The sequence below is a fragment of the Pristiophorus japonicus genome, chromosome 9 (genome assembly GCF_044704955.1).
Source record: "Pristiophorus japonicus isolate sPriJap1 chromosome 9, sPriJap1.hap1, whole genome shotgun sequence".
Taxonomy (NCBI): Eukaryota; Metazoa; Chordata; class Chondrichthyes; family Pristiophoridae; genus Pristiophorus; species Pristiophorus japonicus.
Window position 1 is genome coordinate 89547172 of NC_091985.1, and position 72089 is coordinate 89619260.

General features: G+C 42.7%; 3 protein-coding genes across 5 annotated transcripts in view; 1 reads left to right on the forward strand and 2 right to left on the reverse strand.

Annotated features, from left to right (window-relative positions):
* Positions 1 to 15451: 15451 nt before the first annotated feature.
* Positions 15452 to 53023, forward strand: erlec1 (endoplasmic reticulum lectin 1). The gene is made up of 14 exons (XM_070889543.1): positions 15452 to 15754; positions 18873 to 18977; positions 24364 to 24444; positions 25760 to 25837; positions 25925 to 25988; positions 27322 to 27368; positions 37441 to 37664; positions 37832 to 37970; positions 42905 to 43066; positions 44279 to 44338; positions 47619 to 47743; positions 50606 to 50683; positions 51722 to 51797; positions 52582 to 53023. Exons 1-14 carry the CDS (start codon positions 15602 to 15604, stop codon positions 52651 to 52653), a joined length of 1464 nt encoding a protein of 487 aa, XP_070745644.1. The 5' UTR covers positions 15452 to 15601; the 3' UTR covers positions 52654 to 53023.
* An 11895-nt stretch (positions 53024 to 64918) lies between these two features.
* On the reverse strand, positions 64919 to 67968 carry gpr75 (G protein-coupled receptor 75). Its single transcript, XM_070888718.1, has 2 exons — positions 67436 to 67968; positions 64919 to 67013 (listed from the first exon to the last, which is right to left on the reverse strand). Exon 2 carries the CDS (start codon positions 66921 to 66923, stop codon positions 65298 to 65300), a length of 1626 nt encoding a protein of 541 aa, XP_070744819.1. The 5' UTR covers positions 66924 to 67013; positions 67436 to 67968; the 3' UTR covers positions 64919 to 65297.
* A 1834-nt stretch (positions 67969 to 69802) lies between these two features.
* Positions 69803 to 72089, reverse strand: part of psme4b (proteasome activator subunit 4b) — a 229381-nt gene continuing 227094 nt past the window's right edge. For all 3 annotated transcript variants that reach the window (XM_070889545.1, XM_070889544.1, XM_070889547.1), the window contains one exon: positions 69803 to 70805. The gene's annotated coding sequence lies outside the window, so the exon portion shown is untranslated. The remainder of the gene's footprint in view (positions 70806 to 72089) is intronic.

The window sequence follows — 72089 nt, forward strand, 5'->3', positions numbered from 1 at the left end:
CTCCACTTGCTCTACTTAATTCCCTAGAACTAGATCCAGCATTGCTTTATTCCTTGTTGGACTAGAAACATACTGAATAAGGAAGTTCTTCTGTATACATTTTAGGAATTTTTCACCTTCCTTGCCCTTTACTCTGCTTTTCCCCAATCTATATTAGGATAATTGGAGATCCCTGCTATTACTCCTCTATTACTTTTATGTTTCTCTGAAATTTTCCAACAGAATTGCTCCTCTATCTCCTTTTCACTATAATAAACACCCAGCAATGTAACAGCTCCTTTCAGCTCATCTGCTGCTGAAACCCTCATCAATAACTTTGTTACCTCTAGACTTGCACTCCTGGCTGGCCTCCCACATTCTACCCTACATAAACTTGAGGTCGTCCAAAACTCAGCAGCTCATGTCCCCCTGAGCTCACTGACCGACATTGGCTCCTGGTTAAGCAACGCCTCTATTTCAAAATTCTCATCCTTGTTTACAAATCCCTCCATGGCCTCAGCACTCCCTATCTCTGTAATCTCATTCAGCCTCACAACCCCCGAGATGTCTGCGCTCCTCAAATTCTGCCCTCTTGAGCATCCCTGATTATAACTGCTCAACTATTGATGGCCGTGCCTTCAGCTGCCTGGGTCCTAAGCTTTGGAACTCCCTCCCTAAACCTCTCTGCCTCTCTACCTCCCTTTCCTCCTTTAAAACACTCCTTAAAACCTACCTGTTTGATCAAGCTTTTGGTAATCTGCCATAATTTCTTCTTATGTGGCTCAGTGTCAAATTTATTTGTTTTATCTTATAACACTCCTGTGAAGTGCCTTGGGACATTTTACTACATTAAAGGTGCCATATAAATATAAGTTGGTGTTGTTATGTTCCTTAACTTTAGAAACATAGAAACATAGAAAATAGGTGCAGGAGTAGGCCATTCGGCCCTTCGAGCCTGCACCACCATTCAATATGATCATGGCTGATCATTCACCTCAGTACCCCTTTCCCGCTTTCTCTCCATACCCCTTGATCCCTTTAGCCGTAACGGCCATATCTAACTCCCTCTTGAATATATCCAATGAACTGGCATCAATGACTCTCTGCGGTAGAGAATTCCACAGGTTAACAACTCTCTAAGTGAAGATGTTTCTCCTCATCTCAGTCCTAAATGGCTTACCCCTTATCCTAAGACGGTGTCCCCTGGTTCTGAACTTCCCCAACATCGGGAACATTCTTCCCGCATCTAACCTGTCCCGTCCCGTCAGAATCTTATACATTTCTATGAGATCCCCTCTCATCCTTCTAAACTCTAAGTTATAAAGGCCCAGTTGATCCAGTCTCTCCTCATATGTCAGTCCAGCCATCCCTGGAATCAGTCTGGTGAACCTTCGCTGCACTCCCTCAATAGCAAGAATGTCCTTCCTCAGATTAGGAGACCAAAACTGAACACAATATTCCAGGTGACGCCTCACCAAGGCCCTGTACAATTGCAGTAAGACCTTCTCGGTCCTATACTCAAATCCCCTAGCTATGAAGGCCAACATGCCATTTGCCTTCTTCACCGCCTGCTGTACCTGCATGCCAACTTTCAATGACTGATGAACCATGACACCCAGGTCTCGTTGCACCGCCCCTTTTCCTAATCTGCCACCATTCAGATAATATTCTGCCTTCGTGTTTTTGCCACCAAAGTGGATAACCTCACATTTATCCACATTATACTGCATCTGCCATGCATTTGCCCACTCACCTAACCTGTCCAAATCACCCTGCAGCCTCTTAACATCCTCCTCACAGCTCACACTGCCACCCAGTTTAGTGTCATCTGCAAACTTGGAGATATTACACTCAATTCCTTCATCCAAATCATTAATGTATATTGTAAAGAGCTGGGGTCCCAGCACTGAGCCCTGCGGCACTCCACTAGTCACTGCCTCCCATTCCGAAAAGGACCCGTTTATCCCGACTCTCTGCTTCCTGTTTGCCAACCAATTCTCCATCAACGCCAGTACATTACCCCCAATACAATGTGCTTTGATTTTGCACACCAATCTCTTATGTGGGACCTTGTCAAAGGCCTTTTGAAAGTCCAAATACACCACATCCACTGGTTCTTCCTTGTCCACTCTACTAGTTATATCCTCAAAAAATTCCAGAAGATTTGTCAAGCATGATTTTCCTTTCACAAATCCATGCTGACTTGGACCGATCCTGTCACTGCTTTCCAAATGCGCTGCTATTTCATCCTTAATAATTGATTCCAACATTTTCCCCACTACTGATGTCAGACTAACCGGTCTATAATCCCCCGTTTTCTCTCTCCCTCCTTTTTTTAAAAAGTGGTGTTACATTTGCTACCCTCCAGTCCATAAGAACTGATCCAGAGTCAATAGACTGTTGGAAAATGATCACCAGTGCATCCACTATTTCTAGGGCCACCTCCTTAAGTACTCTGGGATGCAGACAATCAGGCCCCGGGGATTTATCGGCCTTCAATCCCATCAATTTCCCCAACACAATTTCCTGTCTAATAAGGATATCCTTCAGTTCTTCCTTCTCACTGGACCCTCGGTCCCCTAGTACATCCGGAAGGTCATTTGTGTCTTCCTTCATGAAGACAGAACCAAAGTATTTATTCAATTGGTCTGCCATTTCTTTGTTCCCAATTATTAATTCACCTGAGTCCGACTACAAGGGACCTACGTTTGTCTTCACTAATTTCTTTCTCTTCACATATCTATAGAAGCTTTTGCAGTCAGTTTTTATGTTCCCGGCAAGCTTCCTTTCATACTCTATTTTCTCCCTCCTAATTAAACCCTTTGTCCTCCTCTGCTGAATTCTAAATTTCTCCCAGTCCTCAGGTTTGCTGCTTTTTCTGGCCAATTTATATGCCTCTTCCTTGGATCTAACACTATCCTTAATTACCCTTGTTAGCCACGGTTGAGCCATCTTCCCTGTTTTATTTTTACTCCAGACAGGGATGTACAACTGTTGAAGTTCATCCATGTGATCTATAAATGTTTGCCATTGCCTATTCACCGTCAACCCTTGAAGTATCATTTGCCAGTCTACTCTAGCCAATTCACGTCTCATACCATCAAAGTTACCTTTCCCCAAGTTCAGGACCCTCGTCTCTGAATTAACTGTGTCACTCTCCATCTTAATAAATAATTCTACCATATTATGGCCACTCTTCCCCAAGGGGCCTCACACAACAAGATTGCTAATTAGTCCTTTCTCATTACACATCACCCAGTCTAGGATGGCCAGATCTCTAGTTGGTTCCTTGACATATTGGCCAAGAAAACCATCCCTAATACACGCCAGGAAATCCTCCTCCACCGCATTGCTACCAGTTTGGTTAGCCCAAACTATATGTAAATTAAAGTCACCCATGATAACTGCTGTACCATAATTGCACACATCCCTTATTTCTTGTTTGATGCTGTCCCCAACCTCACTACTACGGTTTGCTTTGACTTTCTACGTGTATTCAATTTTTGGTAGTTTCCTCTCCTCGGTCTGTTGGTTGATACAGTTTCGCTCTGTACAAAACTCACACCAGCGTTTTTTGCCCTTTGGTATTCCGCAGCTCCACCCATACCAATTCCACATCATCCAAGCCAATGTCTTTCCTTTCTATTGCATTAATTTCCTCTTTAACCAGCAACGACACTCCGCCTCCTTTTCCTCTCGGTCTATCCTTCCTAAATGTTGAATACCCCTGGATGTTGAGTTCCCAGCCTTGGTCACCCTGGAGCCATGTTTCTGTGATGCCAATTACATCATATCCATTAACTGCTATCTGCGCAGTTAATTCGTCCACCTTATTCCGAATACTCCTCGCATTGAGGCACAGAGCCTTCAGGCTTGTCTCTTTAACACACCTTGCCCCTTTAGAATTTTGCTGTAATGTGACCCTTTTTGTTTTTTGCCTTGGGATTCTCTGCCCTCCACTTTTACTATTCTCCTTTCTATCTTTTGCCTCTGTCTCCCTCTGCCTCCCTGCAGAGGTTCCCATCCCCCTGCCATATTAGTTTAACTCCTCCCCAACAGCACTAGCAAATACTTCCCCGAGGACATTGGTTCCGGTCCTGCCCAAGTGCAGACCGTCCGGTTTAACCAAATAGATTCTGTTTTTGAACCCTCTAGTACATCATCCCTCTGTAGAACTGTAATATTATCCTTGATCAAGACTGCCATCTCCCCGCCCCCTCTTTTTTTTTCATCATAGGTGGTACCTCATATCGAGGATGACTTGCTTCCACACCAAAAAGGAATGAGTTCACAGGTTTTTCAATGAAGGACATAATATTCCAGGTCCCAAACTACATGTTGAAGGGTGGAAGATGCCTGTGCTTGGATTTTTTTAACGTGTGGTGGTCAAAACACGGGCTTGACAGAGCTAGGTCTTGTCCAGTCGCAAGGATTAACCAAGACGACTGGAGACCAGCTCTGCTGCACGGACCTAGTGCACACACATAGTGCAATGTGGACTGGGCCGTGCTGCCCCTGGGCCCTCTCCTCTTCTGGGCCCCGAACTCACGCCTCTCCTGCGCCCCAACCTCGCCGCTCCTGCTGTACCTGTTCACACTCCAATCATTAGCCTGCAAAACCCCATGTGGTAACTCATCAACCTTATCTGAAACACTTCTCGCCTTAACACATATACATTCCAACATTATGCAAGTCGGCTTTGCTTTTTTTCTCCTCCATCTAATTCCTACTCTTTCAACATAATTCTTTGTTCTGTTATTGATTGTCCCTCCTAGTTTTCTATGTACCTTATCTCGCCTCCCTGCTGCCACACCCTGGTGCACCTTCCCCACAGCACTAGTTAACTTCCCACAAGAACATTTCTCCAAGCCCTGTTCAGGTGCAAAGTGTACAGGTCACACCTGTCCTGGAACTGGTCCAAATGCTGCTGGAATCTGAAGCCTTCCCTCTGCACCACTTCTCCAGCCACACTTTTTTACCTACACTATCTTCCTGTTTCTGCTATCACTAGCACATGGCACTGAGATTAGGGAAGTTTTTGCAACTTTTAATGAAATTATACAATCTATTGCTATAAGGAATTGAAAAAGTGGATCCTACTGCCTCTGTCTCAGTCGTTAGTTCATTGCTATTGAAACTTCAATTGTATACTAAACAGCTGTATTTTTTTACTTATGGAGAAAAACAGGCAAGATAAGAAACTGATTAATGACCCAGAAGTGAGTCACAACTATGTAAACATAGGAAAAGGCCAGATGTTAGGTAGTTCTTCTGTTCCCAGAGAGTAATGAGCCTCTGGGAATTTGTTGCCAGCTTGTGCGTGCGTGCTTACTCTGCACATCTTCAAGAGAAAGCTGGACCAGTTCTTTGTTGTGGCAGAGATCGCATCATATAAATGGTAAGTGGATTAACAGTTAACTTACACTTGGTCAATGTGATCTCCTGCACTGGTTTTGATAGCCAGAAGGAGTTAGGGAGGAATTTTTTGTATTTATTTTCCCCTTACTGGCCCTGGATTTCTTTCTGTTTTTATGCCTCTCTCAGATTACGTGGCTGCATGGTGTTGGGAAGTGTCTAATCATGAAGCTCCAGGCATTCGGGGCAGGTGCAATGGACCAGCTGGTCTTTTCCTGCCAGTCATCTTTGTATGTACGTATATAATTGTATTGGGGCATCCATTAACTTCATGATATCAGGTCCAATACAGTTTAAATACTGGTTCCCTTAGGGAGAGGAAGGAAATTAAATTAACTTGCCTCAACCTTAGGCACATAAGTGATATTATCAACCCCCAACTTTGAATCACTAAACTGCAGCTCAGCATCATAATCCTCTCTGAAGAAAAACTCAGCATGTAGGATTCTTTAGCTAATATTTAATTCTGGCACAAAAGCAAAATACTGCTGATGCTGGAAATCGGAAATAAAAACAGAAAAAGCTGAAAATACTCAACAGGTTAGGCAGCATCTGGGAAGAGAGAAACAGATGTTTCAGGTTAATGACCCTTCATCAGAACTGGAAAAAGTTAGAGCTGTAACATGTTTTTAAGCAAGTGTAGGGGCAGGGAAAGAGGGGAGGGGAGGAAAGAACAAAAGGGAAGGTCTGTGATAGGGTGGAAGACAGAAGAGATTAAGAGACAAAAAGGATGATGGTGCAAGGCAAAAGGAGGTAACAATGACACAAAATAAGAAACAAAAGATGAGTCTAGTTAGGGTAGGGTTGGACCTCTGTGGTCCGGCACCCTCGGGACCACACCGGTGCTGGAACAAAGAATTTGTCAAACCACGGGAGGTCACACCTAGCCGAGGCTTGAGCGCCTCCACCACGCTCCGGCTGCAGAACTCAGGCCTTGCTCTCTCCGTGTTACTTTGTGGCTCTTTTTTTAAAGCTTGTCTCTCCCCTGCACAGCTGCACCGCCACCCCCCCGGCCCCCCGCTACCGCCGCACCTGGACCAAACGCACCGCCGCCCTCCGCCCCCACCGCTGAACTCGGACCCGCCCCATCTGGCGCAACGACACCCCACCCGCTTCCCCTGGAACCGGACTCCCCCCCCCCCCCCCCAGCCGTCGCACTGCCATCCACCCCTCCGTCGCTGCCGCACCTAAACCCGCCCCTCCACCGTGATGCCGCCACCACCCCACCTGGACCCGCCTCACCCGGACCCACCCCTCCTGCCGCCCCTGCCGCTCACGCTCCAGGCATGAGACTGATGCCGAACTACGTGTGGTTCTGGATCAGAGTCCCGGACTGGAAAGGTTCAACCTGATTATGGAAAAATCTTCAACAGCTGCCATGGGAAAGAAAAAAAACCTGAAAAAAAATAGGGGCAGGGGTTACGGTATGAAATTGTTGAACTCCGTGTTGAGTCCAGAAGTCTGTAAAGTGCCTAAACGAAAGATGAGGTGCTGTTCCTCGAGTTTACGGTGGAACAGTATAAGAGGCTGAAGATGGAGAGATCAGAGTGGAAGTGGAGCGGAGAATTAAAGTGACAGGTGACCGGTGGCTCAACCGTGGCTAACAAGGGAAATTAGAGATAGTGTTAAATCCAAGGTAGAGGCATATAAATTGGCCATAAAAAGCAACAGACCTGAGGACTGGGAGAAATTTAGAATTCAGCAGAGGAGGACAAAGGGTTTAATTAGGAGGGAGAAAATAGTGTATGAGAGGAATCTTGCTGGGAACATAAAAATGGACTGCAAAAGCTTCTATAGATATGTGAAGAGAAAAAGATTAGTGAAGACAAATATAGGTCCCTTGCAGTCAGAATCAGGTGAATTTATAATGGGGAACAAAGAAATGGCAGATCAATTGAACAAATAGTTTGGTTCTGTCTTCATGAAGGAAGACACAAATAACCTTCCGAAAATACTAGGGGACTGAGGGTCTAGCGAGAAGGAGGAACTGAAGGAAATCCTTATTAGTCGTGAAATTGTGTTGGGGAAATTGATGGGATTGAAGGCCGATAAATCCCCAGGGTCTGATAGTCTGCATCCCAGAGTACTTAAGGAAGTGGCCCGAAAAATAGTGGATGCATTGGTGATCATTTCCAACAGTCTATTGACTCTGGATCAGCTCTTATGGATTGGAGGGTAGCTAATGTAACACCACTTTTTAAAAAAGGAGGGAGAGAGAAAACGGGGAATTATAGACCGGTTAGTCTGACATCAGTGGTGGGGAAAATGTTGGAGTCAATTATTAAGGATGAAATAGCAGCGCATTTGGAAAGCAGTGACAGGATTGGACCAAGGCAGCATGGATTTATGAAAGGGAAATCACGCTTGACGAATCTTCTGGAATTTTTTGAGGATGTAACTAGCAGAGTGGACAAGGAAGAACCAGTGGATGTGGTGTATTTGGACTTTCAAAAGGCTTTTGACAAGATCCCACACAAGAGATTGGTGTGCAAAATTAAAGCACATGGTATTGGGGGTAATGTATTGACGTGGATAGAGAACTGGTTGGCAGACAGGAAGCAGAGAGTCGGGATAAGTGGGTCCTTTTCAGAATTGCAGGCAGTAACTAGTGGGATGCCGCAGGGCTCATTGCTGGGACCCCAGCTCTTTACAATATACATCAATGATTTAGATGAAGGAATTGAGTGTAATATCTCCAAGTTTGCAGATGACACTAAGCTGGGTGGCGGTGTGAGCTGTGAGGAGAATGCTAAGAGGCTGCAGGGTGACTTGGACAGGTTAGGTGAGTGGGCAAATGCATGGCAGATGCAGTATAACGTGGATAAATGTGAGATAATCCACTTTGGTGGCAAAAACACGAAGGCAGAATATTATCTGAATGGCGGCAGATTAGGAAAAGGGGAGGTGCAACGAGACCTGGGTGTCATGGTACATCAGTCATTGAAAGTTGGCATGCAGGTACAGCAGACGGTGAAGAAGGCAAATGGCATGTTGGCCTTCATAACTAGAGGATTTGAGTATGGGAGCAGGGAGGTCTTACTGCAGCTGTACAGGGACTTGGAGAGGCTTCACCTGGAATATTGTGTTCAGTTTTGGTCTCCTAATCTGAGGAAGGACGTTCTTGCTATTGAGGGAGTGCAGCGAAGATTCAGCAGGCTGATTCCCGGGATGGCAGGACTGACATATGAGGAGAGACTGGATCGACTGGGCCTGTATTCACTGGAGTTTAGAAGAATGAGAGGGGATCTCATAGAAACATATAAAATTCTGACGGGACTGGACAGGTTAGATGCAGGAACAATGTTCCCGGTGTTAGGGAAGTCCAGAACCAGGGGTCACAGTCTAAGGATAAGGGGTAAGCCATTTAGGACTGAGATGAGGAGAAACTTCTTCACACAGAGAGTTGTTAACCTATGGAATTCTCTTCCGCAGAGAGTTGTTCATGCCAGTTCGTTAGATATATTCAAGAGGGTGTTGGATATGGCCCTTACGGCTAAAGGGACCAAGGGGTATGGAGAGAAAGCAGGAAAGGGGTACTGAGGTGAATGATCAGCCATGATCTGATTGAATGGTGATGCAGGCTCGAAGGGCCTAATGGCCTACACCTATTTTTCTAAAACCATCCCTAATACACTCCAGGAAATCCTCCTCCACCGTATTGCTACCAGTTTGGTTTGCCCAATCTATATGTAGATTAAAGTCGCCCATGATAACTGCTGTACCTTTGTTGCATGCATCCCTAATTTCTTGTTTGATGCTGTCCCCAACCTCACTACTGCTGTTTGGTGGTCTGTACACAACTCCCACTAGCGTTTTCTGCCCTTTGGTATTCCGCAGCTCTACCCATACATATTCCACATCATGCACGCTAATGTCGTTCCTTAGTATTGCGTTAATTTCCTCTTTAACCAGCAATGCTACCCCACATCCTTTTCCTTTCTGTCTATCCTTCCTGAATTTTGACTATCCCTGGATGTTGAGTTCCCAGCCTTGGTCACCCTGGAGCCATGTCTCCGTGATGCCAATTATATTATATTTACTAATTGCTGCCTGTGCAGTTAATTCGTCCACCTTATTACAAATACTCCTCGCATTGAGGCACAGAGCCTTCAGGCTTGTCTTTTTAACACACTTTGCCCTTTTGGAATTTTGCTGTAATGTGGCCCCTTTTTGATTTTTGCCTTGGGTTTCTCTGCCCTCCACTTTTACTTTTCATCTTTCTATCTTTTGCTTCTGACTTTTCATCTTTCTATCTTTTGCTTCTGTGTTTGTGCGCTGCCTGCATCGGAATACATGGAGGCGGGTTGATTTCGCATCGCGATTCCTGCGCCCGTTTTCGGGGCAATCAAATTTTTAGCCCTGGGCATCATCCTGGTGACCCTACACTACACACTCCCTATGGCTTTAATGTCCTTTCTATAATGAAACAGAGTTTCCGCTTTGGACACAATCGCCAATTCCCTGGATGTTGAGTTCCCAGCCTTGGTCACTCTGGAGCCATGTCTCCGTAATTCCAATTATATCATATCCGTTAATAGCTGCCTGCGCAGTTAATTCGTCCACCTTATTACAAATACTCCTCGCATTGAGGCACAGAGCCTTCAGGCTTGTCTTTTTAACACAGTTTGTCCCTTTAGACTTTTGCTGTAATGTGGCCCTTTTTGATTTTTGTCGTGGTTTTCTCTGTCCTCCACTTTTACTTTTCTTCTTTCTATCTTTTGCTTCTGCCCCCATTTTACTTCCCTCTGTCTCCCTGCATAGGTTCCCATCCCCCTGCCATATTAGTTTAACCCCCTCCCCAACAGCACTAGCAAACACTCCCCCTAGGATATTGGTTCCGGTCCTGCCCAGGTGCAGACCGTCCGGTTTGTACTGGTCCCACCTCCCCCAGAACCGGTTCCAATGTCCCAGGAATTTGAATCCCTCACTCCTCAAGCCACTTATTCATCTTAGCTATCCTGCTATTTCTACTGTGACTAGTATGTGATACTGGTAACAATCTTGAGACTACTACCTTTGAGGTCCTGTTTTTTAATTTAACTCCTAGCTCCCTAAATTCAGCTTGTAGGACCTCATCTTGTTTATTACCCCCAATCCCATGAGCCCTAATTTTATTCAATAACCTCTTGTGTGGCACTTTTTTGAATACCTTTTGAAAATCCAAATACACCACATCCTCTGGTCCCCCCTTATCTATTCTCTTAGTTACAACCTCAAAACACTCTAACAGATTTGTCAAACAGGATTTCCCTTTCATAAATCCATATTGACTCTGTCCAATCCTATTATTATTTTTTAATTGCCTGTTATTACATCCTTAATAATAGATTCTTGCATTTTCCCTACTACTGATGTCAGGCTAACTGGTCTGCAGTTCCCCATTATCTCTCTCCCTCCTTTCTTAAAAAGCGGGGTTACATGAGCTACCTTCCAATCTGCAGGAAATGCTCTAGAATCTATTGAATTTTGGAAGATGACAACCAATGCATCCATCACCATCATCATCATAGGCAGTCCTTCGAAATCGAGGAAGACTTGCTTACACTCTAAAAATGAGTTCTTAGGTAACTGAACAGTCCAATACAGGAATTACAGTCTCTGTCACAGGTGGGACAGACAGCCGTTGAAGGAAAGGGTGGGTAGGACTGGTTTGCCGCACGCTCCTTCCGCTGCCTGCGCCTGGTTTCTGCATGCTCTCAGCGATGAGACGCGAGGTGCTTAGCACCCTCCCGGATGCACTTCCTCCACTGAGGGCAGTCTTTGGCCAGGGACTCCCAGGTGTCGGTGGGGATGTTGCACTTTATCAAGGAGGCTTTGAAGATGTCCTTGAAACGTTTCCTCTGCCCACCTTGGGCGCACCTGCCGTGTAGGAGTTTCGAGTTCAGACTCTGAATGTGCATGCGTCGTCTGTGTACTGCAGTTTAACGACAGAGGCTGGGATGGTCTTGGACCTGGCCTGGAGGCGACGAAGCTTGAACAGGTTCCCACTGGTTCTGTAGTTTAGTTCCACTCCAACGGGTAGCTTGTTGAGTGTGAGGTGGAGCATTGTAGCGAGGAAGATTGAAAAGAGGGTTGGCGCGATGACACAGCCCTGCTTGACCCCGGTCCGGACGTGGATTGGGTCTGTAATGGATCCGTTGGTCAGGATCACGGCCTGCATGTCATCGTGAAGTAGGCGGAGGATGGTGACGAAGTTTTGGGGGCGGCAGAAACAGAGGAGGACATTCCATAGCGCCTCACAGTTGACAGTGTCAAAGGCCTTTGTAAGGTCAAAGAAAGCCATGTATAAGGGCTGGCGCTGTTCCCTTCATTTTTCTTGCAGCGTTTGCGCTATAAAAATCATGTCTGTTGTACCCCGTAGAGGACGAAATCAGCACTGCAACTCCGGGAGCAGCTCCTCAGCCACAGGGAGAAGACGGTTGAGGAGGACTCTAGTGACTGATAACAGGGAAATTCCTGTCCCCGTCCTGTCAGACCTGTCCCCGTTTTTAAAGATGGTCACGATTACTACATCTCTGACATCTCCTGGCATGCTCTCCTCCTTCCAGATGAGAGAGATGAGGTCATGCATTCGTGCCAATAGTGCCTCTCCGTCATACTTTTGTGCCTCAGTGGGGATTCTATCCGCTCCCGTTGCTTTGTTGTTCTTAAGCTGGCGGATGGCCTTTTCTACCTTATGCAGGGCTGGGGTTTTGCTAAGATCGTGGCAGGTAACATGTTGTGGGATGGAGTCAAGGACACTCAAGTCAAAGGCAGAGTCTCGCTTAAGGAGATCTTTGAAGCGGGTCCTGACTGCCTCTGTGTCCTTGATGAGTGTCTTCCCATTCTTGGCCAGCAGTGGGATGGGGCCTTGGGTGTTTGGGCATGGGTGGCCTTGTCTGTGGTGAACAATCCTCGCACATCATGGCTGTCGGCCAGCTGCTGAATCTCCTGTGCTTTCTCCACCCACTATCTGTTCTTTAGGTCGCGGAATTTTTTGTTGTACCTCTGCCTTAAACCGTCTGTAATGCTGTTTTGCTGCTCCCGAGTTGGGTTGTTGTTTTAGGCTCAGTAATGCCCTGTGCTTGCGATTTATTAGCTCTTGGATCTCCTGGTCATTCACATCAAACCAGTCCTGGTGTTTCCTGGTTGAGTGACCGAGCGGTCTCTTCGCAGGCACTGGTTATGGAGGCCTGGAGGGCAGACCAAGCGCTGTTGGCATTCTGCGTCTCGGGCTCATCAAGGGACGCCAGGTTAGCAGTGAGGCGCTGGCTGCATGGGGCTCTCTTAGCTGGTCTTTGAGTGCCCCGGCATTGACTTTTTTGCGGCACTGCTTCTGCTACCGTCGCCGTTTTGGGGCTATGTTGATGTTAATGATGGAACGGATTAGGCGATGGTCCGTCCAGCAGTTGTCAGATGCTGTCATGGCGCGGGTGATGCGCACATCCTTGTGATCCCTAGCTCGGACGATGACATGGTCGAACAGGTGCCACTGTTTGGAACAAGGGTGTTGCCACGATGTCTTGTACTTGTCCCTCTGGTGGAACAAGGTGTTGGTGATGACAAGGCCGTGCTCTAGGCATTTTGTCAAGAGCAGGGTGCTGCTGGAATTAGTTTTCCCTACACCCTCTCTGCCGATCACTCCTCCCCAGAGGGCTGTGTCTTTGCCGACCCTGGCGTTGAAGTCGCCGAGGAGGATCAGTTTGTCATCCGTGGGGACGCGGGACAGGGATTTTTCAAGGCTGAAGTAAAAGCCCTCTTTGGTCTCATCTGTTGCATCGAGTGTTGGGGCGTACGCACTGATGACTGTGACGCATTGGCTCCGGGATAAGGTGAGTCGGAGAGTCATGAGACGTTCGTTAATCCCGCACGGGGAGTCTCTGAGGCAGTCGACCAGCTCTTTCTTGATAGCGAAACCGACTCCGTGGAGGCGATGTTCTTCCTCCGGTTTGCCTTTCCAGAAGAAGATACATCCACTAACTCTATAGCCAACTCTTTCAAAACCCTAGGATGTAGGCCATCGAGTCGAGGGGATTTATCGGCTTTCAGTCCCATTAATTTCTTCCGTACTATTTTTTTACTAATACTACTACTTTCTTTCAGTTCCTCATTGTCGCTGGACCCCAGATAGTCCACTATTTCCGGGAGGTTTTCATGTCTTCCGTGAAGACAGACACAAAATATTTGTTTAATTTCTCTGCCATTTCCTTATTCCCCATTGTAATTTCTCCTGTTTCAGCCTGTAGGGGGATCCACATTTACTTTTGCTAATCTTTTCCATTTTACATACATAAAGAAGCTTTTACAGTATGTTTTTATGTCTCTTGCTAGTTTACTCTCATATTCATGGTCCTCCTTTGCTAAATTCTAAAATCTTCCCAATCCTCAGGTTTAGAAACATAGAAACATAGAAAATAGGTGCAGGAGCAGGCCATTCAGCCCTTCTAGCCTGCACCGCCATTCAATGAGTTCATGGCTGAACATGAAACTTCAGTACCCCCTTCCTGCTTTCTCGCCATACCCCTTGATCCCCCGAGTAGTAAGGACTTCATCTAACTCCCTTTTGAATATATTTAGTGAATTGGCCTCAACTACTTTCTGTGGTAGAGAATTCCACAGGTTCACCACTCTCTGGGTGAAGAAGTTTCTCCTCATCTCGGTCCTAAATGGCTTACCCCTTATCCTTAGACTGTGACCCCTGGTTCTGGACTTCCCCAACATTGGGAACATTCTTCCTGCATCTAACCTGTCTAAACCTGTCAGAATTTTAAACGTTTCTATGAGGTCCCCTCTCATTCTTCTGAACTCCAGTGAATACAAGCCCAGTTGATCCAGTCTTTCTTGATAGGTCAGTCCCACCATCCCGGGAATCAGTCTGGTGAATCTTCGCTGCACTCCCTCAATAGCAAGAATGTCCTTCCTCAAGTTTTGGCAACATTATAAGCCTTTTCCTTTAATCTAATACTATCTTTAACTTCTCTTGTTAGCCACGGTCAGATAACTTTTCTTGTGGGGTTTTTGTGCTTTAAAGGAATGTATGTTTGTTGTAAATTATGTATTAATTCTTTAAATGCTAGCCATTGCTTGTCTACTGTCATACCTTTTAATGTAGTTTCCCAATCTACCTTAGCCAACTCTCCCCTCATACCTACGTAGTTTCCTTTGTTTAGATTTAAGACCCTAGTTTCGGATTTAACTAAATCAGTTTCAAACTTATTATAAAATTCTATCATATTATGGTCACTCTTCCCTAAAGGCCCCTTTACTACAAGGTCCTGCAAATCCCCTGGGAGGACAGATGCACCAACGTTAAAGAGTCCTCGATCAGACCAACATCCCCACCATCGAAGCACTGACCACACTTGACCAGCTCTGTTGGGCGGGCCACATTGTTCGCATGCCTGACACAAGACTCCCAAAGCAAGCGCTCTACTTGGAACTCTTACACAGCAAGTGAGCCCCAGGTGGGCAGAGGAAACGTTTCAAGGACACCCTCAAAGCCTCCTTGATAAAATGCAACATCCCAATCGACACCTGGGAGTCCCTGGCCAAAGACAGCCTCAAGTGGAGGAAGAACATCCGGGAGGGCGCTGAGCACCTCGAGTCTCATCGCCGAGAGCATGCAGAAACCAAGCGCAGGCAGCGGAAAGAGCATGCGGCAAACCTGTCCCACCCACCCCTTCCCTCAACCACTATCTGTCCCACCTATGGCAGGGACAGTGGATCTCTCATTGGACTGTTCAGCCACCTAAGAACTCATTCTAAGAATGGAAGCAAGTCTTCCTCGATTCCGAGGGACTGCTTATGATGATGATGATATCTATGATTATCCCGAGTAGTTGGGGTAAATAGCACAGATGCATTTAAGGGGAAGCTAGATAAACACATGAGGGGCTCTGGTGATGGGGTGGGAGGAGACTTGTGTGGAGCACAAACTCCGGCCTGGATCAGAAACCCAACGCCGGCCTCTATCCGCAGACTCTAATTCCGCCGGACACCGCGGCCCCTCGGCCTCGAGCTGCCATTGGCCCACACAAGGCTGTCTGACCCCGGAAGTACTGCTGCCCCGGCGTACCGGAAGTAGACGTGGCAGATGGAGCGGGTGCCGAGTGTGATGAAGCCGGCTCAGTGCGGCCGGTTGAGGGGCGCCGGGCCTCAGTCTGCGCTCGTGCGCCGGTGTTAATGCCGCCGGGATCGGCTCGGAGTGAGCCGGGCTGCCGCTGTGAGGATGTTGTGTCAGTGTGTGCCGGCCGGGCCCGCGCTCCTCCTGCTGCTGCTGCGGGTTTGCGCTGTTGTGGAGCGGAGCTGGAGCAGGACAGTCCCTGTGTTAAGCGACGATGTCCCCTTCAGGATAACGTGGCCCGGGGCCGAATTCACGCTGGTTAGTACGCGATGGCCCAAGTATTGTCAACAGACGTGTTTGTCCAAAGTATTATGCTGTACTGGCGGTGACACGACACTGACTTGAGTTTTCCTGCTCATAAAGATTATAAATGTGTTAATCTGTTGATGGCGATGGATCAGCATAAACATGCGATTGGCAGGACATAGAAAGGCATTTTGTAGACGGCACAAAGAAAAAGGGGGAAAAATTAATGTGATTGCCAACTTTTAGTTAGACCATTCGATTATTACATTCATTAAATGTCTTTTTTTGTCCAGTTCTTCCTATGGTTTCTACAAATCCGTGCTCCCGAGGAACACTGGAGAATAATCTATTCTCTAATTTACAAGATGTTTATTGCACAAGATGGCTTGTCAAATTTCCTTTCACAAGTGGAAATATTTCACTATTCAGACGTCACATAATAGAGGAAGCCATTTCAAAAATATATCTAACAAATGAGTGTTGAGCGCTGGCACTGGTAATCTATCAAAGAGTTGAGAAATTACAATTGCCAATAACAGCCTGGCTGTTTGTGGATGCTTTGCAAATTCAAACTGGTGTTAATTGGGATCTTGTACCTCAGGACTCTTAGTGTGCTCAGTAGTATTGAATTATACAACCACTTTTGTATTGATGTGCATCTAAAAGTGGTTGTGTAACAGCAACCAAGACCATGTCCCGGATTTTACGGTGCTTCCAACAGTGTTGTGTGTACGCTATCGGAAGCCATCAGAATGGCCCCACAAGCCGGATATCCACATACGCTAAAACCCGGAACTTGCAATCTGTCAAGTTTCGCTTGAACACATTCACCACATCTGCTGTAAATTCATTTTCATTGTCGCAGAGTTGGGCTATTTGCCGAACTACTGCCCAGAAAATGCCCACAAAATTCTTACGCCGGATAAAAGCCAGCGTAAGACCTTTTACCAGCGTATGGGTTAAAATAAATGTTAATTCTTTAAAAATGATTTAAACATTCACTTATATTTAAAATTAGTTTAAGTAAATTTTGTCCCATTTACAAATGTTTAGATTTATTTTTCAAAAAATTAAATTTTTATTTATAAAAGTTTAATTATAGGGTATTTTATCATTTTTTTATTTCAATTTTATTAAGTGATTGCTATTATGCTTATGGGGATTCTGTACGTAAATAGAATCCCCATAAGCATCATAGCAATCCCCCTTTTTGATTGGTCTGGCCCACGTGCTCTCAGGGATGCTTGCGAACTGCGTGCGCCCCTGGGATCTGAGGGCCTTTTCGCAGGCCTGCAGGCCCAGAACTGGAACAGTCCGAAGCTCCGGAGACACCAGGTAAGCTCATAGTTTTCCTTTGGTTCGGAGACGTACACCGACTGCAAGCCTCCGACCACAATTTCCAGGCCATTGTCAGTCCTGCAGAAAAGTGTGGGGGAGGACCTCAGATGAAAACTCACAGTTAAAGATGATAGTGAAAATGTGAGTCTGCAATTAACTTCTAAAAGTTATTACAGAGATTAAAGATGCAGTCAATTTGAATACCTCTTCAGATGTCTCATTTGCAACAAAAATATACAAATTGAAGAATGCCTGTGTTTTTTTTTAAAGCAGTAGTATTTATTACAACTATATATTCAAGTTCTCAACAGTGGTTGGTTTTAGCAATGTGCAGGTTGTGTACTCCTGCTACAGTCCTCAATCCCTTACTTGAGAATTCTAGCTCTGTGAGGAATAGGAACCCGAGATAAAGAGCAGGGGTTGGCTATATGAGGATTACCGCAGTCTTTTTATTTCTGCCACTCAGATTTACCCATTGTTTAAGCACAGGAAATATTTACATACAGACCAACAAAAATCTCAAGACAGAGGTCTTTATGATAAAACACTGAATTCCATCAATTGATTTTATTAGAGTTTTGCTGTTTGATTTATTTGTGCACTGTAAGTAATGTTTATCAAAGAAATTGTAATGTAATTTTTGGTGTAATGTCAAACGTTTTCCTTTTAAAAATTCATCTTGCTGTTTGGAACAGATAATAACTTGCATTTATATACCAACAACAACAGCAACTTGTATTTATATATTGCCAGTAATATAGTAAAACATCCCAAGGCGCTTCACATGAGTATTATGAGACAAATATTTGACACCAAGCTACATAAGGAGAAATTAGGGCAGGTGACCAAAAGCTTGGTCAAAGAGGTAGGTTTTAAGGAGTATCGCAAAGGAGGAACGAGAGGTGGAGAGGTTTAGGCAGGGAATTCTAGAGCTTAGTGCCTAAGCAACAGAAGGCACGGCTGCCAATGGTTGAGCGATTCTAATTAGGGATGCTCAAGGGGGCAGAATTAGGGGAGCACACATATCTTAAGGGGGAGGGGTGTTGTGGGGCTGAAGGAGATTAGAGATAGGGAGGGGTGAGGCCAGGAAGGGATTTGAAAACCAGGATGAGAATTTTGATATAGTGCCTTTAGTGTAATAAAACACCTCAAGATGCTTTACAAGGATAGTGTACAGACTTTTATTGCAAAATTTCTTAATTCAAATTGTCTGACTTTTTGAGCACTAAATTCTCATATTTTGCTGTTTATTTATGCTGCTTAATCCAAATTATTGGACAATTCAATTGTTTTAGTACAAAAATTAATTATCAGGAACAGATTATTTGGTATTCTATTACGTTGTGTGTGTCATTTGCAGCTGCTTGTACAGTTTCTAATGTTAAGTTTCAAAAGAAAATGTTTGTTGCACATTCTGCTTAAGGGGCTCTATGTCCATCATCCAAATATTTTTGTTCTTTTGCTATGATATTTTGGCCTGTTGCTGTGAAATTAATATCCCAAAGTGATGCAGTTCATTAGTTACCTTATACTACAGGGACACTAGAAAAAATATACACATTCCTGAAGATGAATCATCTTAATCGAGTATAGTTAGCGTCAGTGTGATTGGTGTCAGCCTAGTATATGATATTCCTGTTCTGTGTGTTGTCAAATTAAACATTTTGCTTGCAGATTGGCATGTAGTAATGAAAAATAAAGATGTATGCTGTGGTGTACAATACAATATTCTACTTCCGAAGAATATTGATAGTCCTGTTGCTTAATTGTTAATTCTATATTTTGTTTTTAGCCAACAGCAGGAGGCCTGTACAGACCTGATGATTATATAATTATCACTACAGTGCATAATGAAAGATACAAATGTATGTTGCCGTCAATTGGAAATGGAGACCAGGTAAGCCTCGGATTTATATGGTAGTTTTGTTACAAATGCTCCCTGTAATAGCTTTGTAATGTGATGTACAGGATATTAGGGTATTATGCCATAAATACAGGGTATTATGACATAAAACAGCTCGAACAACAAGGCTACTGGTGCTGATGGAATTTCTGCTGAGGCGCTAAAATATGGCGGAGAGGCGCTGTTGGCGCGGATACATGACGTCATCTCTCTCATTTTGGAGGGAGGAGAGCATGCAGGGAGATCTGAGAGATGCAGTGATCATGTCCATTTTTTAAAAAGGGAACAAATCCGACTGTGGCAACTACAGGGGAATCTCCCCGCAATCAACCACTGGGAAGATTGTTGCTAGAGTCCTCTTCAACCGTCTTCTCCCTGTAGCCGAGGAGCTCCTCCCGGAGTCACAGTGCAGATTTTGGCCCCTACGGGGAACAACGGACATGATCTTTGCAGCACGACAACTGCAGGAAAAATGCAAGGAGCAGCTCCAGCCCTTATACATGGCCTTTTTCGACCTTACAAAGGCCTTTGACACCATTGACCGTGAGGGCTTATGGAGCATCCTCCTCTGTTTTGGGTGCCCCCAAAAGTTTGTCAACTTCCTTCGCCTGCTCCACGACGACATGCAGGCTGTGATCCTTACCAGCGGATTTGTTACAGACCCATTCCACTGGGGTCAAACAGGGCTGCGTCATCGCTCCAACCCTCTCTTCAATCTTCCTCGCTGCCATGCTCCACATCACTGCCAATAAGCTCCTAGCCGGAGTGGAACTAAACTACAGAACCAGTGGGAAGCTGCTTAACCTACACCGCCTCCAGGCCAGGTCCAAGACCATCCAAACCTCTGTCGTTGAACTGCAGTACGCGGACGATGCCCGCGTCTGTGCACATTCGGTGACTGAACTCCAGGATATAGTCAGTGTATTATGTTCTTATGTTCTCATTCACCGAGGCATATGAACTTATGGGCCTTACGCTTAACATCCATAAGACAAAGGTCCTACACCAACCTGTCCTCGCCGCACAGCACTGCCCCCCAGTCATCAAGATTCACGGCATGGCACTCGACAACGTGGACCACTTCCCATACCTCGGGAGCCTCTTGTCAACAAAGGCAGACATTGATGCGGAGATTCAACACCGCCTCCAGTGCGCCAATGCAGCCTTCGGCCGCCTGAGGAAAAGAGTGTCCGAAGACCAAGCCCTCAAGCCTACCACCAAGCTCATGGTCTATAGAGCTGTAGTAATTCCCGCCCTCCTGTATGGGTCAGAGACATGGACGACTTACAGAAGACACATCAAGTCGCTGGAGATATATCACCAACGCTGTCTCCGCAAGATCCTACAAATCCCCTGGGAGGACAGGCGCACCAACATCAGCGTCCTCGCCCAGGCCAACATCCCCAGCATTGAAGCACTGACCACGCTAGATCAGCTTCGTTGGGCAGGCCACTTAGTTCGCATGCCAGACACGAGACTCCCTAAACAACTGCTATATGCGGAGCTCCTTCATGGCAAGCGAGCCAAAGGTGGGCAGCGGAAACGGTACAAGGACACCCTCAAAGCCTCCCTGGTGAAGTGCAATATCACCACTGACGCCTGGGAGACCCTGGCCAAAGACCGCCCGAGGTGGAGAAAGTGCATCCCGGGAGGGCGCTGAGCTCTTCGAATCTCAACGCTGCGAGCGTGAAGAGATTGGGCACAGGCAGCGGAAGGAATGTGTGGTAAATCAATGCCACCATCCACCCCCCCCCCCTTTCCCCCTGATGAATATCTGTCCCACCTGTGACAGGGTCTGTGGCTCTCATGTTGGACTGTTCAGCCACCAAAGAACTCACTCTTGGAGTGGAAGCAATTCTTCCTCGATTTCGAGGGACTGCCTATGATGATGATTATGTATTCATGTATTCATTTCAGACTGCAAGCAAAGACTTCAAGTAGATTTAAGTCTGTCTTTTTGTCTTGTATGTCTGTATGTGCAGAGCCACTGATGTGATCCTTGCTTAAACGACAGCTAGTGTGCAATCATTCTTGTATGGCGAAGGACCTTTTTGTAAAGTGCTATGCAACTGCTCTTTTAGCTCAATTTACACAAGAAGATGGAGGCAAACCATAAGCAGTAAACTTAAATGTTCTTCATTGTGAATACAAAACGTCATTTACATTTTAGCCACTCTTAACAGTGACTCTCTACATCTACAATTTTGCCCTTCTGCTCATAAAACTACCTGCTAATACCCTTAAGTGGTTTTACCAGCATGAGGGATAAAGTGGTGCTCATTAAAAGAATTTTACTGGTGTTTGACTGCATTTAATGTCAACATTAAAGTTTTGTGACACAATATTTGCATTCGCCTCAGCTCCTACAGTGCCTCAGTGGTTAATGCACTGAGTAGCTGAATTATGCACACCAGAAAAATCATAGGTTTAATCTCCAGTCTGTGCTGAACAAGCTGATCTCAGCATGGCGCTACATCAAATTGTAGTCAGAGCAGCTTAAGAAATGGCTTTCCTTCCCAACATTATCCCTGGGGTTCTTCAAGGATCGATCCTTGGCCCCCTCCTTTTCCTCATTTACATGATGTGTCTTTGCAATATAATCCAAACACATGGGGTCAGCTTACACGTATACGATGACCACTCCCAGCTCGACCTCTCCATCACCTCATTCGACTTCTTCCCTGCCTCTGTGTTGTCAAGACTGCTTGTCCTATCGTGGATGAGGTACAATTTCCTCCAATTAAACATTGAGGCATAGAATAAAGGAGCAGGGAGGTTATGCTTGTCACTGTATAAAACACTAGGCCACAGCTAAAGTACTGCGTACAGTTCTAGTCACCACACTCCAGGAAAGATGTGAATGCACTGGATAGGGTACAGAGGAGATTTACGAGGATGCTGCCAGGACTGGAGAATTTTAGCTATGAGGAAAGATTGGATAGGCTGCGGTTATTTTCTTTGGAACAGGGAGACTTCATTGAGGTGTATAAAATTATGAGGGACCTAGATAGAGTGGAGAGGAAGGATCTATATGCCTTAGCAGAGAGGTCAATAACCAGGGGGCATAGATTTAAAGTAATTGGGAGAAGGGTTAGAGGGGAGTTGAGGGGAACTTTTTTGCACCTAGAGGGTGGTGGGGGTCTGGAACTCTGCCTGAAAGGGTGTTAGAGGCAGAAACCTTCAACGCATTTAAAAAGTACTTGGATGTGCACTTGAAGTGTGGTGACCTGCAGGGCTATGGACCAAGAGCTGGAAAGTGGGATTAGGCTAGATAGCTGGTTTTTGGCTGGCACAGACATGATGGGCCGAATGACCTCCTTCTGTAAAAATTGAAGCCATTGTCCCCCCTGCCACAAACTTCATACCCTTGCCAACAATTCCAACCCATTCCCCAGCCCCACACTCGAACCAAACTGTTCACTATTTTGGTGTCCTATTTGACCCCGAGCTGGACTTCCAACTCCTATCCATACCCATAATCAAGGACAGTCAGCATGGATTTGTTAAGGGAAGGTAGTGTCTGACTAACTTGATTGAATTTTTCATGGAGGTAACAAGGAGGGTTGATGAGGGCAGTGTGTATGATGTAGTGTATATAGATTTTAGCAAGGCTTTTGACAAGGTCCCACATGGCAAACTGGTCATGAAAGTAAAAGCCCATGGGTTCCAGAGCAAAGTGGCAAGTTGGATCCAATATTGGCTCAGAGCAGGAAGCAAAAGGTAATGGTTGATGTTTTTGTGACTGGAAAGCTGTATTCAGAGGGGTTCCGCACGGCTCAGTGCTGGGTCACTTGCTTTTTGTGGTATATATCAATGACTTGGACTTGAATGTTGGGGGTATGATTAAGAAGATTGCAGATGACACTGAAATAGGCTGTGTGGTTGATAATGAAGTTCTCCTGCACCTATTTTCTATGTTTCTATGAAGAAGAAAGTTGCAGACTGCAAAAAGATATCCATGTACTGGTCAGGTGGCGGAACAGTGGCAAATGGAATTCAATCCGGATAAGTGTGAGGTAATGCATTTGGGGAGGTCTAACAAGGCAAGGGAATACACATTAAATGGTACGACACTGAAAAGTGTATAGGAACAAAGGGACTGTCAGGCCAGGTAGATAAGGTGGTTCAGAAGGCATATGGAATACTTGCCTTTATTAGTCGAAGCATGGAATACAAGAGCAAGGAGGTTATGCTTGAACTGTATAAAGCACTGGTTAGGCCGCAGCTGGAGTACTGCGTGCAGTTCTGGTCATCACATCACAGGAAAGATGTGATTGCACTGGAAAGGATGCAGAGGAGATTGATAAGAATGTTGCCTGGACTGGAGAATTTTGGCTATGAGGAAAGATTGGAGATGCTGGGTTTGTTTTCTTTGGAACCGAGGAGGCTGAGAGAAGACTTGATTGAGATGTAGAAAATTATGAGGGGCCTGGATAGAGTGGATCGGAAGGACCCGTTTCCCTTGGCAGAGGGGTCAACAACCAGGAGGCATAGATTTAAAGTAATTGGGTGGAAGTTTAGAGGAGATATGAGGGGAAATTTCATCACCCAGAGGGTGGTGGGGGTATGGAACCCTGCCTGAAAGGGTGGTCGAGGCAAAAAGCCTCACCACATTTAAAAAAATACTTGGATGTGCATTTAAAGTGCCGTAGCCTACAGGGATATGGACCAAGAGCTAGAAAGTGGGATTAGGCTTGGACGGCCGGCACAGACACAATGGGCCGAAATCGCCTCCTTCCGTGCTGTAAATTTCTATGATTCTATGATATCCACTCCATTCAAAAGACCGCTTAGTTCCACCTGTGTAACTTTACCCATCTCTGCCCTGCCTCATATCATCCACGCCTTTTATTACCTCTAGACTCAATTATTCCAATGCATTCCCTGATCTCCCACCATCTACCCTCCATAACAGAAAATAAAATATATATATATTATACTCCTGCTTGTTCTGGCACTGACTCAGTTACGGCTCATACTCTGTAAAGCATAGTTTTTATTATGCAGTGCTGATTGGTTTCATTTCTGCACAGGAAATATTTTTCTATGAATGCTGTGGTATAGTATGTATTTTGGTCCAGAAATATTATTAATGCAATAGAAGATTTTCTAAAAATTTCTGTCAAGGTTGAATCTAAAATAACAAATGCAATTTTACTTTACGAACAGACGTAAAACATTAATTCATTTTACATCTGCAGTACTGTCTAATCCAAAAGCCACTGTACTTAGTTAAAGCTTCACTGTGCTGTGAACACAGTTAGGGGTCACAGTTTCATTGTATTTTCTTCATTAACAACTGTCCACAGTAGGGTGAGTTCCTAATCTGACTGAAATGCATGCTTTTCTGTGCAGTTAATTTCTCCTTCTTTATATTTAGGATGAAGAACATGATTACAAAGGCCATGGGCCTGGTGAGTTATTGGAACCACTCTTCAAACAGAGCAGTTGCTCTTACAGGGTAAGTTGTTTGTAATTAATGAATAAATTCACAGAATCTGTTGGAAGCCATGGCAAGTCACTTTTCTAGGCTATACAATGCAGACTTTGTCATACTTTCATACAGGGATTTCTGAATAAACTTGGGGTGGGAGTAATGATCACTCTACTGATAAAGTCACTGCCAAAGGTTTTATAATAACGAGGAAAAGACCATCTAATCCTGTTACGAACAGACTAGTATTTTCCCATATTGATCAGTGGTTTGTATCCCGTTGCCACTTTGCATCTCATCTATACTTCTTTACCCACCTCATTAGCTATTTTCCTAGATTGTTGACTCCACATCCCTCCCACACTAATGTACATTAAACAAGTATAGTTATAAAAGCATTCAGCTGCTTTGTTAGATTTCATTGCTCTTCCAAATTGTAGACTTGCTTGTTTCTCAGTGCATTATAGTGATATGTCCAAAGTTGGCTGACACATATTAATCATTTTTGTCTAAGATATCACCGTATAGCTCCTTTCTTTTGTCACCATAACATACAGGATTTAAACCCAAATTCATTCACAGAAAGGGCTCAGCTTATTCTGATACTTAACCACATGCTATTGTCTGGTCAACTGTTCTAGGGAGGAGCCACAGTGTTTTAGGGAAGGCCATAGCCATTCAATTCAATTCAAATACAGATAGCCTGTAGGTTTTATTTGTCTATATTGGCAGCCCATTCTAAGTTTAACATACATATTTTAATTTCCTTTTTCTGGGTTGCTCTTTTTATTAAAAAAACATTATTTCTCAGCATGACTTGTTGAAATTGAAGCTATTACAAAAAGTGATGGGTCAGAGAAAGATTCTAGAAAAACAGCTTTCATTTTAACAGAGCAGATGCAACGGTTCATTATTTTCTACCAATTCAAGGATTGAGAGTTCACCTGGTAACTATTGTAAAATCCATTCTGTGTCATTACTACTGGTCAATTATCCACTTGCTAGTTAAGAAAGTTGACATTTTATAGCTAATGCCAAAATCAATCCGTTTAATCTACTGCCTTCCAAAGGCAAGGAAGATTATGTTGAGATAAAGTGCACTAACAAGGGTTTTCTGTTCATTGCATGGGTACACTGGTAATTTATTTTTTTAAGAAGACCCGATTCCTGTGAACAGAATAATATGTAAAACTTTGAAGTGCTCCTTTATGATTTTGTTTCCCACAATAGTTAAGTGTTCAATTTGTAAACAACGTTTTAAGTTCTTATCTCTGACCCATTGATTTATATGCAAATACTACTAGCTGAATATTTCTAAACTAGAAATCTTTACACACTACAGATTGAATCTTACTGGACATATGAAGTGTGCCATGGAAAACACATTCGTCAATACCATGAGGAAAAAGAAACTGGCCAGGTACAGTGTCTGATTTTATCAGCCTCTACTGTTACCAATTGTTAAGTGATTATATTGCTAACTTTTATGTATCTTCTGATTAAGCAGAAAGTTAATATTCAAGAATATTACCTTGGTGCCATGAGCACACCAGCCGATTCTGAGACCAAAGGTAAGAAATAATGTCCATCAGAAAGCACTGACTTTTCATTTATGTGGCACAGTATGTTCTTGTTGTAGTATGCTATTTGCAAACCAGTCAAAAAGTGAATTCTGTATGATGACAATTGGAATGAAAGGCTATTTTTGTTAAAGAAGCAACAATTTAAAAATAATCCTTTTTAGACCTGACTTTCAGATAATGTTCATAGCCAAAAATGTTTGGATTGTTCACTTCTGTTTAATCATTTATATCATCTCAATTCATGCTTGCGTTGTGTGACTTCAAATAACTACATCAACAACAACTTGCATTTATATAGCATCTTTAACATAGTAAAACATTGCAAGGCTCTTCACAGGAGCGTAATCAGACAAAAATTGACACAAGTCACAAGGAGACAATAGTACAAGTGACCAAACGCTTGGTCAAAGGTAGATTTGAGGCATGTCTTAATGGAGGAAAGAGAGGCGGAGAGGTTTAGGGTAGGAAATCCATAACTTGGGACCTAGTCGGCTAAAGGCACAGTCACCAGTGGTGGGGCAAAGGGAATGGGGGGATGCACAAGGTTAGAGGAACGTAAAATTCTTGAAGGGTTGTAGGCTTGGAGGAGGTTGCAGAGATGGGTTAGGGCAAGGCCAAGGCCATGGAGGGATTGTAAACTAACATGGAATCTGATGCTGCTTTTTGAGTATCAAAAAGAAATGTATAATTAATGTTGGTATGGTTCCACAAACCCAAACTCCAGTTTAACCCCATGCAACAGATTAACATTTTTTAATTCAATACTTTTATTTTTATACATTTTCATTCATTGCAGATTCATGAATCATGCTCTAAATATGCTTGAAGTGTCATACAAAAGCTATAGATCAGCAGAATGTGGAATGCAAAACAGATCTTTATAAAAACAATAATGGAAACATCATAAAGCCTAGTCCCTTTCCAGAACAGTATGGAAACTCTTATAATAGATTTGAAAGATGTGACGGACTGAAGTAACATTTGTACAGTTACCTAGTACCCTGTACCAGTGTTAACTTTTTCACTGGGATTAATTGGAGCAGCAGAAAAAAATGCTCACCTTCTCGAGCATTACATCAGTATATCTAAAATATCAACTAATAAGTGGAGGAAGGAGTGGAGTGAGTGTGTCTGATAAATAGCATTGCACTCAGGACAATAATAGTGACATTAATATGGACTTTTCTGCAGTTGGCTTTTTAACGGGAGCAAAGTCCTAAGGGAGAGTTTGTCTTGTCAGTTATGAGTAAAATTATGTATGAACGATTGGTGAACATTCAAATGTATTTCAAACATTCTAGATTTCCGTTTCTTTGTCTAGATTCCACTGCAGAACAGCCTGAAGAATCTGAAGCTGAGAAATTGAAAGTAAGTAGAACGAAGCCTTGCTGTAATCATCTCTTTCCACATTTTTCAAGGATAATTCAGATCTCTTGCTGTAGTTTAAATACAAAATTATGTTGGGTTAAGAAAGCACTTGCATTTATATAGCACCGTTCCTGTCTTCAGGATGCCTGCCCCAAAGCACTTTATAGCCAAATTATAATTTCTTTGAAGTGTGGTTGGCCACTGTTCTTGAAGTTAGGTAATGGAAATAATTTCATAAAATGTTAAGATTTGAATCTTGGAAATTATTAACAATTTGAATGAATTGCATCTTAAATGTCATCTTATTGTCCATATATTATAACTCCACACTCACTATTAATACTGTAAGTCTGTAGTTTTGAGTTAGCTGAAATCTCACCACTAGATGGCACTATTAATAGGAAATAAGGAAGTTATGCAGTACTGCAGTGCTGAAGTCTTTGTGTGCAACTTTTGCAAGCAATAATGTATCACCTGTAAACCTTAGAAATCTTAATTTTTAAAAAGCTATCAGGTTGTACCATGAATGTCAGTTCTTTGTGGTAAATTGTGAAATTATCATGGTATTGGAGGCAACAGATGGGCCATATCTTTTTTTTCTCAAACAAAATCTGAATTTCTCTCCGAATTGCTGGAGGTATTTTGCAATTGCAATTAGGCAACATGCGATTTTTAGCTCACTCAGGAAATGTTGGCTGGCTTTTGAGGGAGGAAGTAAATACAACTTTTAAAGAGTGGAATTTGTCATCACTCATTCTGGCCACCTTATTGTAAATAGAATCCTGTGCACATGTTTTAAAATGAGAATCCAAGGGTAGCACCCTGTGCTGCCATTTTCCAAATAAAACTTATTACTTTAGTCATAAAATGTTTGTTCAAAACATTTTTGATTTCTGTACTGGTCAGAGTAAAATAATACAGGTTGTACCTCTCTAGTCTGGGATTCTTTCACCCAGAAACATCAGTGGTTCAGCAATAGTTGGGCCTATGGGAGAGGAGCATTTCTTTTTTTTAAAGTTTTGATCGGCTGTAATGGCTGATCAGTCAGTGTGTTTGGCGATCGGCTGGGGGCGTCTGTCTGTCTGTCTGTCTGTCAGTGAGTGCATGCTTGGCTGCTGGGGGAGCGGTCCACAGGCTGCTTGTGGCACGTACTCACACATACAGGAGCCTGGGTGCTGACCACTGGTACCGGTAAGCGAGACCTCCCATGGTTCAGGAAATTCTCTGTTCCGGCACCGGTCAGATCCCAAGGGTGCCGGACTGGAGAGGTACAACTGTAGTATGTTTGACCAAATTAAGCACGAGAAAGAGACTGAACTACACACTCCAAATTTACCAAATACAGTGAAGACCAGTTAAGTGCCCATGTTTTTCCAAATCCAGACTATTGCTATTATATCAATGTTAAATATTTTGTTTAAATGCACAATGCTTTAAAGAACATACCATTTGATTGTACAGGTTTTCACAGCGGCTGATTGATTCACTGGCCTTAGTTCACAGATTCTAGTTTCACAGCCTGTTGTCCCACACAGACACAATTGGAATTTTAATTCCCCAAAAAAACAGGTGGGTTTGGGTCGGATGGGAAGTTAAAGTGTAAAAAGTCTAAAAGTGTAAAAATCCCAACCCGCTCACTTCCGGTTATAATGCGGGTGGCCAACCAACCCAGGAGGTGGGCTGTTCATTTAAATATTATAATGAGGCTGCCATAACTCAGATTTAACCTCCATTTTGAATTTAACTTTAGCTGGTTGGGTTTTGCAGGCCTCTTGAAACCTGCTAATTATAGTAAGGGGAGGACTGCTAGATCCAGGAAGCAAGTGCCTTTACACTTACCTCCTAGATCCAGCATCCCTGCCTAACCCACCTCCCATGATCGGAGACCCTTCCCCCGCTGCTGCTTACAGTTCCCCGATCTATTGCTCCCGACCATCCATTTGTTGCCGACTTCCTCCGCCTGCTCCTCCAGCCCTTCCTGTGTTCTTCTGGCTCCCACACGATTCCTCTTCTCTGTGACCTAGTGTCACAGGCCACCTGCCTGGAGCCACCCAACCCCTCAATCTGTCTGGCTGCGGGTGGGAAACATGGGTGTCCCGTGCAAATCGGGTCTTGCTGTTAAATTCAGCAGAGCTTGTGGGTTTCCCGATCGTTTCGGAGCCCTCACACTCCACTCCCAATCCACCTCCCCATTAACATTCAGGCCATATTTCAAACATTTTAACACACAACAATCAAAGGTAGAGCCACCTGGCAAACTGGTTATCATGAATTGTTCTGCTGAATTGCTGAATAAGCGAGTGAATTCCACTCTCTGAAAAATGTTCCCTGATGGTGGAAAAAAGTGGATGTCTGAGGCTGGGTTATGCTCATTTCTATAAAAGCAAGATTCTCAACACATGCACACAAACTAGAAACCATTTGCCATTAATGGAAATTTCTCACTATTCCTCGATCTTTTGCACACTGTATAAAGATCAGTCTGTTCAATCTAAGAAATGGATTGAGGAAGAATTTGAAAAATGTCATTAGTTTCTTGCAAGCAGCAATTTTGCAAGAACTGAATCAACAAGACAATATATCTTGACCGTACTTCAAAAAATCCTGTTTGAAACTCCCTAATTAGCAATGTGGAATAAGTGTATTTTATCTTGTTAATACTGATCAATCAGCTCACTTGCTGTTGTAAACTTCCACTCACTGATGTGGAATCTATTAAAATAAAAGTTTGATTAAATCTTCAGCCTGGTTTTTGCACACCTTTTGCTGCCAAAAACAATGTGTATTTAAGTAGCATCGCTGTAGCTGCTTGCTTACTTCCTTCTGGGTAATCGCTCCTCTTAATTTGAAGTTACTTTATTCAATTTTTTGTTTGTTTTATAAATCACTGAATTTAAATTACAGAATAATTCAGGTTTTTGAGCAAAGAATGACTGATTTACTGGTAGTAGGCCATACCTATAATTTCACCATACTTTTTTAATTCATCTAAAGTCCCACTTAGTTATGTTGTTTAATTCAAATTACTTGATAATTTAATATAATTTCTTGCACTAAAGAATTGAATTAAGCAATGTAAATAATGTAGAAAAGTGGGAATTATATGATTAAAAATTCACATTATCATGGGGCACTGGCACCAGTACTGTGAAAAGAGGGAGCTGTTCCTTTGGGACGGACTTCACTTAATGCGGACCTGGACCACTGACCTGGTGAATCCAATAACTAGGACAGTACATAGGGTTTTAAACTAATGAGGAGGGAGGGTTCAGATCAGGATAAATTTATACGTCTTAAGAGAAAAGTCAAGGCTGTAGAGCAGGGTAGCGATTTCAGTAAAATCAAGCAGATTGTGTTAGGAAGGGACAGAGAGTTTAATAACCGTACTAGGACAATAGCAAATAACGCCACCCCAGGTAAAAAGTTAAAGGAACTAAATCTGAATGTACAAAGCATTCATAACAAGATAGATGAATTAATGGCACAAATAGAGATAAATGGGTTTGATCTAGTAGCCATTACTGAGATGTGGTTGCAGGGTAGCCAAGGTTGGGTACTAAATATTCCAGGGTACTTAACTTTTTAAAAAAAGATAGGTAAAATGGGAAAAGAGGTAGGGTAGCCCTGATGATAAAGGCAGTATGGAGGAAGGATATTAGCCAGTAAATTGGGATGTTGATTCAGTATGGTGGAGCTACAAAATAACAAAGGATAGAAAACATTGGCGGGAGTAGTTTATAGACTCTTTCTCCACCCCCCCCCCCCCCCCCCCCCCCCCCTTAACAGTAATCAGGAAATTAGAGGAGCATGTAACAAGGCTAATGAAATAATCGTGGGAGACTTTAATCTTATAGTCTGGGCAAATTAAATTGGCAAAAGTAGCTTGGAGGACAAGTTCATGGAATGCATTCAAGACAGTTTTCCAGAACAATATATCAAGGAACCAACCAGGGAACAAGCTGTTTTAGATTTAGTAGTGTGTAATGAGATAGGATTAATTAGTAATCTTATAGTAAACGATCCTCTGAGGAAGATTGATCATAATATGATAGAATTCCATATTAAGTTTGAAAGTGATGTGGTTAACAACAACAGCTTGCATTTATATAGCGTCTTTAACATAGTGAAACGTCCCAAGGTGTTTCACGAGAGTATTATGAGATTTAAACAATTTGATATCGAGCTGCACAGGTAGAAATTAGCGCAGATAACCAAAAGCTTGGTCAAAGAGGTATGTTTTAAGGAACCCCATGAAGGAGGAAAGAGAGGCAGAGAGGTTTAGGAAGGGAGTTCCAGAGCTTTGGGCCGAGGCAACAGAAGGCACGGCCACCAGTGGTTGAGTGATTACAATCAGGGATGCTGAAGAGGGCAGAATTAGAGAAGCACAGACATCTCGGGGGGCGGGTTGGAGGAGATTAGAGATAGGAAGAGGCGAGGCCATGGAGGGATTTGAAAATAAGAATGAGAATTTTGAAATCGAGGTGTTGTTTAACCGGAAACCAATGTAGGTCAACGGGCAGAGGGGTGATGGGTGAGCTGGACTTGGTGCTAGTTAGGACACGGACAGCCAAGTTTTGGATCACACCTAGTTTACATAGGGTAGAATATGGGAGGCCAGCCAGGAGTGTGTTGGAATAGTGAAGTATCAAGGCATGGATGAGGACTTCCAACAGCGGATGAGCTGAGGCAAGGGTGGAAACGGGCGATGTTACGGAGGTGAAAATAGGAGGTCTTTGTTATGCTGCGGAAATGTGGTCAAAAGCTCATTTCAGGGTCAAATATAACACCAAGGTTGCGAACAGTCTGGTTCAGCCTCAGACAGAAGTTGGGGAGAGGGATGGAGTCAGTGGCTAGGGAACGGAGTTTGTGGCAGGGACCGAAAATAATGGCTTCGATCTTCCCAATATTCAATTGGGGAAAATTTCTGCTTGTCCATAACTGGAAGTCCGAAACTAGGGCCTTAACTTTAAACAAAGCCAGTTACGGAGGTATGAGGGGAGATTTGGCTGAGGTAGATTGGGAAATTAGATTAAAGAACATGATGTAGAAAAGCAATGGCAAAGATTTAAAGAATTCAGAATTATCAATGAATATACATTCTTAAGGAATAAAAACTCCTCTGGAAAACTGGTACAGCCATGGTAACTAGAGAAGTTAGGGATAGTATTTGTTTTTTTAATATCGTATTAGATTAAAAGAAGAAGCTTACAATGTTGCCAAAAAGAGTAGTAAGCCTGAGGTTTGAGAGGGTTTTCAAATCAGCAAAGGATGATCCAAGAAATAGAGGTAGAAAATAGCAGATGAGAGTAAATTAACAAGCAATATAAAAACAGATTGTAAGAGCTTTTACTAGTATGTAAAAAGCAAGAGATTAGTGAAAATAACTGTGGGTCCCTTACAGGCAGAGACAGGAGAAATTATAGCGGGGTACAAGGAAATGGCAGAGACGTTAAACAAATATTTTCTGTCTGCCTTCACAGTAGAAGACACGAAGAACATACCGGAAAATTGTGGGGAACCAAGGGTCTAATGAGAGTGAGGAACTTAAATTCATATTTATAAAGAAACTATTTATAAAGAACAAGTACTGGAGAAATTAATGGGATAAAAGCCAGCAAATCCCCAGGACCTGATGGCCTACACCCTAGGGTTTTAAGAGATGGCTACAGAGATAGTGGATGCATTGGTTTTGATCTTCCAGAATTCCCTAGATTCTAGAATAATCCCCGTGGATTGGAAGGTAGCAAATTGTAATCCTGCCGTTCAAAAAAGGAGGAAGAAAAAACAGTGAACAATAGGGCAATTAGCCTGACATCAGTAGTAGGGAAAATGCTAAAATCTGTTATTAAGGATATGGTAATGGGGCACTTGGAAAATCATAAAGGACCAGAAATTCCGCTTTCTCCTTCCCGTGGGCGTTCGACTAGATATTAGAGAAAACATATGCACCTACCTGAAGCTCGACTTTCCGATGCACAGGCCTCCTCTTGCTGCGCGTCGCAGCGCGTGCACATAGGGACGCACAGGCCTGGAGCTGGAGTCACATGGCCCTGGGCAGCCAATCAGGTATAGTATATTCTCATTCATAGTAATAGGAGTTTCGTAAGTTCAAAACTCCTATTACTATGAATGAGAACCCCCCCCCAACACCCAAAACACTAATAAAAAAAAAAGAAAATATACATTACATATTTAAGATTCATTTAAAATAGTTATTAATTTCTTTTAAAAAAAAATTGGGAAAATATTTTTTTTATAAGTTTTTAAAAAAATTATGCCTTAAAATAATTGTGGAGAGGGTTTTAACATTAAAATATGTTTCATAACTTTTATTTTTATAAGTTTTTAAAAAATTTGCGCCTGTAAAAATAGACTATGCACCTGCTTTTTCAGCCGCAAGATTTTTGAGGACATTTGTAAGCGTAAATATTGCAAATTTGCACTTACAAATGCTCTCGCTCCCGATATGCGCGAGATCTGTCAAGCTAGAAACTTGACAGATCGGAAAAGCCGGTTTTCAATGCATGCACAATGCGTGCTGAAAACCGGCTTTTCCGATGCCTTCCTGGGTCTGTAGAAACTTCGTACGGGCCCGGGACGTCGGAATTTCAGGCTCGATATGATTCGACAGAGTCAACATGGTTTTATGACCGGGAAATCGAACTGTGACAAATCTATTAGTTTTTTGAGGTTGTGACAAGCAGGGTAGATAAGGGGGAACCCAGTGGATGTAGTATATTTGGATAAGATTTTCAGGAAACCATTTAATAAGGTGCTACACAAGATTATCGTTCATGGGATTGGGGGGTAATATATTAGCATAGATTGAGAAGAGATCAACGGACAGAAAACAGAGTAGGAATAAACAGGTCATTTTCAGAATGGCAGTGTGTAACTAATGGAGTGCTGCAAGGATCAGTGCTTGGGCCCCAGCTATTTACAATGCATATCAATAACTTAGATGAGGGGACCAAGTGTAATATGTCCAAGTTTGCTGACTATGCAAAGCTAGGTGGGAAATTGAGGACGCAAAGAGGCTGCAAAGGGATATTGACCGGTGAAGTGATTGGGCAAGAAAGTGGCAGATGGAGTATAATGTGGGGAAGTGTGAAAGTATCCACTTTGGTAGGAAGAATGAAAACTCAAAATATGTTTGTAACTATGAGAGACTAATAAATGTTATTATTCAGAGTGATTTGAGGGGTCCTTGTATACGAATCACAAAGTTAACATCCAGGTACAGCAAGCAATTAGGAAGGCAAGTGGTATGTTGGCGTTTATTGCAAGTGGCTTGGAGTATAAGAGTAATAAAGTCTTGCTGCAATTATATAAAGCTTTGATGAGACCACACCTGAAGTACTGTGTACAGTTTTGGTTTTCTTACCTAAGAAAGAATATACTTGCCCTGGAGGAGGTGCAACAAAGGTTCACTAGATTGATTCATAGAAAATAGGTGCAGGAGTAGGCCATTCGGCCCTTCGAGCCTGCACCGCCATTCAATGAGTTCATGGCTGAACATGCACCTTCAGTACCCCATTCCTGCTTTCTCGCCATACCCCTTGATCCCCCGAGTAGTAAGGACTACATCTAACTCCCTTTTGAATATATTTAGTGAATTGGCCTCAACAACTTTCTGTGGTAGAGAATTCCACAGGTTCACCACTCTCTCTGGGTGAAGAAGTTTCTCCTCATCTCGGTCCTAAATGGCTTACCCCTTATCCTTAGACTGTGACCCCTGGTTCTGGACTTCCCCAACATTGGGAACATTCTTCCTGCATCTAACCTGTCTAAACCCGTCAGAAATTTAAACGTTTCTATGAGATCGCCTCTCATTCTTCTGAACTCCAGTGAATACAAGCCCAGTTGATCCAGTCTTTCTTGATATGTCAGTCCCGCCATCCCGGGAATCAGTCTGGTGAACCTTCGCTGCTCTCCCTCAATAGCAAGAATGTCCTTCCTCAAGTTAGGAGACCAAAACTGTACACAATGCTCCAGGTGTGGCCTCACCAAGGCCCTGTACAACTGTAGTAACACCTCCCTGCCCCTGTACTCAAATCCCCTCGCTATGAAGGTCAACATGCCATTTGCCTTCTTAACCGCCTGCTGTACCTGCATGCCAACCTTCAATGACTGATGTACCATGACACCCAGGTCTCGTTGCACCTCCCCTTTTCCTAATCTGTCACCATTCAGATAATAGTCTGTCTCTCTGTTTTTACAACCAAAGTTGATAACCTCACATTTATCCACATTATACTTCATCTGCCATGCATTGGCCCACTCACCTAACCTATCCAAGTCACTCTGCAGCCTCATAGCATCCTCCTCGCAGCTCACACTGCCACCCAACTTAGTGTCATCCGCAAATTTGGAGATACTACATTTAATCCCCTCATCTAAATCATTAATGTATATTGTAAATAGCTGGGACCCCAGCACAGAACCTTGCGGTACCCCACTAGTCACTGCCTGCCATTCTGAAAAGTACGCATTTACTCCTACTCTTTGCTTCCTGTCTGCCAACCAGTTCTCAATCCATGTCAGCACACTACCCCCAATCCCATGTGCTTTAACTTTGCACATTACTCTTTTGTGTGGGACCTTGTCGAAAGCCTTCTGAAAGTCCAAATACACCACATCAACTGGGATGGGAGGGCTATCCTATGAGGAAAGATTGAGTAGAATGAGCCTATATTCTCTGGCATTTAGAAGAATAAGAGGTGATCTCATTGAAACGTATAAAATTCTTAGAGGGCTTGACAGGATAAATGCTGAGAGTTTGTTTCCCTTGGCTGGGGAGTCTAGAAATAGGATTTCATGATTGAAGATAGCAGGCCAGATAAAAAGATGGTTAAGAAGGCATATGGAATGCTTGCCTTTATTAGTCAAGGCATGGAATACAAGAGCAAGGAGATTATGCTTGAACTGTATAAAACACTGGTTAGGCTGCAGCTGGAGTACTCTGTGCAGTTCTGGTCACCACATCACAGGAAAGATGTGATTGCACTGGAAAGGGTGCAGAGGAGATTTACAAGAATGTTGCCTGGACTGGAGAATTTTGGCTATGAGGAAAGATTGGAGATGCTGGGTCTGTTTTCTTTGGAATCAAGGAGACTAAGGGGAGACCTGATTGAGATGTATAAAATTATGAGGGCCTGGATTGAGTGGATAGGAAGGACCTGTTTTCCTTGGCAAAGGGGTCAACAACCAGGGAGCATAGATTTAAAGTAATTGCGGGGTGGTTTAGAGGAGATATGAGAGGAAATTTCTCACCCAGAGGGTGGAACTCACTGCCTGAAAGGGTGGTAGAGGCAGAAACCTTCACCACATTTAAAAAATTACTTGATGTGCACTTAAAGTGCCGTAACCTACAGGGCTATGGACCAAGAGCTGGAAAGTGGGATTAGGCAGAATAGCTCTTGGTCGGCAAGCGTGGACACGATGGGCCGAAATGGCCTCCTTCCGTGCTGTAAATTTCTATGATTGAGATCGATTTTGTCCACAAAGGGTATCCAGGGATATGGGGATCGAGCGGGAAAGTGAAGTTGTTATAGAAGTTCAGTCATGACCTAATTGAATGGCGGAGCAGGCTTGAGGGGCGCATGTTCTATTCCTGGTCCTATTTCTTATGTTATTAGATCATTTAAATTAAGTGATTGAATTCAGTGAAATATAATATAATAAACGAATACAAAGCTTTGACTTTCACTTTTTAACTGTAGATTGTATAATAATTTCTAATAAAGTTCCTTTTCGGACCAGATGTGAGCTTTACAAGATTTCGGAATTTGAATTTATGTTGGCAATTTTATACAAGGGTCTATTTATTTTTTAATCTCATGTTAATGTTTTCTTGCATCCTCCAAAAACTAGTGTGTAAATGATGAAAATTGGTTATCCTCTTTATATATAGTGTGATGGAGAAAAAGAGTGTCACATTTTTGATAGTGATGTATGTTCCTGTATTCAGTGTTGTGGATGTTTCCTCCTTCGTTATTAAAAACTAACGCTAAATCCTGTCTAGAGTTGTTGAAAGTGAAATGTACTAATCTGGCAATTATTTTATTTTAAGGTTCACACCAAAAACATAGAAGGGCAGATCACTCCGTATTTCCCAGTAATAATGGGAAATGGAACACCTTGCAGCTTAAAACACAACAAACCAAGAGTCACCACTGTAATGTATGTCTGCCACCCTGAAGCCAAACATGAGATCCTCTCCGTTGCTGAAGTCACCACCTGCGAATATGAATTAGTAATCTTGACCCCACTATTGTGCAGCCATCCTAAATACAGGTAAAATAGCCAACTTGTAGTCTTTAAAATCTCTTTGCACAATATAAATGACACATAATTATAATGTCAGTAGTTTAAAGGTAATCTATTCTAACCTCATTTTGTAATAATACACTTAATAATTTGATGCCACATGTGAGTGTTAACTTTGTATTTATTTTACATAGATTTAAATCCTCACCAGTTAATGACATATTTTGCCAGTCAGTACATGGCTCACCATTAAGGCCTCAAAGTCTTGAACAGCTAGATAAACAGCAAGAAGATATGATGAAACCACCTTTCGCTACCCAAAGAGCCAACGAGGTAACTGTCTATACTAAATTGAATTTTTTAAAGGTCTCACAAATAGCTAAGGAAACCTAATCAGTCCCTAGCTATTTTCCACGTAACTTAGTTTCATTTTATTTTGGAAATATAAACACTTTGTATTTTATTACCTGTTTTAAAAATAAGTTCATTTGAGCATATGACCATAAAAGGTTAATGGTACTTTTACCTTTGGTCATTTACCTTTACTATCAAAACATTTGCTTTTAAATGAGTTGGCAGCTAAAAAAATTTTTTGAAACGATCATCTGTTCTGTAACTACCAAATGTAACTACCGAAGTAATTACATCTTCAGATTCTGTGTTGTCTAAAATTGGTGTAAGTAATTAACAATTTTGTTGTGAGAATTCTGAGTTTCAGTAACTGAATTAGGATTTATTGCACGTGATTAAAGTGCTGAGTAAAATAGATTTATTTTGGGGTCTCTATCTATTGTAGAACTCCAGCTGAGCATGTGACCCCCCTTCAATTACTTGCATTTTTCTTTCTCCATTTTTGAAAAAATCGCTGCAGTTTAGTGCCTCCTCCCTGATACCCGTCAACATCAGGGGTTTCAGGATGAACTCACTTCATACTATGGTTTGGCATAATATGATCAAACATCATAGCTGCTGAAGCTATCGTTTTTTTCCTTTACTTATGCATATTAATAACAATATCAAAATATCAACATTGGTATTTATCTCTGAGGTTTGAGTGCTTTACAACTAAATTATTTCAAACTTATGAATATTAAGAGTTGAAGCTATGTAATGTACAGTAACATAGAAACATAGAAAATAGGTGCAGGAGTAGGCCATTCGGCCCTTCAAGCCTGCACCACCATTCAATAAGATCATGGCTGATCATTCCCTCAGTACCCCTTTCCTGCTTTCTCTCCATACCCCTTGATCCCTTTAGCCGTAAGGGCCATATCTAACTCCCTCTTGAATATATCCAATGAACTGGCATCAACAACTCTCTGTGGTAGGGAATTCCACAGGTTAACAACTCTCTGACTGAAGAAGTTTCTCCTCATCTCAGTCCTAAATGGCCTACCCCTTATCGTAAGACTGTGTCCTCTGGTTCTGGACTTCCCCAACATCGGGAACATTCTTCCTGCATCTAAGCTGTCCAGTCCCATCAGAATCTTGTAAGTTTCTATGAGATCCCCTCTCATCCTTCTAAACTCCAATGTATAAAGGCCCAGTTGATCCAGTCTCTCCTCATATGTCAGTTCTGCCATCCCGGGAATCAGTCTGGTGAACCTTTGCTGCATTCCCTCAATAGCAAGAACGTCCTTCCTCAGATTAGGAGACCAAAACTGAACACAATATTCCAGGTGAGGCCTCACCAAGGCTCTGTACAACTGCAGTAAGATCTCCCTGCTCCTATACTCAAATCCCCTCGATATCAAGGCCTAGATTTGCCGCCTTCACCGCCTGCTGTAACTGTATGCCAACTTTCAATGACTGATGAACCATGCCAGGTCTCGTTGCACCTTCCCCTGCCGCCATTCAGATGATAATCTGCCTTCGTGTTTTTACCACCAAAGCGGATAACCTCACATTTATCCACATTATACTGCATCTGCCATGCATTTGCCCACTCACCTAACCTGTCCAAGTCACCCTGCAGTCTTTTAGCGTCCTCCTCACAGCTCACATCGCCACCCAGTTTAGCAAACTTGGAGATATTACACTCAATTCCTTCATCTAAATCATTAATGTATATTGTAAAGAGCTGGGGTCCCAGCACTGAGCCCTGTGGCAACCCACTAGTCACTGCCTGCCATTCTGAAAAGGACCCATTTATCCCGACTCTCTGCTTCCTGTCTGCCAACCAGTTCTCTATCCACGTCAGTACATTACCCCCAATACCATGTGCTTTGATTTTGCACACCAATCTCTTGTGTGGGACCTTGTCAAAAGCCTTTTGAAAGTCCAAATACACCACATCCACTGGTTCTCCCTTGTCCACTCTACTAGTTACATCCTCAAAAAAATTCCAAAAGATTTGTCAAGCATGATTTCTTGGACCGATCCTGTCACTGCTTTCCAAATGCGCTGCTATTTCATCTTTAATAATTGATTCCAATATTTTCCCCACTACTGATGTCAGGCTAACCGGTCTATAATTGCCCATTTTCTCTCTCCCTCCTTTTTTAAATAGTGGTGTTACATTAGCTACCCTCCAGTCCCTATGGACTGATCCAGAGTCGATAGACTGTTGGAAAATGATCACCAATGTATCCACTATTTCTATGGCCACTTCCTTAAGTACTCTGGGATGCAGACTATCAGGCCCCGGGGATTTATCGGCCTTCAATCCCATCAATTTCCCTAACACAATTTCCCGCTTTATAAGGATATCCTTCAGTTCCTCCTTTTCACTAGACCCTCGGTCCCCTAGTATTTCTGGAAGGTTATTTGTATCTTCCTTCATGAAAACAGAACCAAAATATTTGTTTAACTGGTCCGCCATTTCTTTGCTCCCCATTATAAATTCACCTGAATCTGACTGCAAGGGACCTATGTTTGTTTTCACTAATCTTTTTCTCTTCACATCTATAGAAGCTTTTGCAATCAGTTTTTATGTTCCCAGCAAGCTTCCTCTCATACTCTATTTCCCCCCTCCTAATTAAACCCTTTGCCCTCCTGCTGTATTACAAAATTCTCCCAGTCCTCAGGTTTTCTGCTTTTTCTGGTGAATTTATATACCTTTTCCTTGGAGTTAACACTATCCTTAATTTCCCTTGTTAGCCACGGTTGAGCCACCTTTCCCATTCTATTTTTACTCCAGACAGGGGTGTACAATTGTTGAAGTTCATCCATGTGATCTTTAAATGTTTGCCATTGCCTATCCACCATCAACCCTTCAAGTATCATTTGCCAGTCTATTCTAGCCAATTCACGTCTCATACCATTGAAGTTACCTTTCCCCAAGTTCAGGACTCTCGTCTCTGAATTAACTGTGTCACTCTCCATCTCAATAAAGAATTCTACCATATTATGGTCACTCTTCCCCAAGGGGCCTCGCACAACAAGATTGTTAATTAGTCCTTTCTCATTACACATCACCCAGTCTAGGATGGCCAGCTCTCTGGCTGGTTCCTCGACATATTGGTCTGGAAAACCATCCCTATAATCCTCCTCCACCGCATTGCTACTAGTTTGGTTAGCCCAGTCAATATGTAAATTAAAGTCGCCCATGATAACTGCTATACCTTTATTGCACGCATCCCTAATTTCTTGTTTGATGCTGTCCCCATCCTCATTACTACTGTTTGGTGGTCTGTACACAACTCCCACTAGCGTCTTCTGCCCTTCGGTATTCCGTAGCTCCACCCATACAGGTTCCACATCATCCAAGCTAATATCCTTCCTTACTATTGCATTAATTTCCTCTTTAACCAGCAATGCCACCCCACCTCCTTTTCCTTTCTGTCTATCCTTCCTAAATGTTGAATATCCCTGGATGTTGAGTTCCCAGCCTTGGTCACCCTGGAGCCATGTCTCTGTGATGCCAATTACATCATATCCATTAATGCTATCTGTGCAGTTAATTCGTCCACCTTATTACGAATACTCCTCGCATTGAGGCACAGAGCCTTCAGGCTTGTCTTTTTAACACCCTTTGCCCCTTTAGAATTTTGCTGTAATGTGGCCCTTTTTGCTTTTTGCCTTGGGTTTCTCTGCCCTCCACTTTTACTTTTTTTCTTTCTATATTTTACTTCTGCCCCCATTCTAATTCCCTCTGCCTCCCTGCATAGGTTCCCATCCCCCTGCCATATTAGTTTAACCCCATCCCCAAGAGCACTAGCAAACACTCCCCCTAGGACATTGGTTCCGGTCCTGCTCAGGTGCAGACCGTCCGGTTTGTACTGGTCCCACCTCCCCCAGAACCGGTTCCAATCTCCCAGGAATTTGAATCCCTCCCTTCTGCACCACTCCTCAAGCCATGTATTCATCTGAGCTATCCTGCGATTCCTACTCTGACTTGCACGTGGCACTGGTAGCAATCCTGAGATTGCTATTTTTGAGGTCCTACTTTTTAATTTAGCTCCTAGCTCCCTAAATTCGTCTCGTAGGACCTTATCCCGTTTTTTACCTATATCGTTGGTACCTATATGCACCACGACAACTGGCTGTTTACCCTCCCCCCTTCAAAATGTCCTGCATCCGCTCCGAGATATCCTTGACCCTTGCACCAGGGAGGCAACACACATTCCTGGAGTCTAGGTTGCGGCTGCAGAAACGTCTATCTATTCCCCTTACAATAGAATCCCCTATCACCATAGCTCTCCCGCTCTTTTTCCGGCCCTCCTGTGCAGCAGAGCCACCCATAGTGCCATGGGCTTGGCTGTTGCTGCCCTCCCCTGCTGAGTCATCCTCCTCAACAGTACCCAAAGTGGTGTATCTGTTTTGCAGGGGGATGACCGCAGGGGACCCCTGCACTATCTTCCTTCCACTGCTCTTCCTGTTGGTCACCCATCCCCTATATTGCTGTGTAACCTTTACCTGCAGTAAGACCAACTCACCTAAATGTGATATTCACGTCATTCTCAGCATCGTGTATGCTCCAGAGTGAATCCACCCTCAGCTCCAATGCCACAACACGGTCTGTCAGGAGCTGCAGCCGATGCACTTCCCGCATATGTAGTCGTCAGGGACATTATTCCAGGAGCTATTAATCAGATGCAACTTCTAAAATATGTTTGGCTGTTTCCTGTGAGCTTTGTCAGTGCTCCACTCAGAATTTGTTTTCATAAGTAATTTCAGATCTTCCTTCTATGTAACTTTCAAATAAGCAGCAGACTAATTTCCATACTGAACTTGAGAAGTAAGTGGACCTATTATTTTGAAAGTAGCGCTCATGCATTTGAATTAATGACATTTGAAAATGGTTTTCATTATTGAATTAATAATAGGAAATAGACGCAACATCCACAAGAGATGAAAAGTTTTCATCCCACAAGTCTATCAGTGTTGGTGGACAACAGCCAGTTGCTGTAGGAACTACTCACATCTCTAAACTGACTGATGAACAGCTCATTCAGGAATTTCTAAGTGGCTCCTATTGTTTCCATGGGGTAAGATTCTAGCCCTTCCCTGGTATTTTTCAAGGATAATAAAAATACTAATGATTAAATTACAGATCACATCATTAAATATAAAATTAAGTCATTTGGATGAAAATTTATGCCTTTGGAAAATAAAGCTAGAAGTTAATGATAAGTATTTTAATAGTTGAGTTCAATGTAAAATTATAAAAGGATAACCAGTCAAAGATAAAAGTGCTGGAATGGAAATGGGCAACGTTTCCTGAGATAGGAATGAATCTAGCTCAAATTAATTGGGTAGCAAAGTTGGTAGTTGAGCCGACAGATCAATCGTGTGAAATGTTCAAATATGACATGGGTAAAATACAAAATAAATACATTCATGTAAGATAAAACGCTAAAAGGATAGAGTTCCTTGGATAAATGGAGAGATTAAAAATAAATGAAACTTGGAAAGGAGGCATATGATAAAACCAGAACTAACAATACTAAGGTAATCCTGAGGAATATAGAAACTGTTGTGGGGGTGAAAAGGGAGATTGAGAGAGAATAAGAACAAAGGTTTCCAGATGATGTAAAAGGAAATAGTAAGGGTGTTTATAAGCTAATATAAAACATAAAAGAATAGATTAGATGGTAAGATTGTTTAGGGATGAAGATGGAAAAAAATTGTGTGAAAGTATGGTGGAGGTATTAAATATTTTGCATCAGTATTTACAGATGATGATGGAAGTGAGAATGTAGGTGTACAAGAGGAGACGAGGAAAACTTTTCAGAATAACTAATAAAAATGGCATTAGGTTTTAAAAATGAGCATAGTTCAAAGTGGATAACTCATCAGGTCCCAGTGGCATGCACCCTGGACTGTTGAAATAAGTCAAAAAGGAGATAACTGAGGCCACAGTTTTTCATACTTTCTTAAGTAAAATTGTGCCAGGGAATAGCAGGGTATCCAGTGCAATATTGTTCTCAAGAAGGGAGGGAAGGATTAACTGAACAATTCTAAATTAGTTAGCCCAACACCAGTTGTTGGTAAACTGTTGGTTTCGATAATCCGAGATCAAAGTAGTGATTGTAACACACGAACTTACCATTTCTGTTGTGGACTGAGTGGCACATCTTCAGAAATGCTAACATTTGCTATTTCTCTAGTTTGGCTGTCCATTCTCAATGTGTATTTTGTTACATTATTCAATGTTGAAATGCCACAAAACCGAAATAATTTGCTTCAATCTGTTGTAGGGTGTGGGATGGTGGAAATACGAATTCTGCTATGGTAAGCATGTGCAGCAGTATCATGAGGTATGTATAGCTGAAAATACATTAATTTCATTTTCAATACAAATGCATTTTTACAGTTTTTAATTTGTGTTGAGATTACATCTGACAAGAATCTTAATTATTTTGAAACTAAAGTCAAAACTTGTAACCAGCAAGACATGAGGACTGTATAGCTTATTTGTCAGTAACTTCATTATCCCTAACTTAAAATTTACACAACAATTTATGTTGGAAGAAAGTTACTTGCTGATTACATATGTAGGTCCAGATGATTAATCCAAGCACACTGGACTTTACAAATGGAAGTCATTGGCATTATACAAGTGCAGCGCCTAAAATCCGGAACTCTCGGGACCAAGGCTGTTCCGTTTTCTGGATTTTCGATTTGCTTTCTGACGTCCCGAATCCAGAAACACCTGAGCCCAGGTTTGGGTGTTTCCGGATTTCGTAATGTCAGAAGGGGAGGGGGAGGCGGGGGGCATTCCCGCCGAGGAGCTGTTCAGGCTGTCTGGCCCCGCCGAGGAGGATGTCGTTGGGCAGGCCAGTATTGCCGAGGAGGCGGGCTGGCCAGGAGGCCCTGAGGTAAGGACGGCGAGGCGAGGCCTGAAGTCGGGCAGCGATGAAGACCCTGCCGACTTGGGGCCCCAAGTCCGGATTCCAGAACATTTTCCGGATTCTGGACGACCCTGCCACCGATCGTCCCGAAGCCTGGATTCTGGAACTTCGGATTCTCGATGCTGCACCTGTACTACATTTTAGTGAAATTTTGGGCTAGAAATTGTGGTCAGAGGCGTGCCTCTCGTGTACGCCTCCGACCCGCGAAAGCATTACTAAATACCTACTGGTGGCCAGGCTGCAAAAACATGACCTCCGGCATCGAGGCGGAGGCAGCGTAATGACCAACGGATCCCATGGACACAGGTGGTGTGGAAGCGTACCTGGGATCGTGTGGAAGCGTACCTGGGATCACGTGGACCCGATCCTTCAATCAATAAGCAGAATTCCATTTCAATCATTAACGAAGGGAATCCCCTCATGAAGTGCAATGGAATCCCCAAATCTAATAATTATACCATGTACAGAATTCGAATTTTATTCAGAATTACTTTCATTCCATCAACTTCACTAAACATTAAATTTTTTTGATCATTAAAACTAATCCGGGCCAATATTTGTATAAACTAATTTCATACAGTATATGAGATCATTTAGGATATGAATTTAGGGGTGGGGTGGGGAATGGGAATGCTTTTTATTTAGAGATCTTCCTCGGCGTTAAGTTGCTGTGCTTATGTCTGTTATGGGGAGTTTCGCATACTGGGTCCATTGCAAATGCTGGGGGGACTACAACTTAAAACCAAGGGCCGTTTTATGTCCGGCCAATCCCAGGAAACCGTGCTACAGGATGAAAAATCTACATTCCTCTTAATGTTTAACAGTAATTGATAATCAGATTCTTCATTTTCCTGTTGTAGTTATGGACTGTTGTAACACAATACAGGTTGAAACTCCCTTATCCTGCACCCTCGGGACCTAGCCTGTCCCAAACCAGGGATTTTGCCAGATGACGGGGGGATCATGTGTTTGGCTGGACTGTGTCTTTAAGTGCTGTTGCTGAGATAAGCATGTTTGTGTGCTGACTGACTGACAGTCGGTCCAGCCAATCAGTGTGCAGGGGCCCCGAGAAGAGCCGGTGGGCCTCGGAAGAGTCGGTGGGCCTCAACGGGCCTCGGAGGACTGTGGCTACAGGACTTCAAGCAGGGCGTGGGAGGAGGCAGCCAATTGAGGAGAAAGATTATATTGATGAGTTGGATTTTGATGGTTGCGTTCTGTGCATGTGCCACCCGGCGGCCGGGAATGGTCCCGGACGAGGGGTGGTGCCGGATAAGGGAGTCCTGGATAAAAGAGGTTCAACCTGTAGTGCACTTTAATGATGATATCTGCTAACCTGTTACCACTTACTTGTTGGGACCATTTCATCTAGAGGATTCTGACAGGTGAAGAAATAATTTAGCACTTCCCATATATTTACAAACATTCTACCTGTATACATTGTGGGGCCACAGGCAGTTCACAGTAGTCCTTGGCTGGAGGAGGCTATGTGGAGGAAATAACCATTAATATAAATGGTTACAAATGTAGCTATGTAAACACTTGTTAACTATGTCATCCGTATGTATAAATATCCTAAAATTAGAATTGGGAGAATTAGATAGTTAAGTAAATTTCAACTTCCCTTTTAATTATGGTACCTAGATTTGAGTACTCAAACTAATGGGATTGAAGTTTACCCACAGATTTTCCCCATGACTCACCTGATTAAGTCAGTAAATAGCTGAGTTAAACACATCAGGAAGATTGCAAGTTCAATCTATGTTGAGTTAGCTGATCTTAGTCCAGGTGATCCTAGTGTTGCTATATTGCTTATAGGAGAAAGAAGGGAGATTTGAAGGAATAAATTAACCAGAGTTCTTACTCCTGATCACTATCTAGTGGCCCCTTTTGGAAATATTCATATGTGGACATTGGGTAAGAACATGACTAAGCTCAGGTGGGATGCCCCACCAAGGAGAAAAACAACACACTTGCTTATTCATTCACTCATACTTATATGCATACAATTCTTAGTGGGCACAGATCATAATGTAAAATTAGCACTAATTTGTCATGAGTTGAATTAGTGGTTTTAGTAAGGGAGACAGTAATAATAGCTGGTGTGCCAGACATCGGTGCTTGCCTGAAATTGTGATAAAGGGAGATTGTTAGAGGATTGTAAAAGGATCTCTACCATCCATATAACCCATGCATTGCTGACACTGGGTGCAAAAAGTGGAACATTTGTCATTTCAGACACCCAGTGTCAACATCAAATGCTCCCAGGTCAGGTAAAGTACCACCAGGTATAGAGTGAAGCTCACTTTAGTCTACCTCATCAATCATACCTCTGTCTCAAAGGAGCTTGCCCCTGCTGCATTACTTTCCATTTCCCACAACCATGTCTCTGAGGGAGATTGCAGTTTACTGCCAAATTAGGGGCTGGTGTGGGAACTGGATTAAGACTCATTCACCTGGGACCCTTACAGCCAGAAGACAGAAGAAATTAATTTCTTCTATCGGGCAGAGCTGGATTTAAACCCAGATGCCAAAGGTAAAAGGCTACTGGCTACTTCACTCTCGCCTTTCCCCAGAAAATATCCATCTAATACTGATTGCCCTCATCCAGATGAACACTTTCATCTCTTTTATTTTAAGTTGTAACAATAAGGATGTCACAAAATAATTATTTTTATATTATCTGAAGGATAAAGGAGCTGGAAAAAGCATCATAGTGGTTGGAACCTGGAATAAAGAAGAGCACATCACATGGGCTGCAAAAAATTCAGCAAGGTCTTACCAATGGAGAGAAGATGGAACACAGAAAGTGAGGTAATTTTGTCAGATTGTAATATACAATAACTCACTGGTTAGGCCTCAGTTGGAGTATTGTGGACAATTCTGGGCACCACACTTCACGAAGGATGTAAAGACTGTAGAAAGGATACAGCGGAGGTTTACCAGGATGTTACAAGGGATGAGGGACTTCAGTTACGAGGAGAGGTTGGAAAAGTTAGGACTGTTCTCCTTGGAACAGAGAAAGTTAAGAGATGACCCAATAGAGGTTTTCAAGACAATGAAAAGTTTTGATAGATTTGATAGAGAAAAATTACACTCTCTGGTAAATGGATCAATAACCAGAGATCATAGATTTAAAATTATTGGCAAAAGATCTAGAGGGGAGATGAGAAATATTTTCTGATTATTATCTGAGTTGCTGGGATCTGGAATGCTCTACCTGAAAAGGTGGTTGGAAGCTGATTTCATAAATAGTTTTGAGAGAACTGGAGAGGTACTTGAGAACGAGGAACTTATAGGGTTACGGACAAAAAGCGGAGGTGTGGGACGAAATACAACTGCTTTTTCACAGAGGCAGAATAGGCACGCTGGGCTGAATGGCCTCTTTCTGTGCTGTAAGTTTCTATGATTCTAATGTGCAAGTTATCACGAGCTATGAAATAAATGCCACCACCATTTCCATTCAGATCATATGGTGCACAGTCACCCCTATTTAATAATGTGCAATTCAATCACAGGAAACATCCATTAATTGTTGTGGACCATGATACTACTTCTGGCAAAAAATGGAATACTGTACCTCAGAATAATTACTGTGTAGTGCAAGACAGCAGCAAACAAACTTGAGATCATATTGTTAAGCTGCTCTTATGATTTACAGCATCGTGTAAGCCCTCTGTGTTGCTGCTTTGTAACATAAGCAGGAGTAGGCCCTACAGCCCATCGAGCCTGCTCCGCCATTAAATAAGATCATGGCTGATCATTGACCTCAACTCCACTTTCCCGTCCGATCTCCATAACCCTTGATTCCCTTAGACTCCAAAAATCTATCTCAGCCTTGAATATATTTAGAGACTAAGCATCCACAGGCCTCTGGGGCAGAGAATTCCAAAGATTCACAACCCTCTGAGTGAAGAAATTCCTGTTCATCTGTCTTAAGTGGCCTTCCCCTTATCCTGAGACTGCGCCCCCTAGTTCGAGACACTCCAGCTGGGGGAAACAACCTCACAGCATCTACCCAGTCAATTCCCTTCAGAATCTTGTATGTTTCAATGAGATCACCTCTCATTCTTCTAAATTCCAGAGAGTATAGGCCCATTCTACACAATCTCTCATCATAAGCAGCCCTCTCATCCCAGGAATCAATCCAGTGAACCTTCGTTGTACCGCCTCCAAGGCAAGTGTTTCCTTCCTTTAGATAAGGAGACCAAAACTGTGCACAGTACTCCAGGTGTGGTCTCACAAAGGCCCTGTACAATTGTAGCAAGACTTCCTTACTCTTATACTCGAATCAACTTGCAATAAAGGACAACATACCATTTGCCTTCCTTATTGCTTGTTGTATCTGCATGCTAGCTTTGTGTTTCTTGCACAAGTACACCCAAATCTCTGAACACCAACATTTAAAAGTTTCTCTCCATTTTAAAAAAATATTCTATTTTTCTATTCTTTCCACCGAAGTGAATAACCTCACATTTCCCTACATTATACTTGATCTGCCACCTTACTGCCCACTCACTTAATCTATCTATATCCCTTTGCAGACACTTTGTGTTCTCCTCACAGCTCACTGTCCCACCTAGCTTTGTATCGTCAGCAAACTTGGATACATTACACTCTCTCTCTTCATCTAGGTCATTAATATAGATTGTAAATAGTTGAGGCCCCAGCACTGATCCGTGCAGCACCTCACTAGTTACAGCCTGCCAACCTGAAAAAGACCCATTTATCCCTACTCTGTTTTCTGTCTGTTAACCAATCCTCTAACCATGCTAATATATTACCACCAATCCCATGAGCCCTTATCTTGTGTATTAACATTTTATGTGGTACCTTATCGAATGCCTTTTGGAAATCCAAATATACTACATCCAACTGGTTCCCCTTTATCTACCCTGCTAGTTACATCCTCAAAAAACTCTAATAAATTTGTCAAAAATGGATTTTCCTTTCATAAAACCATGTTGACACTGTCTAATCATGTTATAATTATCTAAGTGCCCTGATACCACTTCCTTCACAATGGATTCCAGCATTTTTCCGATGACTGATGTCAGGTTAACTGGCCTGCAGGACCCTGTTTTCTCTCTCCCTCCTTACATTTGCTACCTTCCAATCTACTGGGACTGTTTTAGAATCTAGGGAATTTTGAAAGATCAAAACCAATGCATTTCTGCAGCCACCTCTTTTAGGACCCGAGAATGTAGGCTGACGGGTCCAGGGGATTTGCCGGTTTTTAGTCCCATTAGTTTCTCTAGTACTTTTCCTTTACTTATATTAATTACATTAAGTTCCTCACACTCATTAGGCCCTTGGTTCCCCACCATTTTAGGTATGCTTTTTGTGTATTCTACTGTGAAGACAGATACAAAATATTTTATGTTTCTGCCATTTCTTTATTATCCAGTTGCGGTTGAAAACATAAATTATCTGGATAATTCTGGAATGAAATTTTGCTTGGCAGAAATCCTGAAGATCTTTTGGTTGTCCTCAATGTCAGTTTAGTACTTTCTTTCTTGGGGATGTATAAGCTTCTCATTTGAATCTCTATAAAACATTAGTGAAGTAGCCTAGTGATGGAGTGTATGTTCAGTGTTGTATTTTCTAATAACATTAGCTGAGAATTGATGTTACAAATGCTGTTCTAAATTGCAGTTAATTTCATTTTTTTTTCAGGGTGGTTTCACATTTTTACGGAAATGGTGATCTTTGTGATTTGACAGGAAAACCACGACAGGTGGTTGTAAAATTGAAGTAAGTTTAATTTCTGCTACTGCCACACTACAGACTTATCTTTCACCAGTCTTATAGGGGGTCAAGTTTCGGCCTGAGTTGCTCCTTTTTTTTTTGGAGCAACTAGTTTAGAATGGAGTATCTTAGAAATTGCAATTCTTGGCATTTAGTTTGCTCCAGTTCTAGTGAATTAGAACAGTTTTATTTTAGAACAGATTTTTTTTTCAAAAGGGGGTGTATCCAGCCACTTACTCCTGTTTTGCAAGTTTAGGCAGTAAAAACTTGTTCCAAAATAACTTAGAATGGAGTAAGTGTAGATTTTTGTACGCTCAGAAAAACCTTGCCTACACTTTAGAAATCAGGTGTAGGGAACAAGAAATGGTGGGGGGAGTAATTAAATTTTACAAGCATTCAACAGTCTCACTTATACAAATAAAGAGCCATCCTGAATAATAAATGATAAATAAAGCAAATAAAAAATACTTTGAGTTTACCTACCTGTGTGAAGCAGCAGCAGCCTTCGAGCTGCGGAGCTTCAGGCCGTTCATCCAGGAGACAGGGGCAGCGTCAGCCCAACGCCGGCATCCTCCTGTACCGTTAAAAATGGCCGAGTGCCAATGTTTGTGTCTCACTGCGCGTGCGCGCACGCTCCAACGCACACGCGCAGGGCTGCCAGCACGACGTCTTCTGCTGTGAGCTAACCCCACCCCCCTGCACTCTCAAAATCGACGCAACACTTTGGCCACGCCCCCCGCTGAACTCTGTGCGCCGCGCCGAGCTAGAAGCAAGCTGCTGGGAGGCTGAGAATTGTTCGGTAAGTTTTTGATGCGCTTTTGAGCGCGGCAAACGGGCGTGGGTGTCGGGGCTGCACCGTTCTAGGCGCGGCCCGAAACTTGAGGCCAATGATTTGATTCCATAGGAAAATCTTAATTTTCAAATTGCTTAGAAAAATCAAAATATCTGTGCAGAATATCAGAGTGCAGATGTACTGAGTTTTGTAAATGTCAGTCATGCTTTCCTCTTCTTCTGTGATTTAAATAAATATATACTCTGTCACAGATGTAAGGAATCAGAGTCCCCTCATGCAGTCACAATCTACATGCTTGAACCACAAACATGCCAATACATTCTGGGGGTAAGTAGAGTATATCTGTTGCAATATTTTGCAGAGTGACATTTTGTGTGTGTGTGTGTGTGTGTATTTTCCTATTTATCCTCTCCTTAAAAACAAAAAAGTCCTTACATTTACATTTTCTTGAGCATTAAAGGATCTGTACTCCAAATGGCCATAGTGACTTTTTGGTGGACAGTCCAGTGCTCCATTAGACCTCCTAGTCTCAAATTAATTTTGATTTGAACAGTCTTTCTTGAAGATGTATGCTTGTCACTATTATCTGTTCCAGGCATTCATACTGTACTCTATTAAATACTATGGGAAGCAATTAAGAAATAACATGAGGGTGTTCGTACTTCTCCAGCCTCCAAATAAAGTTGGAACAAAACTGATGAGTTCCTCTCTTGCCAGTACAGTTTGTAGTAATTTAAAAATTTTAAAAACTTTAAAAGGTCCCCAAAAAGTAGCCCATGTAGGAAATGGACAAGTCAACAGCACACACAAGTTAAATTCATAACATAGGTTCTTGAAGAATATATCTGCTTCCCAACATCGTATTTAAAAGGGTAGTAATACTCCAGCTATTAGAATGTATTATTAATGTTATGGACTTGCAGCTTCTCCAGTGACTCATTGGGTTTTATACAGTGAGTCAGCTGAGTCACGCAGCAAGGTCCCAGGTTCAGTCTCTGCTCTGCGCTGAATTAATTAGTTAATTGCAGCTGGGGCATTGATGTGGACAATGGCATTGACTTCCATGCTGTGTCTCAATTGTCTCGAATGAACTTTATATGTTTTTCTTCAGGTGGAATCACCGGTAATTTGTAAAATTCTGGATACAGCTGATGAAAATGGATTGCTTTCAGTACCCAGCTAAACAACTGAACAGACTAGATTTCTGTTGGTAGAATAAAATTTACTGTGCTAAATATTTGTGGGAATAAATACACAGATATAGTGCGATACTTCATTATCAGCATTTATTACATATCAGTTGCTTTTTAAAATGGACACCTGGAAATAAGTATTTCATGGACATTTATGTCTAAATAGTATAAGGAAACAGTGGAGTAAGCCATCCACTGTGATGAGTGGTTGTAAATACACTGTATAAAAAAAAAAGTAGACTGCATTGGGATACCTTTGAACTTGTATAATGTTTGAAATGATACTTGAAACTTGTACATCTGATGTGCTAAGTGTAATTTTACAAAGATGTAAATTTTAATTTTAAACTTTTTTCCAGATCTTTATTGCAAGAGTCATCTTTTTGTTAAATTTCTGCGTATATTAACTGTTCATAAGCTATCCAAGAAAAATGTTTATTTACTGCACCTCAATGTTTAACTGCCTGGATCTTTTTTTCCCCCGAACATTGCCGTGCATTTCTTAGATTTTTTTATTTTCCATTCAATTTTTATAACATTTTGAAAAGTATTATGACTTCTGATTCCACATATCTTAAACGTTCTTCCTATCTAATCAGAATAAACAAAACTTGTGACTAAATGGATTAAAACAAAATCTGTTAATACTAGAATTATATAAATGCATATAGTTTCCTTATGGCTGTGAATGAACATCCAAATATATGGCATCAGCAACTGCTGCAATTCATAGTGAGCACATTCTTTATAGAAGAATCAGTGCTTAGTAAGTAGATTGTAACTTCTGTTTAGATGCACATCTCTAGGAGCTGTGACTAACTGAGCCATACAAATGAGGAAAGTCCCAGATTAGATCCCCAATTGCTCCTTGGGTAACTGATCCCAGCGGGGCAGCAGTCGGAGGCACTACAATTGACCTCTTATCGCTATCGAATGACCTATTCTGGAATTAGCTACATATGCGCATGTCTAATAAAGAAATGATCGGGTGAACTGTGATGCGGCACATTTGCCGTGGGTGCTGTCAAAGCTCAAACATGAATAATAGTCACTTGGGTAAAGTATGATAGGACACTGGTGCCAATAAATCTACACCAAATTAAAGAGGGGAGGAAATGGATGGAAAAAAAAATGAGGGGAGGAAAGCAGATTGGCTTCTCACTTTTTCATTTGGTTCCAACAACCTTAAAAGTATAATGAAGCAGACCAAATTGTTTTTTAGAAAAAATGTATAAATAGCGTGATCCTCCCTGACTGAGTAGTTAGCATTGGAAGTTGCCAGTAAGCTGTTCCCAGTGTACTTTGAAGTGCAGCATGTTGCTGCGTATAGTCTTCTTAGGCAGTCCCCCAGAGTTGAGCTCTAAGGTGACTGGTGAGACCAGTGCTGCGGGATCTATAGTCTGTCACAGGTGGGGCAGATGTGATTGGAGGGACGGGTGGGTGGGGTGCTTGGTTTATTCTATGCTCTTTCCGCTGTTTGTACTTGGCTTTCATGTGCTCCCGGCGAATAGACTCAAAATGTTCGGTGCCTTCTCGGATGCTTCTCCTCCACTTTGAGCGGTCTTGGGCTTGGGATTTCCAAGAGTCATTGGGGATGTTACATTTTTTCAAGGAGGCTTTGAGGGTGTCCTTGAAGCATTTTCTCTGTCCTCCTGGGACTCGCCTGCCATGACGTAGCTCAGAGTAGAGAACTTGCTTTGGGAGTCTAGTATCGGGCATGCAGACAATGTGGCCCGTCCATCGGAGCTGATTAAGCGTGGTCAGTGCCTCGATGCTGGGGATGTTGGCCTGAGAAAGAACGCTGACATTGGTGCCATGCCAGTGTTGATGGGGGAGAGGGAAGGCTTCTTTTCCCACGAGCGGGCCCACTGATCTAGAGGGTCGACACTCTCCCCAGGCCACGTAGCAATTCTCGAAGTTAGCAGACAGAGGCGGATGGCAAAGTATAACGATCTTTATTACGAATGTCCGGGAACACCTCTTATCACAGCCGCCTGTGAGTGGAGATGCTCCCTGAACAGCACAATCATACAACTCTTATACATTTCAAAACCCCTCTGTTCCCGGACAAGACCTCCCTAGATCTCGAATTGAACTACCTTATCAGTGCTACTTCTCTAATTGGACTACCTTATTAGTGCTACTTTGGGCCAAGACCCTCGTGACCACTTTAGGCCGTGACTAGAATGACTTCATTCGGTCAGAATTTGTTGATTCTCCTTGGTGCCCGTGAGTCCGCCTTGAGCCTCTTCGCAAGGTCTTATCCATGTCTGTTTAGGTTCTCACATTGTATCCTGTCGGAATATTATTGAATTGATAACTCCTGGAGCCTTGGTACAAGACCGAAGTGAGGCCTTTTACCTCCTTGTGGGCCAGTGCAGGAACCAGCACTTTAACCCTTGTCCCGCTAGTACCCCTAATGCCAAATTTCTCTTACAATTCCCCCCTTTTGGCCCTTGGCTATATGCCAAGCTGGCCATATTTCCCGATAACTATCTCCCTGTAGGCGAGTCCCAGATAGGTTCGTTCACCTGGGTGGCCATCTCCCAAGCTTCGGGACCTCCTGAAACCTTCCCACAGAGTTATATAAGGTAGTCCTTCCTGTAGGACTGCTTAAACTTTCATCCCTTATGGCCTTAATCAAAGTGCGTGCCCTGACTTATCGTTTGGCCTGTTTAATTCGTGCACGTTAATCCCATCGTGACCATCAGAACCAGGCCCTGTATTACTACAAGTACATGTGATATAATTCTTATGGATGGATCTGAATATTAAGTCCAATGTCCCACAGCTTTGAGTACCAGGGCTGATCAGCTAGCATTGCGTTAGTGTCTCTCTGTAAGTTGTCTATTTCTTCCATCAGCTGGACATACTGTCGTCTTTGATTCTGGATTCCTTGCACCAAACGTAATTGTTCCTCATTTAGTTCCGGTATCTGTTTGCCTTGCGGTTCCCATACTGCCTCTTCGTACCCTTCTCGGAGGGTATCCGTGATTGTTCCGTGGATGATTTCCGTTGTCTCGGGATGTATGTGGTATCCATCTATGTCTATTTCTCCCTTGGGTCTGAAGTAGAAGTTAGGGTTGGTGACGACACAGGGGGTGATTCCTCCCCTGGTCTTAATCGTCAGGTTGGCTGCTCCTGTGCTCGCGCACCAAATCTCCATTCCCTTGTGGAACAGTGATTGTTTCGGAATCGTGTTCGAGAGGAGTGATACTCAGCATGCATCCGTTTGTTTGGTGGAATCTGCAATCATCATTCGTCCTTTGTGGCATACCTCGACATAAAACCATTTATAGCAGTCAGTTATGTCAATGCCTTTGGTACTATAAATTTTAATCACCCGTCTGGCAGGCTGATGGTAACGCAACCGAGTTTGGTTTCTCACTTCACCAATATTATCAATCTGGTATAAGGGGTCTCCCTTTGTTACATCATACTGTGGTATGGACAACATAAATCTGATCATATTCACCTGTCCAGTAATACATCTGAATTTCAGCACCCATGCGTGACTATTCCTTCATACCTCGCATGTGTTATTCATGTATGGGCCACCTGTAACAGTTCCCCTTCAGCGCTATCTCCCAACCGCGCTTGTAGGGCTTGGTTATCCAAGTCCCTCCCCAGTAAACCCCTCAAGACTACGCCATTAAGTTGTTAGCTCGGTCATATATTGCACACAGGTCTATGGAATTCATCGTTGTAACTCCTGCCACATAACCTGTGCCTAGTGTTTCCAGTATTTCCCTTTTTGTTCGACCTTGCCCTGTTCCCTTTCTGACATTAAATCTCAGGGTGGTGGGTTCCGGGCCTTCAAGGATCCGTTGTGCCAGGTTCTGGTATAGACTTATAGTTTCATTCCCACAGAAGCTAGGAAAAATGATATCCATTCGGTTTAGGTTAAGTAGTCGCTGATGCACCCCTAATTATATCCTTTCTTTAGATTCTTTTATTACTAGCCCCCCTTTGGCTCCAGTCTTTATGGGCGGGCTTATGGGGGGACTTGCGTGGTTATGCTGGGAAGAGTTGTCCCCAGCGTGGTTGTTGGGGCAGTGGTAGGGCTTCCCTGGGTCCCTTTGGGCATGTTTGGTGTCCCAGCCGGACCTTTATTGTCATCTTTCCTCCACACTCCATCCGCCCCCTTTTTAGGTTGTATTCCTTCTTGTTTGCGCTGTGCATGATCAATACCGGCTTCTCCGTGTTATAACCGTGTCACGCTTCAGGACATACACCTTATATTCCAGAGACCTCCCTTGGTCTTCATTTTATCCCACTGGCCAGTTTTCCCACCCCCTTTTTGCTCCGTTCTGTTCCCACCCTTGTTCCTTGCGGGGTGGATTTGGCTGCTTGATTGCAGCTTCGTCTGCCCAGGCATGAGCTTCTAGAACTGAAATTCCATCCAGTTGGATTTCTACGCCCTTCCCCTTTTGGTCCTATGAACTTGCTCCTGTCCTCGGAATCTACTGGCGCCCATGGCATCGGCAGCCTACTGCATTACAACCTTACTTAATACACTATACATAGCCATGCGTTAAAATAAGTTCTGTCCTTGCTCCAGTCCTTGGCTGCTGGGATGCATATTTCGGCAGTCAAATTAAACAAAGCAAGTTCATGTAGTTGTCTTTCCTGCGTGTGCTATATCTCTCGTCCATCTGTATTATCCAGTGCCTGCGTGGGCCTCAAGGTTCCCAGTATCCTGAGTCTCCAGAGTCGAAGCAGCTGCTGTGGTCCCATCTCGGTGAGTGTTTTATCTGCAAATTTTAAACAGCTAGCCTGGTCGTCACCAGGTGTTAGGTTCTGGTCGACTCATCTTTTATCCATGCATGTTGAGGTCACTCTGAAATCGGAGGTAAGGTTAGGTTTGGGTTTGTGGACTACACTTATCTACCGTGGGCTCTATTGCCATAGGTGATGGTGCTATGGCTGCGCACTGCACTATCCGTCTGGCCCTGTTTTTTTTTAAATTTCTTCCAGCTTATTTATCTTAGCTTTTAACTCTTGAATTTGTTTTGTTTGAGTATCTATCTTTTATTTGTATCAGGCGAGTATTATTACATAGGCTAGTTCTGTTTTATTTTTATTCTGACTATCCCACCATTTCCTCTATCAAGAAATCCAAATTAATAATGTCCAGTATAAAACAGCTGTCAATGGAAAGGGTTAACTCCTTTACAGGTTTGTGAGAAAGCCTGATGTCATTACGTGACTTCACGTAATCATCCGAAAAATTATTTTTTAAATCTTTGTGCCTTCAAAACTTGCTTAGAAATTAGGAATCCGTTAAAATAGCAGAAATCATTAGTAAAGCCGTCATAATAAAAGTCTTCTCATCAGGAAAGATGACATTTTAGATTAAACTCCAATTTTTTCTTAACTTCTAATTCAAGTACTTGCCAAAGATTTTTTTTTTATTGATTTAAACCGAGACCACACATTTTTAATAGCTATTTTGTTTTACTGAAATCCAATTTTCACACAAGCTGTATACATTCTGACATTTCGTTTTATTTTACGGTCCCATTCACTGGGCAAATCTTGTTTTATTTCTCTCTCAACACAAAATCTAAATATCTGTGCCAGTTCCATTTTCTATAAGAATTTAAAAATTCAGTAAGATTCTCTAATTCCCACCTTTTTCTTTCTGTGCTGAGTTCGCATAGCTTAGATCTTTTCTCCTCGTTATTTTCAAAACCCTCCTGCTTGTTTAGACTGTTCAGGACTTTTCTTGAAAAACAACGTCCATTTTTGAAATCTTTCAAACTGCAGTGAAACTTTCTCGTAATTTAAAATCATCATCAATGGAGAGTGTCTTTTACCTCTTCAAATTCTTTTTTTTTCCCAATTAAACCAATATCTTTTTCACAGCCGATATCAACTAGTATTTAGTACGTTATGTCTTTTTCCATTGCAAACACCACCTTTTTTTTTCCCAGCACCTAATTAGTGCATTACGTCTTTTTTTTTTCAGATCACCTTTCTTCAAATTAGGTTTTGTATTTTACACGGGCTCGTGACTCCGTAAATTTGTTAATTTAAAATCATCAGACAATCGAAGACACTTTTTCTTTCAAATTCGTTCTATTTGTTTACTTTCAAAGTGGCATCTATCTTTTTCTTTTCTCCATAACTACAACGGAGCCTAGCACGTAGGCTTTGAGGGCTGCTTTTCGTTATCTCAAAAGGTTCCAGTTTCAAGGTCGTTACAATGTCTTTTCCTAAACTGCTAAAGCTTGCTGTTTTAACATTTTTCAAAAGTCCCTTTTACACCTTCGCAGATAGTTCACCACTCGCCCAGGAGTTTGACCTGATCCCTGAAGGTATTTCTAGATTTGTTTCCAAACCTTTTAGTTTTATATCCTTTTTTCTTTGAGATCAGATTTAATTTAATAATTAATTTTTTTTTAGTTTGAATCCATCTCAGTATTTTGCTCTGCCTTCTCTTAATATCTCAAATTTTGTAATTTCAATCTTTATCCGAATAAATCCACACCTGCGTTTCTAACTTAAAATGTCTTAAAACTTCCCACATACAGGACACTACAAAGGGTTTAAAAAAAAAACTTTCACTCTGTTTGGGAAAGTGGGTGGAGCTGCACTATTTTTCCAAACAGGCTTTCAGAAACATAAACAATTCATTCCGCAGTCAAAAAAATCACACAAGGACTTTCACTCAACGACAGACATTCACAAAAGTCTCTCTTCATTCAATAAAGCCTATTAATTGTTTGGCCGGCTCTATTTTTGAATCCATATGTCACTATCAGCTTTTTTATGGCATTACGTAGTTACGCAAGTTACAATTGACGATTGGTTTTATTCGCCTTTTTACTAGCCGTGTTACCCATCTTCTTCGGGGCTATGAGAGTCTTGGGTACTCCCTTAAATTCGTGTCAGGTATGCAGGACGCTATTTATATGTCTTCCCTTGGCGCCGTACACTTGTACCACTGCATGCTTTGGGTCAATATATCCCGTCACTGCCCGGGACGTTGTCTCTATGTCCTCACTCTCTCGTCCCTGCATCGTGCGCTCGTACCACTTCGGGTCAATAGACCTTCCTCTATATCTTCCCTTGCGTCGTACCCTTGCACTGCCGTGCTACCTCCACGCGCGGGTTTTATAGGATGCACCTTTTGACCCCCTTTCACCCCTAGATCGTCCTTGTCCTCCGTCTCCGTCCCTCCGGAACTCACTACAGATGGTTCTTTTGTACAGATGTCCTTCCCTTGTGATTTACAATGCCACAGCTCTAACTTGAAGGTGGTAAATTAAAACATACTCACCCCAACAGCTGGGTCAATGTTCCATTTGGGAAGTCCGTACCCTGCTTGCAGCACCAAATGTTGATGGGGAAGAGAGGGAAGGCTTCCTCTCCCACGAGCGGGCCCACTGATATAGAGGGTCGATGCTCGCCCCAGCCCACGTAGCAATTCTCGAAGTTAGCAGACAGAGACGGATGGCAAATTATAACGATCTTTATTACGAATGTCCGGGAACACCCCTTATCACAGCCACCTGTGGGTGGAGATGCTCCCCGAACAGCACAATCATACAACTTTTATACATTTCAAAACCCCTTTGTTCCCGGACAAGACCTCCCTAGATTTCTAATTGAACTACCTTATCAGTGCTACTTCTCTAATTGGACTACCTTATTGGTGCTACTTCTCTAATTGGACTACCTTATTGGTGCTACTTTGGATTGACAGGCCAAGACCCTCGTGACCACTTTAGGCCGTGACTAGAATGACTTCATTAGGTCAGAATTTGTTGATTCTCCTTGGTGGTACCGTGAGTCCGCCTCGAGCCTCTTCGCAAGGTCTTATCAATGTCTGCTTAGGTTCTCACATCGTATCCTGTCGGAATATTATTGAATTAATAACTTCTGGAGCCTTGGTACAAGGCCGAAGAGAGGCCTTTTTACCTCCTTATGGGCCAGTGCAGGAACCAGCACTTTAACCCTTGTCCCGCTGATACCCCTAATGCTAAATTTCTCTTACACCAGGTAGCCGATTGTACTGTCATGGAGAGGTGGCATTGCACAAAAGGCCTTCACTTACCCATGCTGCCCCCAGCGGCATCGGAGTAACCAGCAGCCACAGGGAAGCCAACATGCATGCCCACTAGCCGCTGTACTCTCTCCTCCAGATCAGTCAGCTCGACATTTTCGGACTCTTCCCCCACCAGTGGCTTGTTGCTGGGCACGGTTGCGCGCCACCCTGGCCTGATCGAGGGAAAGAAGGGTTGGTAAGTCAGAGTTTCCTGAGGCCTTGGCAATTAGTGCAAGTGTGGGTTCATTACATGCATCTGTGAATCTCACGCAAGGGAGCCTCCATTGTGAGTGTGCACATACATGCCTTAGCAATCAAATACTACTTCCAACTACTACATAGTGTTAGTGAGAGAATTTAAGGTGCAAGAGAGTCTTGCAGGAGGTGAGGATTTGGGGGATTGTGTACTCACTTTCATTAGTTGAATAAGGTCGGTGAGCTTTTTCCGGCATTGGGTGGGGGTGCGCTGGTGAATGGAGGTCCCCGAAACCACCTCTGCAATCTCCCACCTGGCATTTAGGAAGATGCTCCTAATTGGTCGCCCAGTATCTGGGTAGAGTAACCGCCTCATTCCTCCACAGCTTGCATCAGGCTTTCCAGATATCAGTCTGTCAGATATAGATTTCAGCTGCAATTAACTTCAGGCAGACACGATATTCCCTGTGATGCCATTTGTGATATCTGCAGTACAGTGTATCTGGAAAGTTTAAACAGTTGAGCAAAGTTTATGCATTCCAGCTTTCCTGATGTACCTTCAGTACATGAGAGGGTGGAGAAAGCTGGGTGGATTGGCAATAATTTGCCTATAATGCCCTGGACTCTTGGGATGCCTGGCAGGCAATAAAACTGGAGCCCTCTCCAGTTATGTCTCCTTTCCTTTATATGGGAATGAACTGCAGAGACTTATCTGGGAGATGGTCTTGTGGCTGGATCTTGTTGCATAGAAACTAAATACCATTGTGTTCATCACACCTACAGGAAGGGCCATCCTAGACCTTGAGGTTGTCTATAAGTCAACCCACAGAAAATGGTATAGCATAGCCACTGCAGTAAAACGAAGATGGCGAACACAGGTTTCCTCTGATTATAGATGTGGTGCAATCTGTAATCCAGATCCTTGGGTTTGATGGGAGTGAGGTATCATCAAAGCTAACCTAGCAACAGATATTGGGACCATTTGGTCCCATAAAGCAGTGCCCTTATAAAGGGAGCTGTGGGGAAGAACTTGTTTCCAGGGTAGCACTAACACCCTGCCCTCTTTCCACCCTCCTGCCATCCCAAGCTGGGCACTTACATTAGACCTTGTGGTTGGGTTGGTATGGCAGGCACTTTAGATGCACCATTTGCAGTCAAATTAGGAGCACAAGTGCTGGGATGGTTGGCCTCTGGTATATGTTTATATCCTGTATACTGAGAAGTTAAACTATTTCAAGGCCATTAATTTAGATAACACAACCCACATTTATGGTATGTTCCACTCAATATTTTTCTTGACCCCAAACACTGATCTTATTAAATGCTGGTCCACAATATCTTTTGTCCATGTAATCATTGGTGACTTATAATTGCATTACCTCCTAATCTTAAGCTGCATTAAGGACACAAGACACAAGAAATAGGAGCAGGAGTACAGCCATTTGATCCCTCGCACCTGCTCCGCCATTTAATAAGATCATAGCTGATCTGATCATGGACTCAACTCCACTTCCCTGCCTGCTCCCCATAACCCTTTATTCCCTTATCGCTCAAAAATCTGTCTTATCTCCACCTTAAATATATTCAAAAACCCAGCCTCCACAGCTCTCTAGGACAGAGAAATCCACAGATTTACAACCCTCAGAAGAAATTCCACCTCATCTCAGTTTTAAATGGGCGGCCCCTTATTCTGAGACGATGTCCCCTAGTTTTATTTCCCCTATGAGTGGAAATATCCTGTCTGCATCCACTTTGTCGAGCCCCTCTTTATCTTATAAGTTTTGCTAAGATCATCTCATTCTTCTGAACTCCAATGAGTACAGGCCCAACCTACTCAACCTATCTTCATAAGTCAACCCTCTCATCTCCAGAATCAACCAAGTGAACCTTCTCTGAACAGCCTCCAATGCAAGTATATCCTTCCTTAAATTCGGAGACCAAAACTACGCAGTACTCCAGGTGTGGCCTCAGCAATAACCTGTACAGTTGTAGCAGGACTTCTCTGCTTTTATACTCTATCCCCCTTGCAATAAAGGCCGACATTCCATTTGCCTTCCTGATTAGTTGCTGTACCTGCATTCTAACTTTTTGTGTTTCATGCACAAGGACCCCCAGGTCTCTCTGTACTGAAGCACTTTGCAATTTTTCTCCATTTAAATTATAACCTGCTTTTCTATTTTTTCTGCCAAAGTGGATAACCTCACATTTTCCCACATTACACTCCATCTGCCAAATTGTTGCCCACTCACTTAGCCTGTTTATATCCCTTTGCAGATTTTTTGTGTCCTCCTCACAATTTGCTTTCCCACCCATCTTTGTATCATCAGCAAAATTGGCTACATTACACTCTGTCCCTTCATCCAAGTCACTTTATAGATTGTAAACAGTTAAGGACCCAGCACCGATCCCTGCGGCACCCCACTAGTCACTGTTTACCAACTGAAAAATGACCCATTTATCCCGACTCTCTTTTTTGTTAGTTAGCCAATCCTCTATCCATGCTAATATATTATCCCCAATCCCGTGAACTTTTATCGTATGCAGTAACTTTTTATGTGGCACCTTATCGAATGCATCTGGAAATCCAAGTACACCACATCCACTGGTTCCCCCTTATCCACCTGCTCGTTACATCCTTAAAGATGATTTCCCTTTCATAAAACCATAAAACTCTGCTTAACTGAATTATGCTTTTCCAAATGTCCCGCTACTGCTTCCTTAATAATGGACTCCAGCATTTTCCCCAATGACAAATGTTGGGTTAACTGGTCTATAGTTTCCTGCTTTTTGTCTGCCTCCTTTTTTATGTTGGAACAAGTGGTGTAATGGGTTAGCAAATTAGCCTTTCACCCCTGGGACCTGGGTTTAAATACACATCTCCTTTTCTCTGCTGGCTCCGAGTTCTATGTGAAATTAGTTTGGACAGTGCCCACAGTACATAACTGCTACTACTTTGCAATCTCACCCAGAGGCCACAGAATGGTGGATCTGGGAAATGAAAAAATATTTATGATTATGGAGTAGGTTAAGAGTGAAGTTGGGGCAAAGCTGAAGGAATTGTACTCTGCTTCTAACCTTGCTGAAATAAAAATGGAAAATCTTCCATTACCTACCACGAATACCCTTCAGACTGATTAGCACAACATTCACAAAAAGCAAGTAGAAAGTACTGCAGTATATTCTATTCTAAAAAAATATTTTATATGTTTAAGAAACTATGCACTGATAATGATGAACACAACAATTCCTCAAAATGCTGTAACAATCGTAGGACGTGGGCTCATGCCTACAAATCCCACAAGTGCGTTCTCATTGAGAGATGTGCTAAGCAGAGGAACAGGAAGGGAGGGAAAAGTTGGAAGACAAATCTCTCCTGACCAGTCTTACTTGTGTGCCCAATTGGTCAGTGGCAGGACCAAAGGCCCAGGAGACAGTTGTCCTGCCCTCTCAGCTGAGGAGAGCTGCATGGTGTTGGAAGACCTGAAAAAAACTAAGGAGAAAAGTTCAAAATAATTTAAACAAGGAAAAAGTAATGCATGTCAAGGATCACAGTAAGATTGGAGATGACCCCTGCAAACACCCAGTAACAGAACAAATCCTCAATGTTACCCGCAGTAACTGGTGACAGATTGGTTGCCATTGACAGAGGCTTGGAGCATGTTATATGGGAGCCAACACAATGTGAAAGTGATGTGGATTGTTTAATGCTTATTCTGGGAGAAAAATCTGGAAACCTATTCCATTTTTCAGCACTGACATGCTGCATCTTTACAAGCACAAAACACACATCACAAATGATACAAAATATTTAAAGAATAATTAGTTCCCTTCTATCTTAGTGAAGTCAACTTATTACCAACCTTGTAATAAAATATCCACCAAGAGATGTGAATTTAACTTTATTTAAAAACAGAATTCAATGAAACAAGGTATGCTGAATGCTACATATGCAATTTTGTTTTAGTTTCAATAAGTGAAAATAAAATAATTGCAAAAAATCACACGACTTTATTGAAGAAATAAGTTGACATGATTAGAGCTGTGCTGTATTTCAGAAACAGTGATGCAACTACAAAAGCCAGACTCTGTTAGTTGCCACAGCAGTCATTATCATTGCTGAGCTCTATTGGACATACCTTTTAAACAATGCACACATTCCTGCATTGGGATTTATTAAAATCAAGCATTTAATTTTGCCAAAATGTTTAATGTAAATATAGGTTTTGGAGAGGTTCATGTCTTTCTAATGTTCAATCACGGTGTATTTTGATGATTATAGAATATTCAGGTGAGAAAAGAACATAACAGCCGACACAATTAACAAATTTAGCAATGGGCAGAATGGCCTCCTTCTGTACTGTATTATTCTATGATTATAACCTGTTGTCAAACTGATGGGACCGGTATTTGCTTGGTGGAGGTATTATCATACTCCCGACCAAAATCTGGTATTTTTGCTGTATGGTAATGCATGGCAATGTGCGATTTGGCAAATCCACAGGTAGAATTCACTGGCTGCAAATTGTTTGGGGTGCTTGCTTCCTGGGAAGGGCTACTGTTATAAATACTGTAGTAAGGCTCAATCCTTGTGTTGATAGGTGATGAGTTACTTTGTGCATAATGCTGGTGGCCAACAGACATTTTGGGACTTAACACACTGTCCCTTGAGTGACTGGGCCCACAAGCCTGGTCCACCAACTTTCTCTGCGGTTTAGGAGACAACATATAAGCTGAATTTGTTTCATGATGGGACGATTTATTTCTGTTCACATCCAGGCTCCCTTTGCCTATTGCTCGTAACCTAGTCTTATGCTTGCAACACAAGCAGCCCAGAGCCACATACTGTGTATACCAGAGAATTCTCTTCCTGAGTCCAACACTGTTGCGTGAATATATAAATGGATTTAGTCCTGATTTAAAGAATATTAATGTGAATCCAAACAACTTAAACTGATTTAAAATAAAACTGCGCTGTGGTATCAAAACATCTTGCATGAGGGAGATTCCCAATGGCAGACAGCAAACTAATACTGAGAACACAATGACAACACACGTCACCACAGCCTTTGAACCTTTTGTGCCGGAAAGGTTCACTGAAGACACAAGTTGCAACCTGTTTTCAGAAATCTGGACATGGGTAAGTTTTTTGGTGTAGGCATGTGTTTGCACATGCTGGAGTTTGTTGTAATTCTGATTTCGGTAAAGGGGCTGCATAACAGGCTGTACACTATCAATCCCTGTGCTCATGAGGGTTTTGGGTCTTGATGTATCAACAGTAATGATAGCGCATTTCCTCACTTGTGCATTTTTCCTCAGTGCATGGGCTATCATCACATAGGAGACTGACACAATGCCCACACAAAATGCAAAATCTATAACATATAGATAGAGTATGACTTTACCATCTCCATTAATGCATCCAAAGAGGGGCACACATACTCTGGATCTCTCAGGATATGTCCTGAGGGTAGCCAGAGTAGCTAAGGTAAAACTTATCGTCCACAGACTGAAGGTTAGGATAAGTGTACAGGGAAGTGAAGCTGTTGTGTTGGGTTGCTGGCCCAGCACCATGCGCAGGCGATGGAGTGCTATAACTGCCACAGATTTCAGGGACATTATTATGAATCCAGCACTGGTGAGGTGAAAGGTGAAGCAGAAAGCCTCAGAGACATTGCTATCTGAATCAAAAAATAAAATAAAAGCAAACATGGGTGTTGTCACACAACAGATGAATAGATCACAAAAGGAGAGGTTCAGGATCATGAAGTCAAAGTTAGTCCGGAATTTCCTAAATGCTGGATTGAAGAAGGACAAGAAGACAATCAGGTTGCCATATGTTCCCAAACAGAATATAAGTACCAGTAGGAGAGTGCATGTGGCTTGAGTGGCTGTGTGGATGAGCTCCTGGAGATCTCCCACGGTTACATTACCACTGATCCAGGCAGACGAGGTGTTGATTACATTTGGAAAGCTCTGGTCTGCTGAAGACGGTATTCTTTGCGTCAGATTCATCTTTCAAACGATCTGGAGAACCAGCTTCTGAAAGCGCCAATGGAGACGGGATGGGGTTTCATTGAATAGCTGTTGTCCTCCCTGCGACACCTACATGCAATCACAATTCATCAGTTGGAAACATTGAAAGCAGTGTTTTGGGATTTGCACTTATTCTGGGTTACAAGAAAACCAGCCCCCATCCCCCACAAATATTCCTTATGGGGCTCCAACCTAAAATGCCTTCACCCACTGAATGGTTACATTGTGAATCAATTCTGCCCGACTGACAGACCAAGAATTCAAAATGTAATTTTCTCAGGATACTGCACAAGGACTCGAGTTTATTGAGCCGGGAGAAACATCCCCCTCCCTCATTCCCTAAAAACTTCCCAGTATTTGACACCGAGCAAACCCTCACACTTAACTGTGTCGCCGTCTGAACCGAGGCGCCGATTGTACAACAGAAAGCTTTGGCCGTGCTCACACCGACAGCGGACCCCCCTGAGAAAGAACCGGTCACACCGCCTTACCTTGCCCCGTGTGCGGCAGCCCTTGCTGGCGGAGAATGTCTGGCAGTGCCGGCTCCGGCCGGGATGGTCTTCAGGCAGACTCCGCCACCCCGGCCCGGCACAACAGCCTGCCTTCACTGCTCGACACTCCGGCGGCTTCAGGAATTCCCGCAACGCTGCACCAAAAGGAGCAGCCGGACCACGGAGGGGCGCCGACCTCCGCAGCCGAGAAACAGATGTGTCAATTCGGAGGTAACTAGGACAACCGTTAATTTTCAAAAGGGGGGAAAAATCCACTGGAGTCGACAATAACCCGCTCCATTTCCAAAGTCGAAGGGGCTTTCCATCTATTGAAACGCCGGCCCGATATTCCCCGGAAAGCAGAGAATACGCCAGAATTTGGAGAGCCGGCCGACCCAGCACGGCCCAGGCGTGTAGTGGGAGCACAGCTCGCCCGGCCCTTCGGATCAAACACCGCGTGTTGTTTTACAGCCGGCCCCAGTAACGGAGCTGCTTCAGCCGGCGCACTGCGCTTCCCCCCTCGCCGCATCCGCAGCAAATCTCTGCCGGGCGGGCGAGCGAGCGGCCAATCGGTGTAGCCCAGAGCTGGCCAGCCATCAATATTCACAGTGTGCAGCAACCGAGGCAAAGGGGGGGGGGGGGGGGGGTCACCATGGGAACCACAGCTGACACTGCAATCTTTATACTTTAAATCCGCTACAAGCGGCTGCCAAAAAAACACCAGGAAACAAAGGGGGGGGTCGATAAAAAGAGAAGTGGCATTATTCGTATCGGCACCGTTTCCAATAGACGCGTAAAAATAGCTGCCATACTTAGGGAATAAAGTTTAGGAATAGAACTTGGAAAATATATTTAAAATGAAGCGCTTCTGATTTGGTATCACTGGAAGGCTTAAAATAATTTTGCTCCTAGTCATTGAATCAAGTCACACTTATTTTACAAAACCTATGAATGCCTCGTTATCAGCAATATCTTGTTTCTACTGAAATCAAATGTTCCCAGGTTTGTAAAACCAAATGTTGGGGTACACAGCAAGGGGCAGAACAAATCCAGAGAGGTCATTTTAAAATGTTTTTGGGCCTGGTGAGACCTCAGCTGAAGCACTACATGTAGTTTTGGTTTCCCCATAAAGGATATTCATTTATTGGAGAGGTATGGAAAAGGGCTACAAGCTTGATCGAAGATTTTAGGCAAATTACCCATCAGGAAAGATTGACTACCTGGGTCTTTTCTCTCTGATAAAGCAAAGACTAAGAGGGGATATGATACAGGGATATGAAATGTGTTTAAAATGATGAAAACTTTGGATGAAATGGATGCAGCTAAGCTTGTCTGCCATGTACAAAATTCAACCACAAGAACAAAAGAAAAAATAGGAAATGCAGGAGTAACCTTCTTATCTGAAAGGGATGTACATGGTACAGATTACCAGCACGGTGGTGGTACAAGAAACCTTAATGGGTGTCGAGAAGGAACTAGACAGGTTCCTGTCAACAGCTCAGATTTAGGGTAGGAACACTGGATAGGTGGGCTAGAAGCTCTTCCCCCTACTTGAAACTATTACTATGTTACTATTAGTTTTCAAATATTGGGAGAAAAGCGGTCTATTTCAGTTTGCCTTATTTATCGATTTTAAAATTCGAACAAAATGAGGGTGATTTTCTGTTTCCCCCTCTCAATACAAGAAATTTTAAAACAAATTTTGATTAACATGCACTCTTATCGTCAGGTATGCGGTTCTTAAGGTGCTGGACTCATTTTGCTGCTCTATCACCGAAAATTAATCAGAGTCCAAGTTTTAGGCCTTACTGTCAGAATGTCATCAAGCACTGGGTGTTTAAAACAAGGATGAATTGAGCAATTACAGCTGTGAATTCCCATCCATCTACAGTCAGACCCTATATTATAAGTAGCATCTGGTGCAATATAGATTCACCATCAGCTTGGATGACTGTTTCAACGACAGATGAGCAGAGGCAGAGGTGGAGGAGGGTGATGTTATGGAGGTGGATGTAGGCAGTTTTTAATGATGTAGAGGCTACGGGGTCGGAAGCTCAGCTTGGGATCAAATAGGATGCTGAGGTGGCGAACAGTCTGGTCAATTTGTGACAGGGAAGGAGGATGGAATCAGTACTGCAAGGTACGGATTTTGTAGTGGGGGCCAAAGATGACTGCTTCGGACAACGGGCAGTCTTTACATCAGAGCAAAAGACTGAAATATCTTCCGGAGTGATTTTCCTAATCATATGTGAAGATTGAAGGAATAAGGAAGCATTTAGTCTTCCGACAGAATTTGTACTATGTATATATACACACATTTAAAAAATAAGATTGTTACACACACACACACTCACAAAACAATGCAAATTTGTTACAAACAATCCATTTATTGGCTTTAAAATAACCAAATAGTACATCTAAAACCACTTCTTTTTGGCACTAACCTATATAGTGGTTAAGTCTTTAACATGCTCTCATGAGTACTCACACAGTAATATGATCTGACCGTTTACCCATGGTTTATCATCATACTAATTGTCCAACAAAGAATAGTACATTTGATGCCGGCATCATATATTTTAATAAATGCTCAGCAATCGGAGAAAGCAAATAAAGGTAACAGAATTGGATAAAAAGACTGGATATCGAGACACATTAAAATTATTGTAAACACACTAAGTCCAGCAGCATGATAAACTTTATAAAGTTTAGCAAAACTGAGGGCTAAAATGCACTCTTGAAAGCATAAACCCTAGAACCATGAGTAAAGCACATGATCTGAAGACAAAACCACTATTAAGTTCACACCATTGCATCTACAAATGAAGTTCAACAACAAATATCGCAACACCACATCTTTAAAGATTACATTTTGTACAAATGTATTAGCTCGTCTCCAGTTTCTACAGTTTTTACAGTTCTTTTACAGCTCTACATATAACAGTTATGAAATATGTCAATTAAATAGCCAGAGGAGCTGTCATAAGAGCAGTCAAGAAATTGAGGATGTTTCGAGCAAAAACTGTACAAGAATTTTACAAATTCAGCAGAGTGATTTTTGTTTAATTACAATATTTCTGTAAGTAAGCAAAAAACTACTGTCTATATATTAGAAACTTAGTGAAAATTCTACTAAACACATTTACATACATACACAATTTCTGCTGTTGTGAATTCCTATGTATTTTGACTGAAAAAAAATCTGCATATCTTTAAAGGAACAAAAATTTAGTATTTGAAGCTTCTTGGGTCTTCAGAAGATTTATACGGTTAATGGGATTCTCAGGTATATGTACAAAACAAATGTTCTCCATTGTTCGTTAGTGGTAGCACCAACACTCCTTTCCATTAGTGTCAACAGTACTACTGTCTAGGAGAAGAAAAAGGGAAAAACGTGGTGAGATCTAAATTGGTCCGATTCCAAATGTCAAAGACAACCAGGTCAGACTTAAAGTTGGAGCAGAAATATAATGTTTGCTCTATTCTCCTCTCCCCCTTTATTTCCCAACTCAACATGTTCCTCCACATTTTGTCATTGACTTGAAAGGTCAACGGTTTCTCTCTCCACAGATGCTGCCTGACCTGCTGAGTATTTCCAGCATTTTCTGTTTTATTTCAGATTTCCAGCATCCGCAGTATTTTGGCTTTTTGCATGAGCCAGCGGTTGATTCCGGGGTTCAACGGAGGTGCAGTGCTCCTGGCGTTAGCAGTTTGCACCAGTGGACCAGCAAAGGAGAAATAGTGGGAGTGAAACCCAAGAACCAAGAACAGTGAAGATCAGGGAGCCAAGATAGGGTGAAAGGTAAATCCACAGGATCAGTGCAGATGAGGGAGCTGGTCTGAGGAATCGCAACCTCTATCAGGTTACCCCTCAATTTTCTCAACTCTAATGAAAAAGGACCAACTTCTCAAGTCTTGAACTCTTCATAACTTGAACCTTCACCCCTGCTAACATTCCAGTGAATCGATATAGTATCTTTTCCATTGCTTTTATATCCTTCCTATAAGGGGGTGCCCAAAACTGCATACAATAATCCAATGCAGCCTAAGAGTTAGCACAAGCTCAACAATATCTCCTTTGTCTTTAGACACACAACCAAGCATCAGGTTTCCTTTTTTATGGCCTTATCTATTTGCACTGCCACCTTGAATGCATCTGCTCTATTTAAAATCTTAACATTTAAGGTGTACTTTGTTCCCCTATTAATTCCAAAAGGTATTACTTCATTGAACTGCATCTGCCACTTATCTGTCCATCCTGCTGGCCTATCGATGTCCTGCTGCAGTTATTCATAATCCTCGTCACAATTTTCCATTCCCACTCCGCTTCCCATTTGGTGTCACCAGCAAAGTGTGCTATTACCAAATCGAGACTACTTGTATATATACACTAATTATCAGCACTCCCCGTGAAACATTACTCAAAAACAGAACAATTTGAATTTATATAGCGCCTTTAACATAGTAAAGTGTCCCAAGGCGTTTCCATAGGAGGCTTTATCAAACAAAATTTGACACCGAGCCACAAAAGAGAAGTTAAAGATAGTATTAGATCAAAGGAAGAGGCTTATAATGTTGCCAAAAAGAGCAGTAAGCCTGAGGATTTTAGAATTCAACAAAGGAGGACCAAGAAATTGATAAAGAAAGGGAAATT

What these genes read in the sequence shown, in the direction of transcription:
- erlec1 (XM_070889543.1), top strand. Translation starts at nt 15,602, where the DNA reads ATGTTGTGTCAGTGTGTGCCGGCCGGGCCCGCGCTCCTCCTGCTGCTG. An exon ending in CTACCCAAAGAGCCAACGAG is followed by an intron (nt 37,971 to 42,904) that starts GTAACTGTCTAT and finishes AATTAATAATAG; the next exon opens with GAAATAGACGCAACATCCAC. An exon ending in CATGCCAATACATTCTGGGG is followed by an intron (nt 51,798 to 52,581) that starts GTAAGTAGAGTA and finishes GTTTTTCTTCAG; the next exon opens with GTGGAATCACCGGTAATTTG.
- gpr75 (XM_070888718.1), bottom strand. Translation starts at nt 66,923, where the DNA reads ATGAATCTGACGCAAAGAATACCGTCTTCAGCAGACCAGAGCTTTCCA.